Genomic DNA, 72,089 nt, shown 5'->3' with positions numbered 1-72,089 from the left:
ATTCTCAACTATATGCATGCTTTCTATCCGATAGATTTCTTCGAAAGTTGTGGAGGGAGGAAATCATAGTTTGGCAGTAGCTAGCAACTAGATTACTAGTTGTCGGTGGGGGAATCCACCACCAAATCGCCCCCTTCTTCGACTCATTATGCTTCTGGACCACAAACTTAGTGCACCACTCCACCTCCGCGTGAGGAAAACTCACTCAACTCTACTAAAGGAGCCTCTAGTTTTCAGGCCAACCAGTTGAATATCGTCCAATGTAAACACACAAAAGGCCTCAGTGGAGCCTTTAGCACTTGAGGAAAGCACTCCTGAATGATCGACTCAGTACAAAAGTCCAAATGCCACAGTTGTTAGTGACCACCACAAAAGCAAGGCCAGAATAGAAGCAGCTTTCATATATCCCACAATAGAAGCTAAACAATGCCCCCACGGGGAATAGTCTTGATTCTCGGGGCTTTATGACTAGGGCGGGAAAAAAATATCGAAATACCGAAAAATCGTAACGAAAAAATACCGTATATATCGAAATTTTCGGTATACCGAAAAATTTGGTACGGTATCATACCGTACCGAATTTGTCGGTAACGGTAACGATTTAAAATATTTCGGTATACCGAAATACCGAGTAACTATAGATTAAATGATTAATTTAGATTCCCCTAAAGCCTAAACCAAACCCTAAACGGCCCCAAACCATATTCTCTCCTTGCGCCGTCGGTGCATACGTCGCGACTCGCGATTCTTTCCTTCCACAGTCGACCACCGCATGTAGTCGCCGGAGAAGATGCACAACAACTTAGAAACTTCTTCTCCAGCCCTAATATTTTTTTCCCTTCATTGAATCTGAAAAAATCTAATCACCGAGCTCTGTTCTGAGAGTTATGCTTGCGCAAGTTCTTGTCTGATTTTACGGTGAGTTTTAGCTTTTGTTTCTTTGGTGGATTTATGGTATTTTTAGTAGGGATTGAAGCCTATGCTTCCCCTATTTTTCCAGCTAGCATTTAGTTATTTCTGGCAAGATTTCGATAAATCTCCGACGAGCCACCACCCTGGGACCACTAGCTACTGGTTTAATCTTCAATCTTGCATATTTGGATCCGAAATCCCAACTCTTGTTCTTATATGATCACTTCCTTCATTACAAGAGAATTATTTTTTATATATTATATGTAATATATATATAATTTCAGCATGACGGTATTTTACCGATATCGTACCGACATTTCGGTATACTGAAATTCGGTATACCAAAATATCGGTACGGTATCAGTATCATTTCTTAGAATACCGATTTTTTTGGTACAGTATACGGTATTCGATTTTGGGTACGGTATACCGTACCGATCCAGGCCTATTTATGACCCCGGTTATACCATCCCACTTAGGAGGTTGTTTTATGAAATTGTCAATTTAGATTGGGTCCATTGATTGACTCGTCTTGCTAAACAATTTAAATTGTTGGATTTAAATTTTATCAACTTATTTAAAGGTGGGTTCAAGCGAGCCAATATGATTAAGCCCGCAACTAGGGGTGTAAATCTGATTAAGCCCGCGACTAGGGGTGTAAATGAGCCAAGCTGCTCGTGAACTATTCGAAACTCGATTCGATAAAAACTCGTTTGAGCTCGTTTAATTATGCTCGTTAAGATAAATAAATCAAGCTCAAGCTTCACAATATTCGGCTCGTTAACTCATGAATATGTTCGTTAAGCTCATGAATCAATTTTTAAATAAAAATAATAATAATTTTAATATTGAATTTATAATTTTTACACTCTACTTATGAAAAAGATAGACAAATATATCAAATTTATTTATTAGAATAAAATTATAAATTTTAACAAAAATATTATTTTTTAAAAATATATATATAATTTAATTTTTAATGAATATTTAAATTTATAATTTATATTTATTAAGCTCGTTTAGGCTCGATAAAAGTTCGAATAAGCTTGTGAGCTATGAATATATTCGTTAAATAAAACTCGAACTCGGTTCGATTATAAACGAGTCAAACTCAAACATCCAAAAGTTCGGCTTGACTCGGCTCAATTACACCCCTACTCGTGACCCGCATGAGTTAACTTACGGTGGACTTGGATTGGACTCCGGGTCAAGAAAAAAATGAATTTAAAATTCATAAGTAGAATTAATTTTTATACCTTTTTAATAATTAATATGTTTAACATTGAATAAAGCAGAGTTACCTCTCTCGTGTAAAATCAGATGAACGGAGCTCCTCTCGAAGACTTACTAACATAGCAAGCAGCTCTAGTGCCATGCGACCAGCCCACAAGCTCGCGATTGGCAAGCCAGGCCACCCTTCTTTCGTGTCTCATATCCATTATTACTTTAACATATCAATCAGCAGTGGGTCGTCTGAGCGGAAACATTATCATCTGTTTTATAAATGAATCTAGCATTGTCATCGGATAAAGACACAATGACATCTAGAGTTCATACTTTGGATAACTATGAATTATATTATGAATTTTATAAAAAAAAATATTAGGTCTAACTATATTATTTTAGAAAATAATAATCGATGATCCAAACATAATTGTCTAGTTCGTACCTTTATATATATATATATATATATATATATATATATATATATATATATATATATATATATATATATATATATATATATGAGTTTTGATCTCCTGCGCGCTCGCACAGTGCGCGACTGTGCGCGCGCGCGCAGGAGATCGATCAGTTTTTTATTTTTTTTTTAATTTTTTAAATATTTTAAATTTTAAAAATCAATTAAAAAATTTAACATTTCCTTATATAAATTTTTAATACCTTAATATATCCCCTTAACATATTACAATACTTAATAAATACTTAAATTAATTTTATTTTAATTTTTTTTTAAAACCAAACACTATAACCTAATTGGAAAACCTAAACCCCAGAGATAAAATCTAAAAAAAAAAATAGTTTTAACACTATAACCAAAGCCTGAACCCTAAAATAAACTCTTAAAAAAATATTTTTTTTATTTTTTTATTTTATAAATTAAAAAAAATAAAAAAAAATTAAAAACCGTTGTTATCCTGCGCGGCGCGCACAGTCGCGCACTGTGGCGTCGCGCAGGATAACAAAATTATATATAGAGTTTTGATCTCCTGCGCGCTCGCACAGTGCGCGACTGTGCGCGCGCGCAGGAGATCGGTCAGTTTTTTATTTTTTTTTAATTTTTTAAATATTTTAAATTTTAAAAATCAATTAAAAAATTTAACATTTCCTTATATAAATTTTTAATACCTTAATATATCCCCTTAACATATTACAATACTTAATAAATACTTAAATTAATTTTATTTTAATTTTTTTTTAAAACCAAACACTATAACCTAATTGGAAAACCTAAACCCCAGAGATAAAATCTAAAAAAAAAAATAGTTTTAACACTATAACCAAAGCCTGAACCCTAAAATAAACTCTTAAAAAAATATTTTTTTTATTTTTTTATTTTATAAATTAAAAAAAATAAAAAAAAAATTAAAAACCGTTGTTATCCTGCGCGGCGCGCACAGTCGCGTACTGTGGCGTCGCGTAGGATAACAAAATTATATATATATATATGAATGGGCTAGCTAATCCACAACCAGTATTTTATATATATATATATATATATATATATATATATATATATATATATATATATATATATATATATATATATATATATATATATATATATATATGAATTGGCTAGCTAATCCACAATCAGTATTGGTTAGGTTGAGCATTTTCTAATCTACTAAGTTGATTGATTGATCTGTCACATCAAATGGCCGATCTGTGATAGATAGACTCGTCTCATCGTAGGTTCAATCTATTTGACGTCTCTACCTAGCTATCTGTAGCTTATTATAAGGTCGATAATATTAAACCATTTAAGATGATCAATATCATCTGTAGTCGGATTTTTTATAACCAATCCAATATAGAGGTCATGGTAGAAAAGCCGAAGCATTAATTAGCTGCCACCATTAATGAGTAAATGTGAGCTCAACTTGGAGACCAGATCATTGCCACTCACATCAATAAGGTCTGAAGTTCGAATCTCGATAAAATCGAGATAAATACTTCTTTTATGTGTTAGTTATTATTCCAAAGGCTAGTAGCCGTCCGTAATTTACCTCCTCCATGTTGATCCTGGAACGAGTTGACGCGGGGGAGAGGAGGGAGTGTATTCGTCTTTTGCCACCAATGTTCCTAACTAGTTAAAAAAAATAATCTATTAATTTAAATTGGAGTTATGTGCATTTTTTAAAAAATAAAAACCACAAATAAGGAATATGTTATAATATATGATTAATTTGATTTGATTGTGATTGATATATCATTATATTTTTTTCTTTTTATATCCCCCCATCTATCTTATAAATAGGGGTGTTTGGTATAATGATTGAATAAGATAATTCTCTCTTCTTCTACTTTTAAATTAAAATACATTATTAGCACGAGCACTCTTTAAAATATGAACTCATAAATATTCTTATTCTTAGTCTTTAGGTTGATTCTCTCAAAATAACACAAATTTTTAGTTTTATGTTTATGTCTTTATTTTTATATTAATGCTCCTGAACTATCACAATATTTTGATTTAATAATTATATTCTTGAAGTAGTATAAATTCTAAATTTATATTGAAAATATTTAATAATTATGTTCTTGAAGTAGCATAAATTCTAAATTTATATTGATGCTCAGGCCCAAACTTTTAATTTTATATCAATGCTCTTGAAGTATTATATTATTTAGATTTAATATTGATGCCCTCGAAGTAGTACAATCCAAAATTTTTATTGATGCTTCTGAGAAACAATTTTTAATTCTTGTTGGTGCTCTTGACGAATTCATGTTGATTTATTAATATATCTATAATTTAAAATATAAAGATCTAAGATTTATCAATATTCTTGAAGAATATTAATTTAATATATAAATTTTATCAATGTTGTTGAAGAATATTGATATGTATTGGTTTTGATCAAATTATGACATGTTTGTTCAGCTTTTGTTTCTTTTTAATTTTTGTGGTTATAATATTTTTGTGTAGACATAAATAATTGATTACTTCATAATTATGACAATATAATATGTTTTGATCATGCTTGTTTAATATTTGTTTCCTTTTAGTTTTTATTGCTATAATATTTTGTATTAACATAAATTTTGGTTGCTTCAAATATTAACATATTTTTGTTTTATAAATAATATTATTCTGATTATTTTCTTAATTTGCTTTTATGGTTGCTATGACAAATATCACAAAATTTGAATTTGAAGCACTTGACTTAATGAAAAAAATTATTTGTTATGGATTTTGGATGTTGAAATCCACCTTGTTTCTAAGAGCTTAGAAGATAAAAAAAAAAAAAATGATGAATCCTTGTAGGATCATGCAAAAACACTTATTTTCTTTTGTCACCATCTTGATGATGGATTGAAAGTTTAGTATCTTATTGTAAAAAAAAATACAAGAACTTCGAAAAAAATGAAAGAAATATTTGATCATAGAGAATTATAGTTCTCCAAGAATCCGTTATAATGGATGCATCTTTGCTTGCAAGATTTTAAATCCATAAACGATTATAACTTGATACTATTCAAAATTAATTCTAAACTCACACTTTGTGAAGAGAAAATTATTATCAAAATTTATTAGAAAATTTTCTCAACTTTTTATGCATTAAATGTCTTCCTGCAGCAACAATATTGTGAGCTTGGATTTAAAAAATACTCTAAGCTTATCTTATCCTTACTAGTTGTCGACATAAGGTACTACTTTAGATATTTATTTAATAAAATGTTTATTTATAAATCTGGTATGAAATTATATTAGAATTATAACTCTTTTATTTATATGACAAATATCTATCAAATAGTGGTATAACCCACACCATTCTTCCAAGTAAAAGGCCTTTTTTTTAAAGTTAATATTGGCTGAAAATAATGTTATAATAATATCAGGTGCATATAAAATTTTTAAAAGTCATGGACAAGTAAATATCATTTTACAAAATGATACAATCCTATATGTTGAAAATGTACTCTATGCTAGCAAATCTAGTAGAAATTTGTTAGCGTTAAAGACATCCGTCAAAATGGATATCATATTAAAATATTAAATAAAAATAATATTGAATACTTATGTATTATATCTATTATATATAGCCAAAAACAAATGAAAAAAAAGATTGTATGCACTCCCTTTTAGAATGTATTGTACAAGAATGAAAGTAGTTGAGACAAATATAATAGCAAACCAGAAGTTTCTTGACAAGCACAACTTCATATTATGACACGATTGATTAGGTCATCTTGGGGCAACAATGATGTAAAGAATAATAAATAATTTATGTGAACATCATTTAAAGAACTAGAAGATTCTTTTATACAACAATTTTATGTATGGCTTGTTCACAAGACAAACTAATTATTAGACCTTCTCCTACAAAGGTTGATGTTGTAACTTCAACCTTCTTGGAGAGGATTTATGGGGATATTTGTGGACATATACACCTACCATGTGGACCATTTCGATATTTCATGGTGTTAGTTGATGTTTCAATTAGATGGTCACATGTTAGTTTGTTTTTATCTCAAAATATAACCTTCGTTAAACTATTTGAGTAAATTATTAAACTACGAGTTCAATTATTTGATTACTCAATCAAAGCAATTTGCCCTAATAATGATGTTGAATTTAAGTTACAAGTATTTAATGATTGATCATATCCGAAAGTGGGAAGCTGGAATGCTTGGGGTGTGGTGAATTCGCTGACCGACTATAGACTTTGCTCCGCTATGCAAAACAAGTAACATCAGTACCGAGCTAGGAAAGGGGTCCCCGACGTTGGCCCTCCGACGCTCAAGTCAGTCGTCGGAATAGTGGAAGAAAGCAGAGCAACAGTAACTCTAGCGAAAACAATGAATAATGCGTACCTCTGCCAGTGATGAACCCCCTTTATATAGAGCCCTAGTAGGTGACGTGCACGCTCCTTGAGGCTTGTGCGCTTTCTCCAATATGTCCTATAAAGGGGCATGTCTGAAAAGTACCTCTAACACCATATCTTAACAGGGTATGCATATTCCTGACAAGATAGTAGAAATTTTTGCCATATAATCCGCCTGTTGTCCATGCCTGGTGTCAACAGCACTATCTCCTAGAAGGATATCGAGAGATACGACAATGATCCCGCTGCTTGGTCGAGCGAAGTAGTCGCTCCGTCGAAACACTTCCATTCTGCTTACATCAATTGCTTTTCCCTGCGGTGATTGTGTAGTAGTGTACCCCTCCCGTTCGGATAAGCCCTCTGATCTCTTTGTCATCTTGTTGCTCCACATTGCGCGTCTAATTATCTTATCATATTCTCCCGAGGTGGACGGGTGATCCGCTCGGACATGTCTCCTGTCGGTCGGGCACTGACTGCCCGACCGACCGTTGCAATCATCCTTCGTTCAACTCTTTGACACCCTGGCATTAACTATCTTGACTTTGACCTCTACCTTGGCAATTGACCCCATGCCAGGTAGGCCTCCCTATATCACCGCATCATAAGTCTCCCCCTCAAGTCTGGTCAAAGGAGGCTGCAAGTCCAACTGACTGAATAAGTAGCATCTTCGGTGTCTTACACTATCGATCAGACCCTCCATATACTCCTAGTTCTTGATTGCCACAAACGTCTTTGTCGTTCGGCTTCATTTCATCCTGCTGGGTTCGTAGCTGCCGCTTGGATCATGCCTCCCAAAGCATATGGTGTCTAGGTCGTTCGGCTATATGACAATCCATTATCTATGCCTGGTTGGGACGATGGGCGACAACACTTGGTGAATTTTTTCCTTTCCTTGCGCTCCCTCGACTGAGTGTCCTGACGTCATCCAAATTTCTTGAAAAACATGTAAATTTTTGATAATTATGGTCGAGCACAAGGTCATACCTTTTAATTAAGCCTCATTAATGTCTTCCCCTAGCTACACGCCACGTGCCCTATTTTCTGTCCCCGCATGTTTGACGTGATAGGCGAATATCCGCTGACGACATGATAGGCGCCATTTCAAATTCAATGGTTTGATCTTCTCCTAGTTTTTCGCAACCCTGAATCGGACAGTTCAGGTTGATTGGCCATGAGGTTTATAAACCTCACTTGCGTCGTTGTCTCCTTCCTTTCTCACACTTTCGTCTTCAAGCTTTCTTCACGACGTTTAGCTTCTTTTTCTCCGGCGATCTTTCCTGTAAACTCCTTCACTTTTTCTCATTTGAATCTGTCCGTTCTTCCTCGACCTCGTTTTCGATGGCCAATTCCTTGCAACCCCTCGTCCCCGTCCTTGGGCTCTGGTATACTTCCACCGAGTCCAGGTTCGATGGGGACGACATTGAGAGTCTAAAATCTACTTACCAATTTCCTTCCGGCTATCTAATTGTGTTTTGCTTCTGCCTTCGATCGGCCACATAAACTGCTGCCAGATTTTTTATGTTTCTTTAAGGATCAGTTCATCACCAGTCTGTGGTTCCCTGTTCATCCTTTATTTTCCACAGTCTGTAAATACTTCCATATTTCTCTCAATCAATTAGTGTCAAACTCTTTTAGACTGTTGTGTGGGGTCGTAGTTCTGTTCCGCTTGCACGGTATTCCTTTGACTTTTCGACTCTTCCATTACTTTTATTATCCAAAGTTGTCCGAGTCGGGGACCTTCTTATTCCAAGCCCGTGTGGGCTTAGTCTTTGATAAAATGTCGTCTTCCAATAAGCATTGGAGAGACAACTATTTCTTCCTCTGTTTTCCCAAGCAACTAGACTTCTTGACCGGCTAGCAGCTAGAGGTGAGGAATCCCCCCACGCTCAGGAAATACAAAAGATAATCTAACTATCTCCAGACAGTTTCAAGTTTGACTTGTCAGAAATACCACATTCACAGATTACTATTGGAGGCGTACTTTATGTGTTTGGCTTGAGCCTGATCCACACACGACTTCTGTCCAGCTTAAGTATACTCTTTCTTCCCTTCATCCTCGAATCTAACTGATTTTGTTTTCTTTTTTGCAGCTCGCATCATGTTGAGGGTGCGTCTGGCCGACAAAAGCAAACTCGCGGATGCAGAGATCAACGCCACGGTCGTGGCCGAGCTAGAGTGTAACACCCGAAAATTCTCAAAATTATTTTAGAAATATTCTATGATTTTTCTGGAATTTTAGAATATTTTTATGGAATTTTTAGAGTAGCGAAAGTAGCAAAAATAAATAGAATCGTAAAATAGCCTACGCAGGAATTGAACCCGAGACCTATTGGGTTCTATGACTTAAGGTGAACTCTAGTAACCAAGTGAACCCAGCAGGGCCGTGCTGAAAGGAAAGGGAATCAGTTATATTTATATTTGAGTTGGGCCGAATTAACCACTTAATATAAATAGGGAATTAAGTGAGGAGTTTTATTTTGACCGTGACTTACCTCTTCTCCTCACCCTAATCCCACCGAACCTCTCTTCTCCTCTTCTTTCTCTCGGCGCACCAAGCCCCAAGGGCTAGGGTTCCGTCCCAAGGGTTCCAAGGGCACCTTCCGGCGACAACTCCGGCACGAGGACGCTCCTCTCTGCGAGAAGAGCACGTAGACGCGAGGAGATCGACGAAGGGATCTTCTCCACCGGAAATCTAGCGATCAGATCGTAAGGAAATCTAGCGCAGGATGTAAGAAACCCCTCACCTGCAGTATAAGTAGCTTTCGTGTGATTGCATGCTTTAGTTTAGTAGTTTATGGATTTTTGGCACATAGGTGTGCAATAGCGCACGCCAAGTGCTCAATAGTATGTTCAGCACCATTAAAATGCGACTTAAGCATTTTAACAGTTTAGCTAAATGCGATAGAAGCATTTAATTAGTATATGCAGTTTTTCTACAACTTATATGGGACTACGGTCCAATGGGTGGGCTCCCACAGTCGCCTCTAGGTTCAGACAACCTAGCTCTAGGTTCAGATAGCCTAGAAATAGAAAAATAAGAATAATTTAGCTATAACTAGTATTTTATTTTAGCAGTGGCACTGTACTGGATTAGATATCCATTGGGTTGGGCTCCCACAGTCGTCCCTAGGTTTAGATAACCTAGTAAACCCTACTAAATTCGGAACTTGCAAACTCGGGTCTAGTTAGGGATGAGCGCATAACAAGTACAGTTGTCGGGCCCATCAGCAACATGATTATTATTTTAATCTATCTATGATAAATAGTTTTCAAAACTCACAAATCAGTTGTGTACACAGTTTAATTTCAGCTCTAGCTTAGTTTTAGTGTAGCTTAGTTCATACTTTAGCTTAGCTCTTTCCTATTGATACATGTGAAAGTTCTATGATCAGTTTTGATTCTATATTTTGTATGATAGTATGTCATGCCATGCTTTAACATGTTCAGCATAGATTTCAATAGCATGTTTTAAAAAGCATACATTGCATCGTATGCATGTTTTTGTGAGGTAGATGGTTTCTTACTAAGCGTAAAGCTTACATATACTTCTTTCCTTATACTGCAGATAAAGGTAAAGGAAAGGTGGATTAGCGGAGGCTGGAGGTCAATGCAACGAAGATGTGTGTGTGAAAAAGGAGTTTGGAATGAAGATCTCAGGGAATTAGCAAGTCTAACTATTAGAACCTTGTTATTTTTAATTTTCGCATTTCAGTTGTTTAAAAAAAATCATGAACTAGTGAAATATGCACCATGCCATGTTTAGAATGCTAGATAATTGATGGTAGAATGCATTTCAGTTAGTTTAGAGTTGGTATATGAGATTTCTGCTCGAACCAGGGCTGAAATCAGGTTCTGATATGAAATCAGAAACCCCGATCGATCAGCCGATCGATTGGAGGCTTCTCGATCGATCCGTTGATCGATTGAGCAGCTTATCCCGCGAACAGAATGCGCCTGGATCGATCAGCCGATCGATCCGAGCTAAACCGCGTACAGCGCGTCGTTGAATCGATCATTGGGTTGATTGGACATACTGGATCGATCAGCCGATCGATCCAGACGCTAGTTCCCGCGTACAGTAGGGTCCTGAATCGATCACTGGATCGATTGACCAACCTGGATCGATCAGCCGATCGATCCAAATTAGTCTCCGTGCACAGTAGCACGCTGGATCGATCCGTGGATCGATCAGAGGCCTAATGCTAGCTGAAAACACTTTAGTTCAGCCCCAGATGACAGCAAAGACCTAGAACACCCCTTCTAGCATAGCCACGGCAATTCAAGGGGTAGTTTAAACATCAAGTTCAGATAGTATAGCGATTAACAGAAGCATATTCATTAGTTCAGCAAAATTTTCCATCAGATCAACTTTCCGCACACGAATTAGTTAGCATATTGTGACTATCGGCCTCACAGTCTAGTTAGTAGGAGGCGGGTCGTTACATAGAGAGTTACGGCCTACAGTCGGTCATCTCTTATGAGGATTCGCTCGGCGAAGCCAAAGGGACGCAAGCACCGACCAGCGGTGCAAGAAGCCAGACAGTGGCGAGGGATGCAGCAGCCAATATAGCGGGCCTTCCTCCCGAACGACCCTCAATGCTTCCGATCGCGATACCTTCTGAATCAACCACTTCCAGTGAACCCCAGTGACATTGCAAGAGGCATCAGGCGAAAGCATCCTCTCGTTCTGCAACTTCTACCTTGCAGACTCCAACACAAGTCATTTCACGACCTTCCTCCAAGCGGGACGAGACGTCTACACCTGCTCCTCTCGAGCAAGAAGTTGCAGCGCTCCACACCTCTTTGTCATCCAACCAGACACTATCCTTGTTCGGGCTACCACAAGGGACCATTTGTGCATCGCTAATCGTCTTCATGCCACTTCCATCTTTGTCGACGGCGCAAGTGTCACAAATTCGACTAGTACCCTCGTCCCGGTCTACGAGCAGGGCGACCTCGGAATCCTCTGGACCGAGCGGCCAGAGGCAAATAACGACGATTATCCATTTGTTGACCAACAAGTGCCGTAGTGCGGATAAGGATCCAGGGGCCGCTCGTGCAAATATGAGTCGATGCCCGGGCCCATGCAGCGTGTAGGACCGTTGCGGCCGGCTAGAAGGGGGGGTTAAATAGCCCTGTAAAAATAAAACACAACCTTTCCCGACTTTTCAAACTAACACTTGCATATAAAATAGAAAAGCAATATATCAAAACAGAAAAAGACGAGGCACCAGATGTTTACTTGGTTACAATTGGGGAGGTTGTTAATCCAAGGAAAATGATCGCACTACTATCTCCTTCAGGCGGAGAAGCCTCTTTTACAACAATGTAGGCACAGAAAGAAAGAAGCTAATCTAAACAGTAGAAGCGCACAAACGTTGTTACAATTTCTGAACTGATTGAAAAGTTTCTGGACCAAGGTTATATTTATAGCCTTGGTCGGGGCGCCTAGAGGGTTCCGGGCACCCTGGGGGGATAAATTTTATCCCCCAACGTTCAGATTGAGTCAAAGCTCGATTTGGTCAAACTTCACGGTCCGACCGCCCGGAAGGGTTCCGGGGCGCCCCGGGCTGGTCCGGGCACCCCGGACTGTTCCAGGCGCCCAGGACCCTAAAGTCAACCAGTGTTGACTTTTTCATCCGGGGACCACTGCTCCGGTTAAGTTCGCCTCGGTCCGGGTCTTCTACTCCGGATCCGCTCGCTTGGGTGATCTCTGCCATTCAGAAAAGGGCTCACCCGAACCCAACTTCCGATCTTCTCAAGCGGGCTTCCCTCCGGATTCTCGTCCCTCGGAATCGCCGTGTGTTTCCTTCTCGTCCGCCGGCGTACTCATCCGCAGTCTTCGTCCCTCGAACGCACCGCGTGCCGTCCTTCTCGCTAGCTGCGTCTCTTGCTCCTCGAGCAGTCTTCCGCTCCGACTTTCGTCCCTTTGAACCCCCACACGCTTCCTTTTCGTCCGCCGGTGTACTCTTCCGCAGCACCTCGTCCCTCGGACGCACCTCGTGTCGTCCTTCTCGCTAGCTGCATCTTCCACTCGACTACCTGTGCTCCTAAGCTCCTACACATTTAGACACAAGGTTAGAAACACACAGGACCTAACTTAACTTGTTTGATCACACCAAAACAACCTTAGGGTTCCAACAATCTCCCCCTTTTTGGTGTGAGCAACCCAAATTAAAGTAGGGTAAAAATAGACATGAAATAAACTTAACTAAATTTGCAATTAAGTGCAAAAATAAAACAAGTTAAATTTTGGTCTACCTCCCCCTAGACTTATACTAATCTTTCTCCCCCTTTGGTCATAAAAAAATGGGATTTAAAAAAAAAAATCTAAGGGTTAAAGACTTAGAAAATTTTGAGATCCTTAAAAATTTGTAAATTTTCACATAAACATTCTCAAAAAAAATTTAAGTAAAATTTTAAGAAAATTTTCTAAGTGAAATTACAAGAAAATTCTAAAAAACTTAAGCAGAAATTTTCAATTTCAGAACAGCTTTTAACTTAGGCAAAAAAATCTTCTGAAAATTTTCCTAAGTACAAATTTAAGTCTTTGCAAAAATTATTTAAAAAAAAATCCTAACTTAAGATTTTTCTAAGTAGAAATTTCATGTAAAAGTATTTTTCTAAGCATAAAAATATTTTTAAAAAATGTTTGAAAAAAAAACTTTTAAAAGCATTAATTAATTCTAATTTTAATGTTTGACCGAAAGTTAATTAAACATTTATTTCAATATTTTGGCTTCCAGGTCGTAGCGAGACACTAGGTCTTCTTGGTTATTGGAGCAATAACCACTTCCTTAGACAAAACCTCATAGAGAAATTCACTATTTAATTTTCTCACTGAAAGCATTAATTTTGTTTAAAATTTAGAGTAAGCAAGATTTAGGAACCCAATATAAGTTCCAGCCTACTGGATTAACTAAATATTTCTTAGGTATATATTTTCTTGAAATATTTCTAATTTGTCCCTGATGATATCTATAATACCAATTTAAATTTTTAAAATTTCTAAAATTAGATGAGCATGCATGATTTTTCAAATTATCTACTTGAATTTTCAGATCTTTATTTTCTGATTCCAATTTCTCATTTTCTAATTTCGATTTGTCTAATTCTTCTAAGGGACAAGATTTAGCCAAAATTATTTTTAAGTTTTTAATCTCCTTTTCTAATTTGCAACAGTCTTTTGTTAATAGTTTAACAAACTTAAAGAGTTTATCGGGAGGAAGTGATCGTACCTCATTTACCTTGTCGATTTCGTTGTTCGTTTCTTCCCCTGAATTGTTGCTTTCTTCCGACGTGGTTCCCCCTTCATCGATGCGCATTTCGGAAGAGCTTGACTTGCAGTCGTCGTCTTGATGACTTGCCATTATAGCAAGTCCGGAGAATGCCTCGACTTCCGACTCCGACGATGTATCATCCCACGTCGCCTTTAGGGCCTTTCGCTTTTGGATAAGCTTCTTACCCTTCTCCCTGTCTTTGTTCTTCAGCTTGGGGCAGTTGTCCTTGACGTGCCCTTCTTCGTCGCAGTGGTAGCAGCGGATCATCATTTTCTTCTTCCCCTGCGGATGGTTAGTAGATTTGGATTTATAAAGTTTCTTGAATCTTCTTACCATCATTACCATTTCCTCGTCGTCGAGAGAAGATTCCGACTCTGGTTCGTCTCTCGAAGCTTTGAGGGCGATGTTATTTTTAGGCTCCTTCATTCCTGCACATCTTGACTCATGCACTTCAAATGTTGAAAAGAATTCTTCTAACGAAATTTTTTCTAAATATTTAGAAATGTAAAAGGCATCTACTAATGATGCTCATTTGGTATTTCCAGGAAAGGAATTCAAAGTGTACCTTAGCAAATCTCGGTTACTTACCTTTTCTCTGAGATTCGAGAGTCCGGTGATGATCTCCTTGATTCTGGAGTGCAGGTGTGCAACCGTCTCATCTTCCCCAAGTCGCAGGCTTGTGAGCTGATTGTGAAGTAGATCTCTTCGGGCGAGCTTGGCTTCGGACGTCCCTTCGTGCAGCTCGAGGAACTTCTCCCAAAGTTCCTTTACCGAGTCGTAGTTCCCGATTCTGTTGACTTCTTGAGGTAGAAGAACACTTAGCAGATGATATTCTGCTTTGCCGTTTGCTACGAAGTCGGCCTGCTCCTTTTTCGTCCAATTGTTTTTCTCCTTACCTTCCGATGCTGTAAAACCAAATTCCATTGTAAGCATTAATTCGAAATCGGTGGTAAAGAATACCTACATCAGCTTTTTCCAAGTGGCAAAATTCCTTTCAAATTTCGGTGGATGGATGCTTGTGTAGGATCGAAAAGAATTTAGTATCTCCACAATAGCATGATATTGTCCACTTTGGGCCTAGACCGTCATGGCTTTGCTCTTGAGCTCTCCCCAAAAGGTCTCATACCAATAGAGATATCTGTTCTCTTATAAATCCATGATCTTTCCCATGTGTTTCCAATATGGGACTATGTTTGCAACCTTGCAACACCAACAATCCCCCCCCCCCCTCAAACAAAGGATCATAGGCTTCCCACGTTCGATCCTCGACCCACCAGGTCTTCCTGCCCCTCGGTCCACCCGACCTACTAGGACTTCCTTGCCTAGTCGCAACTAGGACTTCCTGCCTGGTGTCTGGTCCTCTTGATCCGAACATAGGAGCCCCCACTTTCTTTGTTCGAGGTCAATATTGTACCCACATGACTCAATCAGACCATAGCTCTTGTGCACAGTTGACGGTTAAACCTTCTGGCAGTCCGGGCTCTGATACCAATTGTTGGATCGAAAAGAATTTAGTATCTCCACAATAGCATGATATTGTCCACTTTAGGCCTAGACCCTCATGGCTTTGCTCTTGGACTCTCCTCAAAATGCCTCATGCCAATGGAGATATCTTTTCTCTTATAAACTCATGATCTTTCCCATGTGTTTCCAATATAGGACTACGTTTGCAACCTTGCAACCCCAACAATCCCCCTCTCAAACAAAGGACCATAGGCTTCCCACGTCCGATCCTCGACCCACCATGTCTTCCTGCCCCTCGGTTCACCCGACCTACTAGAACTTCCTTACCTAGTCACAACTAGGACTTCCTGCCTGGTGTCTGGTCCTCTTGATCCGAATATAGGAGCCCCCACATTCTTTGTTCGAGGTCAATATTGTACCCACATGACATAATCAGGCCATAGCTCTTGTGCACAGTCGGCGGTTAAACCTTCTGGCAGTCCGAGCTCTAATACTAATTGTTGGATCGTGAAATGTCGATAGAGGGGGGGGGGGGGGGGGGAATATCGATTCGAAAAACAACGAGTATAAACGCAGCGGAATAAGAAAATTGAACACAGTGGATTTACTTCGTTCGGAGCCTGTGACGACTCCTACTCGAAGGCCCGTACTCCGTGAGTACTTTCGTTGGGCAATTCACTAGCAATTCGAAATATAGATTACAAGTTAAGTACAATATTGCTAATAAGGAAAAATTACCGACAATAAAAAGACTTAGAACAGAAAGGAAAAGCTTGTCGGAGATCGCAGCGCAGCAGGAGCACAAGGAAGCAGATTCTTCATTCTGAGAGTTGTGTTCTTGAAGCTTGCTCAACCCTCCTTTTATAGCCCTTTGGAGGGGTCTCCAGAGCTTATCAGATCCCAAAAATTCGGATCAAATGAGGAGAGTTCGAATCTGGCTGATCCGAGTCGTCTCCAACTACTTGTTTGACACAGTCATCTTTCGAAGGTCATAACTTTTGACTCTGAACTCAGAATCAAGTTCTGTCAGTTGCTACGCGTGCAGAATTTGAAGCTCTACATTTGTATCTACAAAATAGAGTTAGAAAAATATATGTATAGACATTTTATACAGATTTATGAGTTAGGTCCTGTCTTCCCGAGACCAAAACCTAGTCAGGGTCTCAATTTAGGGATCCAAAGTGGACCTAAACTAGACCGACGCCTACTGTCCCTTAACTGGGATGCGTCCTCACAGTCACTCTCCTCCAGTGACTTACCTTTACTTACCTGTCAGACGTTCGGTCAGCCCTTCCACCCGTCTGGACTTTGTGCCAGCTATCCAATCAGCCCGTCAACCTAGCTGGACTTCATGCCAAGCGTCCGGTCAGCCCGTCGACCCGCTTAGACTTCGTGCCAGCTATCTGGTCAGTCCGTCGACCTAGCTGGATTTCTCGCCAAGCGTCCGGTCAGCCCGTCGACCCGCTTGGACTTCGTGCCAGACATCCGGTCAGCCCGTCGACCTGTCTAGACTTAGCCTGCATACTCGATCAAAGCATTAGATAACGACAAACCTAACTTAACATATTTGTCATTCATCAAAACTTGGGCTAAATCGTTAGTGCTAACCGCACCAACAATCTCCCCTCTTTGATAAAATGACAACCTGGTTAAGTTAGTGAAAACATATGCAAGAAAAAACAAGTAACAACATGCATTTATGTGGTTTTTAAGTTAGTTTGTATTTTCAGTTTGGTTTAGCTAACTTAACCACCTAACCCTCCCCCTTTGGCATTCATCAAAAGTAAGCATGGATTAAGTAAGCATAAATACAGACTTCAGACAAAGTAAGAAATAATGTCAAGTTAATCTGGGGGAGTTTAAAACATAGATTAGTTTGCTTTCATTTCTTAAATCTTTGAAAAAAAACTAAGTCTTGAAAAGATAGCTGATTTATAACTTTGTAATTTTGAAAGATAGCTAATTTTTCAAGTATAGTTTTTAAGGTCAAAGTTAAAAATTCAAGTTTTCAAACATAAGTTTTTTAAAATCAAAATTCCAAAACTAAGTTTGAAAATTTTATTTTTTTTCAAAACTGATTGAAATTTATTTTTCAATACTAAGTTTGTAAAAGATTCAATTTTCAAAATTAAGGAAAATGATTTTGAGAAGCTTAGTTTGTAAACTTAAGTTTTGAAAAATTTAATTTCCACAATTTTCAATAACAAAGCAATTTTTAAAACTAATTTTTGTAAAATTTAACTTTCAAATCAAATTGTCAAAATTAAGTAAAATCAAATTTTAAGAACTAGATTTTTAAATTCAATTTTCAAAACTAAGTTAAATCTAATTTTCAAAATCAATTTTCAATAAAAAGTAAAACCCAATTCTTAAAAACAACTTAGTTTTATAAGAGTTAGTTTTCAAAAATAGGTTTAAGAAATTTTTAAGAAAATATTTTTCAAACACAAATTTTAAAATATTTTAAATAAAGGGAAAATTTTAATTAATTCCTCCCTTTGAACCTGACATAAAATTTTGAAAATATTTACTAAAAATATTCAAAGTAGATTTTTTTTTAAAAAAAAAATGAGATAGAATTTTCTAGAGAGATTTTAAAGAGAAGATTAAAAAATAACACTTAAGGAGATAATTAAAAAAATAAACCTCCCTCTGAATTTGATAATCCTTTAATTTATCAATTCTCCTTATTTATTACTCCCCCTTAATATAATGCTAAGGTTTGAGTGTGTTAAATTTCAAGCCCTAACACATTTGTCTACCTAAGTGTTCTAGGGAATTTGGTAACACTTATATTATTTACATATTTATCTCTGTATCCTTGATATAATTGTTTATTTGAGTTTGATTAATCAATAATTAATATTAGATTCAGGTGCTTAAGCTTCAGTTTAAGGTTTAATAAGATAAACTTTATTAAATCAAAAATAGTTGGCCATTATCAATAATTTATTGATTAATTTTTACTTGATTTAATAATTTAATACTTAATAAAATAATTAAAATTTCATATTAATTGATTGAGTTGGCCAATGAAAGTGTTAGTTATAATTATTTTTTTTTATTTACTTCCTTTTAAGTGGGATTATTTAGTTTGAAATTAGCATGAAGTTAAAATTATTAGACACAGTTAAGTAAGGTTTAATTCAAGTCAATTTTAGTTCTCAAATGAAGTTAAAATTAAACAGTTAAGTTCTACTTATTAATTACATAATTAAGTTTAAAGTTAAAGTTAACGAAATTTAAGTTTTTAAGTTAGGTGTCTAAGTTTTAAATGAATTTAAAAGAATTATTATTATTATTATTTTTAAGGAAATTTCTAACAGGATTTCTAAAACAGTGTTTAAAAGGATTTTTATAATTATTTAATGACAATTAACATACGTTCAATTCAGTTTTGATTTTAGATTTATATTAATATCAATGATTAATTTAGGTTTAAGTTTTAAGTTTAAGTTAAATTTTTAAATTTTAATTGCAATTTCAATATTAAGTTCTAATTTAAGTTTTAATTTTCAGTTAGGTTAAATTAAGTTTAAAAATAATTTAAGACTAAAATAATGTTTAAGGTAAAAAAAATTTAAAATCTAAATAATAATTTTTAAAGTTTAAATAATCAATAAGAATAATTTTTTTTAAGTTAACAAAATTTTATTAAAGTGAAAAATAATATTAAGAAGAATTTTTTCAAAATGATTTATAAAAGATTTAATTTATAAAAGACTTTTTTTTAAAACTGATTTTTAAAAGTAATTTTTAAATAATTTTTAAAATCGTTTTTAAAAGAATTTTTAAATAGTTTTTAAATAATTTTTAAAATAATTTTTAAATGATTTTTAAAAGAGTTTTTTTAAAAAAATTTAAAATAATTTTTAAAAGAGTTTTTTTAAATAATTTTTAAAATAAGATTTAAAATAATTTTTAAAATGATTTTTAAAAGAGTTTTTAAATAATTTTTAAAATAATTTTTAAAAGAGTTTGAAAATAATTTTTTAAAAAAAATTAAAATAATTTTTAAAAGAGTTTTTAAATAATTTTTAGGATGATTTTTAAAAGAGTTTTTAAATAATTTTTAAAATAATTTTTCAATAAATTCAAAAGAGTTTTTAAAATAATTTTCAAAAATGATTTTAAAAGAGTTTTTTAAAATAATTTTTAAGAGTTTTTATAATGATTTTTAAAAGAGTTTAAAATATTTTATGAAAGGATTTTTAAAAGTATTTTTAAAATAATTTTTAAAAGGATTTTTAAAATATTTTTTAAAAAGATTTTTAAACTAATTTTTAAATATTTTTAAAATAATTTTTAAAATAATTTTTAAAAGATTTTTAAAAGAGTTTTTAAAAAGTTTAAAAGAATTTTGAAAAGAATTTTTTTAAAAAAATAATTTTGAAAATAAGTTTTAAAATAATTTTTAAAATGATTTTTAAAAGAGTTTTTAAATACTTTTTAAAATAATTTTTAAAATAATTTTTAAAAGAGTTTTAAAATAAATTAAAATAATTTTTAAAAGAGTTTTTAAATAATTTTTAAGATGATTTTTAATAGAGTTTTTAAATAATTTTTCAATAATTTCAAAAGAGTTTTTAAAATAATTTTTAAAAGAATTTTTAAATAATTTTAAAAATGATTTTAAAAGAGTTTTTTAAAATAATTTTAAAGAGTTTTTAAAATGATTTTTAAAATAATTTAAAATAATTTTTGAAAGGATTTTTAAAATATTTTTTAAAAGGATTTTGAAAATAGTTTTTTTTTTAAAAAAAATTAAATAGTTTTTAAAAGTATTTTTAAAAGGATTTTTAAAATAGTTTTTTTTAAAAGATTTTTAAAAGTATTTTTAAAATAGTTTTTTTTAAAAAAATATTTTTAAAATAATTTTTAAAATAGTTTTTATAAGGATTTTTAAAATAGTTTTTTTAAAAATATTTTCAAAATAATTTCAAAAATAGTTTTTTAAAGCATTTTAAAATATTTTTTAAAAGGATTTTAAAAATAATTTTTAAAATAATTTTAAAAATTATTATTTTTTAAATGATTTTAAAATAGTTTTTAAAAGGATTTTTTAAAAAAATATTTTTTTTTTCAAGAAGAATTTTTAAAAGATTTTTTTTTAAAAAAATAATTTTTAAAAGGATTTTAAAATGATTTTTTTAATGAAAATAATTTATTTTAAGTTAATTTTTTTTTAAACTAATTTTTTATTTAAAATATTTTTAAATAATTTTAATTTTAATTTTAACTTAATTTTAATTTTACTTTAATTTAAAATTAATTGTAATTTAAATTTAAATTTAATTTTCTCTAATTTTAATTTAATTTTAAGTCCTTAGTCATCTCACCTGATCTAAATTATCAATCAGAGAATCCTATTATTTTGTGAGATGAATTAAATTTCATTTTAGGGTTTGATTTAACTTTGTGTTAGATTCAGGTTTAGCTTTAGATCTAACAAATAGCCATTCTTTGGATAAACTTCTGGGCTATGGTGAGTCACTTGGACATCATTAGAGTAACCATGCCTTCGAGGTTTTCCAAATTGTCCTATCCACTGGACTTAGTACAAAACCTTAGTCTAACTGGTTATGATCCATAAATGGTAGCTTCGGTCAGTTCCACTTAGCCAAATGCACCAGGTCGAAGCCATATCTTCCGAGACATGCATAGACTAAGCTTCCCTAACGTACTATCATCCAAGACTTCACCAGTACCTTTGGTCAAGTTAAACTATTATCCCTTTTGAACTAGTCCTAATTACCCTGCCAGGTACATTAGTTATTGGTTACCTTGTCGGGTAAGTTAGTTTTGGAGGTGTCAGCTATTCTGGAGCCTCCCCCTAAATTATTGATTTTCCTTTTAAGATTTTTTTTTGTTTTAGTTTTAATTTGTAATTTAGATTTAAGTTTTTAATTTTGAATTAATTAAATTGGTCAAATTATCCTTCTTTAAGAGAGTATATTTAATATTTAAATTTTCTTTCAATTTTAATTTTATTAAGTTAATTGAATTGCCTTTATTTAATGAATTATCGTTAACGATTGAGTTTTTATTAATTTTTAAATTTGAATGAATTAAATTATATTTCTTTAAAGATTTATCTTTTAATCTTTTATTAACCGTTAATTTTAAAATTTTCATATTATCTTTGTTTAATATGTTATCTTTAACATTTAATTTTAAATTTGTTAAATTTATTTTTGATTTTATCAGAGTGTTTGAGTTTATCCTTATATTTTTTTTACCTTTTAAGTTGATATAATTAGTGGAATTTATTAGATAAGTTTTATCTTTAATATTTAATTTTTTTGTTAATTAGATTATCTCGAATAAGACTTTCTAGATTAATATTGTCTAGATTAAATAATTTATTAATTTTATCTAGATCAATATTAATCTTGTCATCTTTTTTGTTTGAATTTTCAATTTTTTTAGGTTTAAATTCGAATTTTTAGATTTATTAATTATTTTCAAATTTTTTGTATTTTCTAAATTAATTATATTTATTTTATCAGAAAACATCCTAGGGGTATTTCTAAATTAATTATATTTGTTTTATCAGAAAATATCCTAGGGGTATTTTTGCAAGTATTGTCATGTACACTATTTTCACATATACTTTCAGACATATCCAAATTAACATGCACATATTTTAAACTACTACTAGCAAGGGTGTTTTGGTAAATATTACTAACCTTGAGCGCAACCCCTAATTCAGCAAGCTTCTCCGTTGAATCTGACTCGAGTTCGGATTCAATTTTGGCTTGATCATCTGACTCCAACGGCTTCTTGTGAAGCTTGATCAACTGGGTCCAAAGCTCACACGCATTCTTGCACTTTTCTAGTCTGCATAAAACATTATTAGGTAAAACACTACAAATGATTTTACTTACATTTTTGTTCAGTTCCGAGTCCTGAGAGGGTTTTCTCAATATTAGCACATAATCGAAATCTAAGCTTCCTAAGAAGCATTCCATTAATCGCTTCCAGTAGTTGAAATCTTGATCGTATGGTGGTGGTTCGTGAGGGTTCGTCCTTCTAGATGTTGGAGTGTATACTGAAAGCCTAAGCTTTTGTAAACATTTGTCTTGAATAAAGAATCACATTTGGTCAAATTATCTACATTTGTTTGTAGTTGTTCAATTAATTTATATTGTAGATAACATAGCATGTGGTGTCACATGCAGAAGATAATGTTATCAGTACCTTATAAATTATAAACAGTAGCTCACGACCAAAATGGAAAGGAACAAACCATTAGAAGGTCGTAGTGTAATTAGGTATCAGTTTATCTTGACTGTATAATTACACTAGTACATTTAGAGTCTATTGAGTAGGATCATTTGAGGTCGTTTCTTTTATACTGATTTTATAAAGAAACAAAGACCTCGGTTATTATGGAAGTGTGTGCTCTTAATCCTAATATAATAACAAGTACATATATTTGGTATTTATTTCTTTAATTTATCAATGGGTGAGATTTAGTTCGATGAATCAATAAGCCCGATAAGTTGGGAAATGATATCACTTATAGTGTGTGTTGTTGATTATAGAAGGAAACTGTGTCCTAGAGATACTAGGTTGATAATGTCCCCAAGAGGAGCTCATAAGGATTGTCATGTTAAACCCTGCAGGTGGACTTAGTCCGACATGACGATAAGGTTGAGTGGTACTACTCTTGGACTTAGATATTAATTAAATGAGTTGTCAGTAACTCACTTAATTAGTGGACATTCGATATCTTAAACACAGGGAGACTAACATGCTCATAATAAGAAGGAGCCCAAAAATGTAATTTGGGATTGGTACGGTAGTTCAATGATAGTTCTCTAGTGGAATGAATTATCATTGATAAAATTAAGTTGTGTGTTCGGGGCGAACACGGGATGCTTAATTTTATCGGGAGACCAAAACCAATTCCTCCTCTCGGTCCCTATCGTAGCCTCTTAGTTATAGAGTTCTATATCCACCTATACCCACCTTCTATACTCACCCAATAGGGGCCGGCCAAGCTAGCTTGGGAAACAAGCTAGGGCCGGCCTAGGTATAAAATTGGGTGGCCGGCCCTAGCTTGAACCCAAGCTAGTGGGGGCCGGCCAAAATAAATTAAAAAGGATTTTAATTTTAATTTTTATTATGTGGAAGAAATAATTTATTAAAGAGAATTAAAATTAAAATATCTCTCTTGTAAAAGATCTACAAAAGATTAAAGAAAGAGATTAAATCTCTTTCCTTATTTGTAGATTGGTGAGATATTTTATTTTCTTTTTAAAATGATCCACATGTTGATAAAATTAAAATTATAGAAATTTCCTTTTATCAACCATGAAGAGATTTTTAAAGAGAAATTTTATTTTTAAAATTTCTGGAAACAAATTAGGAAAGTTTTAATTGTTGATTGAAACTTGTCCAATTTGCTTTCCATTGATGTGGCCGGCCAATGTAGATTTAATTGGGAAATTTTGTTTTATTTTTCTCAATTAAAACATGTCAAGGAAATTGAGGAAATTTTATTGTAATTAAATTTCCTAATTTGCCTAGGCCAAGGAATATAAAAGAAGGGGTGAGGGTGCCTTCAAGAGACACAACCTCTTTTGTTTTCTCTCCCTCTTTTGTTCCTTGGTGTGGCCGGCCATCCTCTCTTTCTCTTCCTCTTGTGGTGGCCGAATCTCCCTCTTCCATTGGAGCTCTTGTGGTGGCCGGATACTACTCGGAGAAGAAGAAGAAGAAGGAGAGAAAGCTAGCATCTCTTGGAGCTTGGTTAGTATTTTGGTTTTTCTCCTTGGTGAAGTTTTCCTTTGTGGCCGAACCTTGCTTGGAGGAGAAGAAGGTGGTTGGTGGTTTCTCATCTCGGTAGATAGTTGCCCACACAACGTCCGAGGTTAGAAGAGGAATACGGTAGAAGATCAAGAGGTTTTTCTACAAGGTATAACTAGTAATTTTTCCTTTCCGCATCATACTAGTTATTTATGGAAATAATACCAAATACAAGAGGCTTACGTTCTAGAATTTCGAATATGTTTTTCGATGTTGTGTTCTTTTGATTTTTCTTTTCCTTGTGATTTGATTGTTCTTTTTGGTTAACCTAAAGTTATTTTAGGAAATTAAATATTATATTTCTATAAAAGGTTTTGTCTAGTCGGTGGTGGTTGCTCCCATATCCAAGAAAGTCGTGTGCCTCGCCACGTCAGTACTGGGAACCAATTATGGAAATTAATATTTAATGGAATTAATAACTTAAGGTGATTTGGGTCGAACGTGTTAAGTTCCGCAGGAGATCCAAGTCTAAACCTAAAAGAACATATAGATTAAGTTTTGGATCAAAAGTGTTAAGTTTCGCAGGCAATCCAAAATTTAATTTAAAAGAATACATAGTAGCTAGGAAAAGGTTCAGACCTTTGTACAAAATTTTTGTACAGTGGAACCTCTAGGTTTTCCGAGTAGCAACCAACACTAGAAGAGTCATTGAATGCTGAAGATGGAAAACTAAAAAGTGGTGCCAAGACTTGGTCTTGGATTAGCAGTGCGGGAAGAAAGAAGAGTAATGAAAAAGAGCTAAATCGGTGTTGCACCAATTTAGTTTTAATTACGAAAAAAATTTCAAAAAGGTAATAATACCAGTTTGAAGTTATGCGAAAAATTGAAAGCCGAAAAAAAATTAAAAGAAATGTTTCTCCCCCTGTCTGATTGGTGGTTGCACCAAATCAGAGCGGTACATGCTCTGATACCATTTGTTGGATCGAAAAGAATTTAGTATCCCCACAATAGCATGATATTGTCCACTTTGGGCCTAGACCCTCATGACTTTGCTCTTGGGCTCTCCCCAAAAGGCCTCATGCCAATGGAGATATCTTTTCTCTTATAAACTCATGATCTTTCCCATGTGTTTCCAATATGGGACTATGTTTGTAACCTTGCAACCCCAACAGCTTGGTCCAGCCATCTCGTTGCTTCGTTCGACGGTTAGTCCTCCTGAAGCGCCTCGGCTCTAATACCACTTGTAAGACCTTTGCGGCCGGCTAGAAGGGGGGTTGAATAGCCCTGTAAAAATAAAACACAACCCTTCCCGACTTTTCAAACTAACACTTGCATATAAAGTAGAAAAGCAATATATCAAAACAGAAAAAGACTAGGCACCATATGTTTACTTGGTTACAACCGGGGAGGTTGTTAATCTAAGGAAAATGATCGCACTACTATCTCCTTCAGGTGAAGAAGCCTCTTTTATAGCAATGTAGGCACAGAAAGAAAGAAGCTAATCTAAACAATGGAAGCGCATAAGCGTTGTTACAATTTTTGAACTAATTGAAAGGTTTCTGGACCAAGGCTATATTTATAGCCTTGGTCAGGGCGCCTGGAGGGTTTCAGGCGCCCTGGGGGAGATAAATTTTATCCCCCAACGTTCAGATCGAGTCAAAGCTCGATCTGGTCAAACTTCACGATTCGGGCGCCCGGAAGGGTTCCGGGTGCCCCGGGCTGGTCCGGGCGCCCCGGACCCTAAAGTCAACTAGTGTTGACTTTTTCATCCAGGGATCATTGCTCCAGTTCAGTTCGCCTCGGTCCGGGTCTTCTATTCCGGATTCGCTCACTTGGGTGATCTCTGCCATCTGGAAAAGGGCTCACCCGAATCCAACTTCCGGTCTTCTCGAGCGGGCTTCCCTCCGGCTTCTCGTCCCTCGGAATCGCCACGTGTTTCCTTCTCGTCCGCCGACGTACTCATCCGCAGTCTTCGTCCTTCGAGCGCACCGCGTGTCGTCCTTCTCGCTAGCTGCGTCTCTTGCTCCTCGAGCAGTCTTCCACTCCAACTTTCGTCCCTCGGAACCCCCGCACGCTTCCTTCTCGTCCGTCGGTGTACTCTTCCACAGTGCCTCGTCTTTCGGATGCACCTCGTGTCATCCTTCTCGCTAGCTGCGTCTTCCACTCGACTACTTGTGCTCCTAAGCTCCTGCACACTTAGACACAAGGTTAGAAACACACAGGACCTAACTTGACTTGTTTGATCACACCAAAACAACATTGGGGTTCCAACACAGCGGTCATCTCTCTAGGGGAGCTCGCTAACCGTCACAACCAGATGTCTACTGGGATATGTCTGCTACCTCACTACTTACTTCTCTTTATCCGCTCGGCCCTTACAATTTCCTTATTGCTGCAGTTCTGGGTAGAGAGCCTAACCATGTGCCACAGGTTCACTTATTTAGAGCATGAAGTCCAGCAGCTACACGCTTTGAGTGGCCAATCAGTAGCTTTAGAGGCGCACGTGGAATAGCTGACTGTAGAGGCCACTCAACTAAAGGCCGACCAATCTGTAAAAGAACACTGAGTTGGAGGCAGAGATGGGAAAAAGCGTGGAGCAAGCTTTGCAACCGGCGCGACTCAATAAGCAAGCCAGCACCTTCGAAGCGAAGATCCATTCGGCCAACACAAGGAACCTCTGAGCCATCGAGGATTTAGAGCTCAAGAACAAAGAAGCTCAGAGTCTGAAGGAGGTGGAGGTAACACAGCAAGCTGAGTGAGAGAGTTGATTGGCTGAATAAGTAGCGATGCAAGAAAAGTTGGACACTAAGGATGTCGCGCTGGCTTCCATGAAAGCCAAACTGGAGGCCTCTCGCATGGCTTTGGAGGTTTATCAAGGCGTCGAGTCAAGCCGATTCGAGTTTATGAAGCGGGACTACCTCTGCTCGGAACCTTTCAATGACCGACTCACCGATCGGGCACTCTGCCTTTTCAACCTCGCCATAGATGGGACGCTCGACTAGCTGATGGTTTGCGGCCATATTCCTGCCACTCTAACCAACAAGGTCATCGGCCGGGATTAGCTGACTGTGCTTGACGATGTGTTGGCCTATCTCGAGTGAGCTCGCCTCTTACGAAGTTTACCTCTTTTTTGTACTGCCCCTTGATATTTTGTAAAAATTTTCTAAGTGTTAATGCAAGTTCACCTGTTCGACATACCTTTGTTTTCCGAGTATGCTTATTCAAGCATCGCCACAAGTCATTCAACATTTCCTTATTTTGTTGGTTGTCTCGCTTACTCATGCATGCTTTGCCGCTCGGTTCGAGTAGGACTACAAACCACTTACCGTTTTGTGAAACATTTCTAAGTGTGGTGCTATGTCCTCCCAATCGTCAATGTAGTCGGGCGCTGGGGTGTCCAAGCGATCACTCCCAAGCTTCCGAACCGCTTTAATTTAGTGGAAATAGTTGCTTCTTTGAGCAGCACATTTCTTGGTCAGTCTTATTCTCGGCTCGTCGTTCCTCTTTGTTTGTCGTAGACTTAGTAGCTAGACTCGGATTTATAGCCGCTACTCGATTGTTAAAGATACATACTTGGATTTAACGTTGTCGCTCGATAGTTGACGTAGACTTGAGTTTAAGGTCACCATTCGACCGTTGGTGATGACAAGAGTTTAAGGTCGCCGTTCGACCGTTGATGACGATAAGGGTTTAAGTTCACCGCTCGACTTTTGATGACGACAAGGGTTTAAGGTTGTCGCCGGACCGCTAATGACGACAAAGGTTTAAGGTCGCCACTTGACCATCAGTGAAGACTAGGGTTTAAGATCGTCGCTCGACCATCGACGTAGACCAGGATTTAATGTCGTCGTTTGACGGTTGAAATGCGTAGACAAGTGTTTAACGTCGCTGCTCAACGGTTGAAGTGCGTAGATGAGGGTTTAACGTCATCGCTCGACGGTTGAAGTGTGTAGGCGAGGGTTTAACATCGCCGCTCGACGGTTAAGGTAGACAAGAGTTTATAGTTGTCGCTCGACTTTTAACTTGGCCGATCGACACAAGAGTCTGGAACACTTAGGCTTTTTATTCATTTTCTTCCTGCATCCACAAGACATACACTTACACAAGTACATATGTATTTACACACGCACCTCTCACCTGACCCTATAGGGTTGGAGATGGTTCACACTTCAATGTCGTTCTAGCTTTCTTCCTTCCTCGTTCTTCAGGTAATAGGCTCTCGAGCTGAGCTTCTGCATGACCTTGTAAGGTCCCACCCATGGGATTTCGAGCCGGGTGACATCACCGACTAGCTTTATTCTTTTCCACACTAGATTGTCGACTTGGAAAGACCTTGGGATCACCTTCCAGTTGTCGTTTTACTTCACTCACTGCCTGTACATCGTGAGCGGACGCGGCCTTATCCCAAACTTCGTCCACCAAATCAAGCTGCATGAGTCTCCGCTCAGCGTTCCCCTCATTGTAGAGTTGCACCTGGTCGGATTCGACTACGACGTCGACGGGGACCGCCGCTTTGCCGCTGTAGACCAGTTGGAATGGTGTGACGTCGATCACCTCCTTTGGTGTCGTGCGAAAAGCCCACAGGACACTGGGGAGTTCATCGACCCAACTACCTTCTACGTAGTCGAGCCGAGCCCATAAGCCTCTGAGGATCTCCCGATTGGTGACTTCCGCTTGGCCATTGCTGGGGGTAGGCTACTTAGGTGAAGGCTTGTTGAATGTCATAGTCTTCGCACCACTCCTTGAGCCTCCGCTCGACGAATTACCTCCCATTGTCTGAGACGAGTCGATGAGGGATGCTGAACCGGCACAAGATGTTCTGCCAAATAAACATGATGACCATTTGTTCAGTTATCTTTGCTAGCGGCTCGACCTTCGCCCATTTTGAAAAATAATCCACGTTGAGCGATCGCCATTGGGAACGACCCAACGATGTCCATACCCCATTGGTCGAACGGGTAAGACACCGTGGATGCCTTTATCTCCTCGGGCGGTCGGTGTGGGATGTTGTGATATCTTTGGCACGAGAGACAGGTGGCTACTATCCGAACGACATCTTCTTAAAACGTAGGCCAAAAATATCCAGCCAGAAGGATCTTCCGGGCTAGTGATCGACCGCCCGGATGACTTCCCCAGGAGCCTTGATGTACTTCTTGAAGGATATACTTTGTCTTCTGATCCCACACACTTGAGCAGCGACCTCGAGAAAGCTCGCTTATAAAATTGGTCTCGATCAACGTAAATCGTCCGATCCTTTTTTTCAATAGACGGGTTGCTTCCTGATCTGTCAGGGTGTCGCCTGATTGGGGGAATTCAATCATCGGTGTTCTCCAGTGGCTTAGAAAGGAGAGTCTCTCCATCGATCGACGTGCGCCACCAGTTAGACCTGCTCGATCGGCTGACATATCACAACCGGGGATAATGAACTAGCTAACTTAGCCAGTTCATCTATTGCCTGGTTGTTTACTCGGGGGATCTTCTGTATAATGATCTCTTGGAAATTTGCCTTCAGCTTCTCGAAGGATTCTGATATAGCTTGAGTCGAGAGCTGCTTATTTCAAATGTCCCTGATAGCTGCTGAGCAGCTAACTGAGAGTTCAAGTGGATAAGGATTTTTGAAGCCCCAATGTGCCGAGTTGCATGTATGACAACTATTAAGCCTTCATATTCAGCTTCATTATTAGTGGTCCGATACTCTAGACGAATAGACAATTGCAATATATCCTTCCGTGGTGAAATCAACAGAATGCCGATCTCACTGCCTTGTCGAGTGGATGAGCCGTCGACGCATATTTTTCATGTTACATTTGGCTCGGTGTTTTGGATCTCTATAACGAAATCAGCTAAGGCTTGAGCTTTAATCGTCGTTCGGGGTTGATATTGAATGTCGAACTCACTGAGCTCGGCCGCCCACTTGATTAACCGTCCAGGCACCTCTGGATTTAAAAGGACCCTTCCTAGGGAGTTGTTGGTCATCACGATAATCAGATGCGTCAAGAAGTACAGGTGGAGTCTCCGAGCGGCTAGCACCAATGCACATGCTAATTTTTCAAGACAAATGTAGCGGGATTTTGCATCTTTCAATATATAACTCAAAAAATATACTGGTTGTTGTTCGTGGTCATTCTGCTTTACCAATGCCGAGCCAACTGCATACTTGGTGGATGACAGGTAGATCCAGAGTGGCTCGCCAACGTTTGGCTTGGCCAATACAAGCAAGGAATTGAGATACTCCTTAAGCTCTTCCAGCGTCTTGTCGCACTCTGCATCCCATTGGAATTTTGTCATTCGGCGCAGTACCTTGAAGAGCGGATGACTTCAGTCGGATGACTTGAAAATGAACTTTGACAGTGAGGTGATATGTCTGGTCAGCCGTTGGGCCTCCATTAAGTTGTGGGATGGGGGCATGTCTTATAGCGCCTTCACCTTGTTTGGATTCACCTCGATGCCTCGTTCGGTGATGATGTATCCGAGGAAGTGGCTATTCTTTGCGCCGAAGAGTCATTTGCTCGAATTTAACTTTATCTCATATGCCCTTAAGGTTCAGCATATTTCTTCGATATCTACACAAAGATCAGCAGCTCGAAGGGATTTTATTAATATGTTATTGACATCGGTCGATCTGCCGACGGAACACTTTATTCATCAGCTTATGATAGGTGGCGCCAACGTTCTTCAATCCGAATGGCATGACATTGTAACAATACGTTCCATCGGCCATGATGAAGCTGGTCTTTTCTTGATCCTCCCGGGCGAGCGACACTTGGTGGTATCCTTGGTACACGACGAGCATGCAGATCAGCTCGCGACCCGCTATTGAGTCCACCATTTGATCTATCTTGGGCAGCGAATAGAAATCCTTTGGGCATGCCTTATTCAAATCGCGAAAGTTGATGCAGATCTACCACTTGTTGCTCGGCTTGAAGAATAACACGACATTAACGAGCCAACTCAAGAATTGGACTTCTCGGATATCACCGGCCTCCAACAACTTTTCTATCTCTGCATGGATGATCAGGTTTTGCTCTGCGCTGAATTCCCTCTTCTTCTACTTTATCGGCTAATCATCTGGTTAGACATGAAGCTCGTGCTGAGCCACGTTTGGTGAGATGCCCGAGAGCTTGTGTGTTGACTAGACGAACACATCATGGTTTTATCTGAGGCAGACAACTAGTTTTGCCTTCTTCTCGGTCTCCAGGTCGGTGGCGACAAAGGTTGTTGCTTCCTACCGGCTTGGGTGGATTTGAACCTCCTCCTTGTCTTCATAGACAAATGTAGGGGCCTTTCCGTGATAGCGTTCACCTCCATGGTCAGATTTTTTCGAGCAGCCCTCGCTTCGAATTTGACCATCTCGACATAGCATCGTCGAGCGATCAGCTGATCGCCTTGATTTCACCCACCTTGTCGTCCATCGAAAATTTAATCTTCTGGCAGAACGTGGATACCACCGCTCGGAACTCATTGAGTGTTGGTCGGTCTAATATGACATTGTAGGCCGACAACACATCCACCACAATGAAATATGCGGTCATTGTCCTCTTTAGCGGCTCCTCCCCGAGCGAGATGGCCAGGTGGACTTGGTCGATCGGCAATACTTCATTGCCTGTGAATTCATAGAGTGGAGTCATCATGGGCAGCAAATCGCTTCAGTCGATTTACAGCTAATCGAACGCCTTCTTGAATTTTGTATTCACCGAGTTCCCTGTATCACCAAAGGTTCGGTAGATAATATAGTTAGCGATTACCGCTCAGATGATCAGTGCATAGTTATGAGGGATCTCCACTCCTTCAAAGTCTTTCAGGTCAAAACTGATCTCGGGTCCTTCGACCTTCTCCTTACTGTAGCCAATGACATGGATCTCGAGTCGCTGAACATGTGACTTCCTCGCTCGGTTGGAATCACCGCAGGTTGATCCACCAACGATCATTTCTATTTCTTCCCGAGCGACGTTGCTCATGTTCTCCTCTTCTCGAGCCGAAGGTCTGCTCTGCTCGGCAAATGCTTGAGCAGGACTCTGGTTGTTCCTCCTTTGAGCTTGATGAGGGCGTAGTTAGGTCCTCGTCCTTTCATCATCTCTTCTCCCGGTTGATCAACACCTGTGTCGCCGATCAGGAGATGGTGATCGACGACGATATCCCGGCGGAGCTGGCCTGCTAGCTATTGGCGTCAGGTTATAGTAGTCCCGTGTGTTATGCGTCGCCGACTAGTGAAAGAAGCAGAACATCGACATTTACACTTTGCTTTTTGCATCCTTTGGGCGATCGGTCGTCACATGCTGTACGACATGCGTTCTGGACTCGTTGTGTGACTACGCTCCCCCCGATCGAGACCCTGTGGGAGGCTGATGGCTGCTCGACAGACACCGCTCAGGCGTTGCTGTGGGTTTCTTCGACACCTCTCTTCTTCTGGCCGCTTGGGGTTCCTCCACGTTTATGTATTCTATTGCTTTCCTTTGCAAGTGGTCGAAGTCCCGCGGCGGCTTCTGAATGAGCGATTGGAAGAATTTTCCCTTGGTGAGCCCCTAGGTGAAGGCGTTCACCAATACGTCTGGGGAGACTGCTGGAATGTTTATGACCATCTGGTTGAAGCACTCTATGTAGGCCCTCAATGCTTCCCCGGGCCCTTGCTTCATTGAGAATAAATTTACGTTCGTCTTCTGGCAACGACAGCTACTGGCGAAGTGGTGTAGGAACACATCTTGAAAGACCTTGAAACTGTGGATAGAGTCGATCGACAGTCTCTTGAACCAACGTTGTGCTGATCCAGAGAGAGTGGTGAGGAAGACCCGACACTTTACCCCATCGGTGTACAGATGAAGTATGGTCGTGTTGTCAAATTTGGCCAGGTGGTCGTCCGAGTCAGTAGTTCCATTGTATTCTCCGATCGCCAACGAGGTATAATGCCGGGGCAGAGGATCGTTCAGTATCACTTGTAAAAATTGCTGATTGATCCACTCGAGCGAATCGTTGTCCCTTGGCACCATTCCTTTCCTTATGTCCCGCACGGGTGCATCATCTGAGGAAGACCCCCGATCCTTGTCCGCTCGGCCCCATTCCTCTGATGGGGTTCTGAACAACGCTCGATGGAAAGGGGATTAGTGCATTGGGCGCTTCCCCATATGTGCCAGTTGGCTTCTTGTTCTTTCCTCGAGCGGATATTTGGTCAACGACTGATGCTGCGAGTTCCTGCACTTGGCGCTTGACCAACGCCTGTTGCTATTGCTGCTCCACTATTTTTGCCGCTTGAACTTGTATTAGCATGTCAAGCTCCTCTTGCGCTAGCATCACCGTGGTGAATCGTCCAGCGTCCTCCATGTTCTCATTCGGATGCATGCTACGTTCCTACAGAGGGCGCCAAAATGATCCTGTCCGAAAGCGGGAAGGTGGAAGGCTGGGGATGTGACAGATTTGCTGACCGGCTGTAGACCTCGCTCCGCTCTGCAAAACAAGTAACGTCAGTGCCGAACCAGCGAACCAGAGAAGGGGTTCCAGGTGTTGGTCCTCCGACGCTCAAGTCAATTACCGAAATAGTGGAAGAAAGCGGAGTAATACTAACTCTAGCACAAACAATGAATAACACACACCTCCTCTGGTAATGAACCCCCAATTATATAGTCCTGGTGGACGACGTGCATGCTCCTCGAGGCGTGGGCACATTCTCTAATATGTCCTATAAAAGGACCTGTCAAGAAAGTACCTCTAACACCATACCTTAACAGGACATGCATATCCCTGACAAAACAATAGAAGCTTTTGTCATACGATCTGCCTGTTGTCTATGGTTGGTGTCAGCGGCATTATCTCCTAGAAGGATATCGAGGGATACGATAATGATCTCACTGCTTGGTCGAGTGGGGTAGTCGCTCCGTCGGGACACTTCCGTTCTGTTGACATTAACTACTCTTCCCTGCAGTGACTATGTAGTAGTGTACCCCTCCAATTCCGACAAGCCCTCCGGTCTCCTTGGCGTCCTGTTGCTCCACATTGCACATCTGATTATCTTATCATATCATCCCAAGCTGGATGGGTGGTCCGCTCGAACATGTCTGTCGTTGGTTGGGCATTGACTGCCCCGACCGACTGTTGCGATCGTCCTCCGTTCGACTCTTTGACACCTTGATGTTGACCATTTTAACTTTGACCACCACCTTGACAATTGATCCTGTGCCAGGTGTGCCTCCCTATATCGCCACATCAATGACTATTGTATGTCAATCGGAATTTCAATTGAGCATTTAGTTGCCTATGTGGTAAAAAAGGTGATTCACTCGCCCCAGCGCCCCAGCGCCCTAGCCAACCCATCCCTATGCCAACACGGAGGAGGAAAATCATGAGTGACTACTAACCATTAGTGCAAGTCGCCAAGACATGAGGGAGGGCATTCTCGGACGCGCCGAGTTTTGACCCCAAGACCTCATGTGACAACACCCTATGCCTCAACCATCGCATCACCCCGAGGGACAGCATTTAAATGCTTATGTCCATACACAAAATGGACTAGCAGAATCATTTACTAAACGATTGTAATTAATTGTTAGACCACTACTCATGAAAATAAAATGTTCATCTTCTGTTTGGGGTCATGTCATAATACATGCTACATCATTGATTCATGTAAGGCCAACAAATTATCACAAATACTCAGCGTTACAACTTGTCTATGGTTGAGAACTTGATATTTCTCACCTTCGAGTATTTAGTTTTGCAGTACAGATCCCTATCCTACCTACACAAAGAACCAAAATAGGTCTACAATACAGATTTGGGATTTACATAGGGATATGATTCACCATCCATTATTAGATATTAGGAACTTTTGACACAAGACTTGTTTACTGTAAGATTTTCATATTGCCACTTTGATGAAACGAATTTTCCATCGCTGGGGGAGGAAAGTTGCATCTTGAAGAACAATGAAAAAATTTATTAAAATGAAAAAACATTATCTCATTTTGATCTCTGCAACAATCAATGTGAGCAAGAAGTGAAAAGAATCATTCACCTGCAAATAATTACAAATCAATTGCCTGATACTTTTGTTAATATAAAAAATATGACAAAGCCATACATACAAGTAGAGAATACTCCAGTAAAAATCAATGTCCATGTAGGATCATCAATTACTGTACCTATAAATGTATCTAGAATATGCCAAAAGTGTGGTTGACCAATTGACTCAAAAGACACTATACTTCAAAAAAGAAAGATACAAGAAAAGGAAGAATCAAAAGCTCTAGAAGAAGCAATTCTAGATGATAAAGTCAGAGAAATCAATGAACCAGATGTGGATAGTAATGAGATTTCAATAAATTATTTGATGTCTTATAAAATATGAGATCGAAACAATACAACCATTGATAATATTTTCGTTCTCAATGTGGCCTTTGACATCATGCAAGGTAATGAAGATCCCGAATCACAATTTGTCAAAGATTATAAAAAAAGAAATAACTAGCCAAAATGGAAGGCGGTTATAAGACTAAATTAGAATCTTTAGATAAATGTAAAGTCTATAGGGTCTATAGTTCGAATATCTAAAGATGTAATCCTAGTAGGATATAATGAGTGTTTGTACAAAAAAAAAAAGGGGGCGGGGGGTAAAGTTATGAGATACAAAGACAAGACTTGTAACTCGAGTTCTCACATAGATATAGAATCGATTATGAGAAAACATTTTTATCTGTGATGGATGCCACTACTTTTCGATTTTTGATTAGTTTAGCTATATCAGAAAAATTGGGCATGCGACTTATAAATGTGGTCACTACATATCTATATGTTTCACTCGATAATGATATATACATGAAAATCCCTGAATGATTTAAACCACCAGAAGCAAGTGATGTAACCCGCAAGACCATGTTCTCAATAAAGTTGTAAAAATTATTATATGTATTAAAACAACCAGGGTGCATGCGGTACAATCATCTAAGTGAATACTTATTACAAGAAGGTTATACAGATAATACTATTTGTTCATTCATTTTACAAAAAAAATAAGACGGAAGAAAGTTTTACAATTGTGGCAATATATGTCAATGATCTAAATTTTATAGGGACTTTCGAAGAGCTTAACAAGACTACCAATTATTTCAAAAGTGAATTTGAGAGGAAAGATTTAGGAAAGATAAAATTTTATCTGGGATTGCAAATTAAACATTTAACAGAAGTAATATTTGTTCATCAATTCTCACACACACACACACACACACACAAAATTAAAGTGCTTTTATAGGGATGATGCACATCTATTGCCTTCACCAATATTTATTCTATCGCTTGATATTAAAAAAGAGATATTTTTTATCCACTCAAAGATGGAGAAAATATTATTAGTCCAGAACTATCCCATCTTAGTGTAATTGATGCATTATCATATCTTACCAATTACACTTGTCCAAATATTACATTTTCTGTTAACCTTCTACCAGATGTAATTCTTCTCCAACAAAACATTGGAATAATGTTAAACACATATTTCATTATCTTCATAGTATAATAGACATAAAATTATTTTATTCAATAAGATTAAATTTATCTTTAATAAGATATATAAATATAAGTTATCTTTCAAATTCACAAACGCTAGATCTCAAATAAGTTGTGTTTACATAAAGAAGCATTGCTACATCATGAAAGTTATCAAAACAAGTTTTAAATCACTTCGAAGTCATTGCAACGTACACAGTTGAAAATGTATATAACTGAGATCTATAACTATAAATATTTAAGAATTATACGGACTAACAACAACTAAAAGAAGACTTTATTGAGGATAGAATAAAATATATTTTATTAAAATTCTTCTGATACAATTTAGTTAATTTATTCATAAAAGTATTACTGATATCAATATTTAATGTGATGATTTGCTCGTCCTTAATGTCCCCGTCAACTCATCCCTAGTCAATACGGAGGAGATAAATCACGAGTGACTGCTAGTCATTAGTACAAATGACCAAGACATAGAGGAGGTTATGCTCAATCACACAGAGTTTCGACCCAAGAGCTCATATGACAATATCTCATATTTTAATCATCGCACCACCCTGAGGGGACACTGATATCAATATTCAAGAAATTAGTGAACAAGGTAAAAATACATCAAATAAAGAATAAAATCAGGGGAATATTTACTGCGGTAAGGGAGGATGTAAAGGGAGTGAAGGCGGCGGAATCCACCGAGAGCGAGTACCACCACGAAGCAGAGCTGCTGCTGGGCGCAGGGCACCTTGACCCAGTCGCGGGTGCACACCGCCTCTCATATCCCCTCGTCCTCTGTCTCCGCCGGCTCACGCAGACGGCCTCCTCAGAGTCCAAGCGTCTGCCCGCTTGAGCACCTCGAGCACCATGTCCTCCTCGAGCTCCGCCACGGTCGCTCCCTCCGCCTCTGGAGACACCAGAACCCACCGCTCTCCTCCTGAAGAACAAGTTCGCCGTTGCCGGAAACCTCGATCGAAGGCCTCTTCATCGTTCCTCTGCTAGTCTGCTTCGATTGATTGCGACTAACCGGCGAATCAGGTTTAGTCGGCGTAAACCGATAACACGAGGCAACTATTTTTATTTTTTTTTAAAAAAATCATGTCATGCAATCTCCGGGATCTTGTTGGCAAAGCCAAACTTCGACGCCTAGTCTCTACTCAATTTCGTACCCACTAAAAAAAGGACGCATTGACATGTGGGTCATCAGCCGGGTCCACGTACAACCCATTAGCGAGAGAGGTGCGTTAACTGATTCGTCGACGGGAACAAAATCCATAATTTTGTAATCGTTCCAATAATTGCAACAAAATCCAAAATTGACAGAGTAATTTATATAAAAGCTTAATTTCAATTTTTGTTTTGAAAAATTAAAAAATCCATTATTGTTATTGATCCTAATTCGTAACGCAAAATAAACGTGGTCGATTCGATGACGTCATCTGACGAAACTAGCAGTCGCTAAATTAGCAAGTTTCCTAAAAATCGAATTTCTTTTCAACTCCCCTCCAACCCAACCATTCCCTTGCATGCTAACACCACGTCGTCACATGCTACGTCACCGGAACCACTTTGCAGCCACTCAACGGAGGAGTAGACAAGCGTGTATCTTCCTCCGAGTCAGTCTTTAATTTAAAAATAATTGACATCTGCCGTCATCTCGGGTCGCTTTCACGCGTCGCTCCGCGTTGCACGTTTTTGTGCCACTGGCCCTCAAGTCCCCAGCAGCTGCCCTCCGTGGGCCCGCGGCGATCACTCCATCTCGTCCGTTCATCGCGGGGCGAGACGCTTCGTTGTCGTCGGTCGATTAATCAGGCAATCACGAGTCCACGTCGGGCCGTGTCGGCAGTGCATCTGTCGGTCCTCGCCCCATCGGATGGCCAGCACATCGCCACGTAATTGACCGATGACAGCGCCTTAGACGCATCGCCGTCGAGCCCTGCCGGCCCGGGCGGAGCCAAGGTCCCCCCTCTAGTGCGCCACGTGTTGTGGGCTCGCCGGGCCCACTCCCTGGCGTCCTCCACTAGATGGACTTCACCCAAGATGCACCCATTTATACAGCCAGTCTGGCACACAGTGTGCTCGGACGAACGTGGGTATTCGTTGGAGGCGTGCGTGTAGAATAACGAATGCTCGACTCATTCCGACGCCCCCGCGTCACGTGAAGATTGGCGTTCCGGGAAATGGACGGCTGAGATGGCTGGACAGGATGGTATAAGTGCTTCGTCTTCGTCTAGTTAAATGATTTCTTCCTCACTTCTTGTAGTGCGTTCACAGTGGCGCGAGGGAGATGTCGGTGCGGAGGACCACGCACCAGCTAAGCAGCGGGATGATCGTCTCCGGCCCGCCGGAGCCACAGAAGGAGCGGGCACCGGCCGTGGGGTCGAGGGCGGCGCCCTACACCGGTGGGGACGTCCGCAAGTCCGGCGAGCTCGGCAAGATGTTCGACATTCCCGCGGTGGGAGATCCCGGCGGAGGATCGTCCAGGTCAGTGTCCAAGTCCCACTCGGGGCCGATCGTTCGGTCGGCTTCCTCCTCTGGATCCGGTCCGGTGCCTCCGCGGAAGACCTCTGGCCCGCTCGCGCAAATCCCCCCGACAGGGCTGATCACCTCGGGGCCCGCGCGTTCGTCCGGCGGGCAGACAGATCAGTCGCCGCTGCCTACGAGGAGGAAGAAGATGGAGGCCAGGTATGGCGGAGCGGTGACTGCGGTGGAGGAGGAGGAGTTCGCGTTTGGTTTGTCGCGGGGTTGGAGATGGGTGCTGGTGGCGGTTTTCGTGGCGGGATTTGCTGCGGGTGCATTCGTGTGGGTAGCGGTGGGGCGATCAGTGATTCTGATTGGGGTGGCAGCGGTAGCGGCGCCGGTGGCGGTGGTGGCGATGTGGAATTGGACGAGGGGCAGGGAAGAAGTGAAACGATTTTGGCAGTTCTACCCAAATACTTCTATAGACATTAGAAATCTCCAAATTGGGAAGTTGGTTAAAATCACTGGGGTATTCCTTTCCTCTCGAAGCTTTCATTGCAACTTTTTTTTTCCTTCTTTTTCTCGCTGCTTTGTTTTATTCTTTCTTGTTGCTTTATGAGGATGAAAAATCTTACTTTAAATGAGCTACGACACTAGCTAATAAAGAATTTTCTAAGTTTGATAAGATATTATTGTCTTGCTAATTCTGAAAGGCTGATTGAGGCACCAGAAAGCCATGCATCTCATTTATTTAACTATTTTTACGAATTTGGAGTCAGATTTTTTCCCCCTCTATGAAATTAGGCAATAAATTGAAACTAGTTTTCAAGGCACGACAATTTCAGAAAATGTTGACTAACAATAGAATTAACTATGAAATACGTGAATGCATGATAATTTCTTAAGAGAATGAACACACTATTTGACCATTCGATTCGCTGATGGCTTGCCGGCATACCTTTCTTATGCATGTAATTTATGCTTTTTTGATGATGAATATCTATTTCCAGAAAGTTACATACTTGGGAGAACTAAGCTTTTTTATGCTTTTAGTCGCATAAGAAGAAAAAAAGAACTTTTTGGCCTAATTTTTGACTCGGAAACTGGTCACTATGTTAGACACCTTCATCTTTGTAATGACCTAAAACTTTCCCATTTGTGCTAAAATCTCTGAACTTAATATGCATATAATTCTTGTGTTTTTTTTTTTCTAAACAATGCATACTATTATTTTATATATGTTGTGTTTAGGTGAAAGCTAAATTACATGCTTCTTGAATGCTTTTCTCAGGAGTTGCAATTACTAGTATTAAAACCGGCATTTGTTGTTTTATTTGATTAAAAAAATTATTTCTTCAACATGTTAGGAGGGAAGTTCTCTCTGTATGGTGGGGGCATAATAACTAGTTTCCTTATTTATTTCTGGAAAAATTAATTGCCTTGCAATTTTATGTTAATTCAGACAATGACCCTTTAGAATTAGTTGTTATTTCAAGCTGTAGACAACTTAGTATAATACTTCAACAAGAGTTTCGTCAACATATTTCTTGTTTTCTTTGCTAAGTGGATACAAGTAACTGAATTTTTACTGGATCTCTCAAATAAGCTTAGGATGATATTGCTGTTGGAATTCGAAATATTCTCTGTTGCTTTTTACCATTCCATATGTGTTTTTATTGTTGATTGATACTTTATTAAGCATTGTTGCAAAGGTGACACATGGTACATGCGAGGTGTTCAAGTTATTGAAAGCAATATGGTTAGTTTGACTTTGAGGGATATTGACTGTTTTCAGTTGTTTCCTGTTTTTGTCTTTTGTGCAGCATGTCACTTGTGGAAGCATCCCTCTTGAGTCATCTTATCAAAATATCCCCAGGTGTATATATGCATCTACTGAGCTGCACGAGAATAGAGGATGGAGTGGATTTACTACTAATCCTGCTCATAATTGCTCCACATGGAGACTCAAATATGTTGAGGTTAGACTTTGATTTGGTTTTTAAATGACTAATCAAGTCATCTTAGCTATGATTGTCCCTTCCTGCACTTCTATGTAATTATTACACACTACACAAATCTGAAATGAAATGACAGATTTTCCTTAGAGCAACATTCATCTTAGCTTCACTTGTCACGACCTATAGCATCATCACCTAGACGGTTACAAATTTTAAAATTATAAACCTCTATTTTAAAATTTGAAATCTAATGCAGATGCCTAAAATAGCTTTAACCTTGATCTAAGCCTTTGGAAGCTTTGGGCAACCTTAGCACTCTATCCAAGGAGAAATAGAAATATTTTGGTGCAACCTTTTCAAGTCAAAGCTCTCTAAGAGCTTGTATAAGAAAATAGAGTTCCCAGGGCATAGCACAGCTGGGGGCGCATGGTTTCATGGCCGAGAGGTCCAGGGTTCGATCCTCGGGGTGTCATTGCTTGGAGTTAGCGTCCCGGCTATGTGCTTTCAGCTGTGTACCTGCATTTACCTCCCTCCATATTTGTGGGACCGACTCTAGGGGGGCCGTTGATGTGGCGGTTCCACACATTTTTTTTTTGTATAAGAAAATAGAAATATATCCCTGCAATTCGCCATCAACCAACTGGGAATCCCTAGTTTATTGCTTGAACAAATGTTACATTGGACAACCAACGACGATATCAATTGACTATTGCTCAAACCCTTACATTCAGTTGACTACTTGGTCAACTAACATGCTCTTATTGATTGAATTCCTCTCAGTTTATTGAATTCAGTCAGTGACCCTCCTTCTGTTGACTTCTTTGTAAACCTACAGAAAGTTTTAGGACCAAGCTAAATCATAGAATATAATTTAGGACCGATAATTTCTCGGTTGAAGATTTCAAATCAATTTATTACCACCTAGTTGTCTACCTCTACCTAGCTGAATATGTTATTTCCAATGATGTTGCATAAATACATAAACTTCAATGTTACATTTGTTGGTAATGGGAATGTGCAAACGTGGGTTTGCCCATGATACACACGTTACCCATATATAATAAGGGGAAATTACCATTATACCCCTAGGGGATTCCCATTATATATATATGTCCAAGTCATTAATTAAAGAGGTATGTGAGAGGCAGAGAGACAAGAAGAACGTTCAAGCAAGAGGCAGAATTTGGTTCGTGGATTTGTGAAAGTCTTTCCGATTCTATGATCGCTCTTCCGACAACGAGCAAGCACGAAATTTGTTCTTTGTCTTCAAGAGATTGCTTTGTTTCGGGAGATCATCGTAAGTTTTTACAGTTTAAAAATTTCGGTATTCTTTATTTTCATACTTTAGTATCTACATTGGTATCAGAGCATAGATTGTAAAAGCATGAAAGTTATCTGAGTATGTCTTCTTGGCCCTTGTTTGCTGTCACTAAGTATGACGAATGGAGTTTGTCTCCGTCGTGTTCTGTCTCCGTGGTTTCTATTGATGGCAGGTGAGATCGTGACTATGTCGCGATCTGCCACCATTGTCGGACACTAGGAAATACTAGTCGTCGCGGAGGTCCCGAGCCGCGAAGGAAGAGAAAGATGGCTTCCTCATAAACCCATGTCGGTCGTGCGTCAAGGGCATTCACTGGAAAAACACGACTGTGTGTCGGGAATTTTCCTTGAGCCGACGGCATCGCGAGCAATCATTAAGAGAGCATACTCCTGTGTCCGACGACCACATCACGACGGGAACGAGCATTTGCCGGCTGCTCACGTAGGTGGAGATCGTGGCGGCATGGGTGACGGGCGTGACGAAAAAAAAAACAAACGGCGCTGTGTGGATGTTTTGAAAAAAAACCCAAATGCATATTAGGTTTAGAACATTTGGCAACAACAATAAAAACAATATAATATATTGTTTTTACTATGACAAAAAATGTTAGAGTAGTTTTTTTTTTTGCATGTTATTAATTAAAATTGGGATTATTGGTTCACTGTTTAATTAATTAGGTTGGGTTTTAACCAATTTGGTTTCACTTAAAAAAATATCTGGTTCATTGAACCAACCAACCAGGTTGGTTTAACGAGACTAGTTGGTTCAATTAGGCCCCGGTCTGATGCAAACCATTAGTTAGTTTAACCAAACTAGTTTGATCCAAACTATAATCAATTTGCATTGATTTGATTAAATGGGCTTAGACAAGAACAACATAGGTAAGACATCCCAGCCCTATTAGATTAGTTCTAATGAGGACAATAGACCGAGCTCAGGATCGGGATTCCCAATCGACCGGTCCACTGTGTCGGTCCAGTGAGTCCACTGGAGCTCTTCAAAATAAGAACATTAGTTTTTCTTATTTACTTATGAATTCTGTATATTTTTTATGCATATGTATGAATTGAAAAGAATCAATTTTATTATTGGTTTGCCAGTTTTATACTGACATTATTATCTTTCAATTCTAGATGCCACGGATGATTTGCACGATGACTCGTCGTGATGTGCGACGGAATGAGCTATGGGAGGAGATTCAAGAGATTGATTATGCCCCATTTCATGGAGTCAGATGGTATATTGGACGACTTGATCGATTGTTCTAGAAACTCAAAAAGGAAGAGTTCCCATCCTCGATAATTACAGGATTTGGGCTTTGATTCGTTTACTGTGGGGGAATCCATAGGTGGTAGCACACCATATATGGTGGCTCTCCGAAGGGCGAATTTCATATGCACAGTTGTATGTGGAACTATTTCACCATGAGTTCCCATAGGAGGATCTTGAAGAATCTGAGGATGATTCTGAAGAATTTGAGGAGGATCTTGAAGAATCCAAGGATGATCCTGAAGAATTTGAGGAGAATCTTGAAGAATATGTGGATCCAGAGGAAGATCTTGAAGAATTTGAGGAGGATCAGAGGAAGATCCTAAAGAATTTGAGAAGGATCTAGAGGAGAATCCTGAAGAATCTGAGCAGGATTATGAAGAAGGTTCAATGATAGACCAAATTGAAAATCCTGAAGTTGGTCTACCTGAGACTGCCTCAAATGAGTCCAGGTTGAAAGGGATTGAGTTGACCACTACACTGTGTTTGTTCTAGTGGGAGTGGTGTTAGTCTATCTAATTTATTATAGTTCTATTATTGTTACTGTCGTTATGTACGAATAGTATTAGTCCATTTAATTTTTGAGTCGTGTAATAATTTCTGTTGTTATGTACGAACAGAGTTATTTTATGAAAAGTTACGTGTTAACGAACTTGAAAATGATTAATTCATGTTTACTTTAATGATTTGTTCATTCAATGATTAGTTCATTTGTTAGGGATGTGTATAATAGTATTAATCAATGTTGATTTGATTGGTCATACGAATGATGAGTGGAAACATAGTTACCATTTCATTTTGTACATTGAGTTAATCAAAAATTACATGCATATGAATTACACTGAATACTAAATAATGTGTTTATTTATGTTAGATCATGATAATTAAAAATATCATAGCTGAACTCAATAAGGGAGAGAAACTTAATGGGGATAATTACAAGATATGACACCTCAGGATATAATATATTTTTGAGGATCAAGAAGTTATAGAGATTGTTCATTAGTTTATGGAAGAACCTGCAGATGATTCTAGAGTACAACATAAATGTGATCTTGATGCCTATAAGGCATGGAAGAAAAAAAACTCTACTGCTAAGAGTATATTGATTAGTTTTATGCTAGATGACTTGGTTTTTTAATATGAGCCATTTCCATCAGCTTCATACTGTCGGGGTAACCCTTAGAGAGAAGTACAGCGGAATTAGTTTAAGCAAGTTTCGTTGGCACAATAAAGTTTGGTAGCTACAAAAAGCATCCGAATGTTACCATGGTCCAATGTCTTAGGGAAATGGCTAATACGATTCGAGAGCTAAAAATTATTGGTCATTGTTGACTGATGAACAATAGGTTCAAGCAGTAATTCGTTCTCTTCCTAATTCTCGAAAAACAATGAAACAGAATCTTACATACTGTGAGAGTATCAAGACTTTTATTGATGTCTCATGCTATGTTGAACTTGAGGCGGAGAGAATTGAATCCATAAGGATTTCTGGACAAGCTTTTGTATTTGAAGATTTTGTTGGAGCATCCGGATCCAAAAATAAAAGGAATTGGCTCTATAAAAAAAGGGAAAGGGAAAAGATGCTGGTGTTATTGTTAGGCAAGACTCAATCAAGAAGTAAGGAAAGAAGTATGAAAAGAAACCTAAAAGCATTTGCTATAACTATGGCAAGAAGGACCATTTTGTTTGAGATTGTACTCAGCCGAAAAAGGTAGATCTATATTTAACTTCTTTTCATGAATATTATGTTGTTAGTTCAATATTGTTAGTTGATTCTTATCCTTTGTGGATTATAGATTTAGGAGTAATGAACCATGTAGCTCGTGATCGAGCTATATACGTGGAGTACCTTCAGGTATCGGCTGACAACAAATGAATATATGTAGGAAACAATACAAGGATTAAAGTCAAAGGAGTTGGCACTTGCAAACTCAACCAGTGGACATACCTTGTTTCTACATGATGCCCTTTATGCTCCTGAGATTTGACGAAATTTGATTTCCGTTACTAGTCTTCTTGATTTGGGTTATTGCATAAACTTTTTTAGTCAATGTGTGAAACTTCGTATTAACTGTGTTAATTGGATGTGATTATGTAACAAATACTTTCATGGTTCTTGATGTAGAACCGGATATTAATTATGATATTAATGATTGTTTTTCAAATATTACTCTTACTAGTGATGTTGATATTAATGATGAAGTTTGACATGCTAGATTAGGACATATTGCACCAGAATGAATAAATAGATTAGCTAAAGAGGCTCTGTTAGACACTCATGCTAGATTAACTTGCCTATACGTGAGTATTGTCTTGTTGGAAAAATAATTAGGAATCATTTGGTAAGGCTATTTGAGCTAAATCACCATTGCAATTAATTCATTCGAATATTTATGGTCTGATGAATGTGAATGTTAGACATGAAGGTTCCTATTTCATTATATTTATTGATAACTTCATACATTTCGGTCATGTGTATTTGATTTCTCATAAATTTGAAGCATTAGATTGTTTCAAACGTTATTTGAACGAAGTTGAGAATTAATTGGAACGTAAGATTAAAACTTTACGCACTGACCGTGGAGGTGAATATTTGTCTGATCAGTTTAAGACAATGTGTAATGATAAAGAGATTATTAGACAACTAACTATCCCCGGAACTCTACAGTAAAATATGATTGCTGAAAGAAGAAATCAAACTCTTCTAGATATGGTTAGGTCTATGATAACTTAAGCTAATTTGCTAATTTTCTATTGGGGAGATATGTTATTAGCTATAACCTATATATTTAATGGAGTGCCTTCTAAATCTGTTCCATCTACTCCATATGAACATTGGACACGGAGAAAACAGACCATGGGAGTCAGCTGCCTATATTCATGAAAAGACTCACAAATATGGAAAATTAGGACCCAGATATAAGAAGTGTATCTTCATAAGGTATTCTGATACTTCTAAGAGTTATGCTTTTATTTGTGAGCAACAAGATAAAACCATCTCTGAAATAGTGTTAAGAGATACCACTTTTTTTGAAATTGAGTTCCCAACAAGAGGTGAAGTTAATAAGATAATTCCTTTATTTGCAATAGAGGAAGAGGATAATGTTCCTTTATCAATAAATCAGGTATCACAAGAGATGCCTGAATCTAGTCAACCTAGTGGGAGTGATTTGTCGATGAATGAATTAGTTTATCAACCGTCAAACCTACGAAGTAGTTGTTAGATTATTCCTCGGAGAAGATTTGACATTGAGAATGAGATATTAATGATTCTCCCAGTTGATGATGAGGAACTTCGAACAACTAAGGAAACATTGAGATGCTTAGTTAGAGAAAAATGAAAAATTACAATGAATGAGGAAATGGAATCTATGAGAAAGAATCAAGTTTGGGATTTAGTCGATCTTCCTCTGGCCGAAGGACTATTGGGAATAAGTGAATTCTCAAAATTAAGAGAAAAGCAGATGAATCAATTAATCGATACAAAGCTCGACTGGTTGCAAAAGGATATACCCAAATGGAGGGTATTGATTTTGAAGAGTCATTTTCCCATGTTGTGAAGTTTGTGTCAATATGTGTCATCTTAACTATAGTAGCACATTATGACCTAGAATTACATCAGATGAATGTAAACCTTAATGGTAATCTTGACGAGAAAATCTATATGGTACGACTAGAAGATTATATTGCTGAAGACCAAGAGAATAAAGTATGTAGACTTAAAAAGTCTATATATAGGCTAAAGCAACCATCAAGACAATGAAACATAAGATTTAATGAAGTCATTTTATATTATGCTTTCAAAATGATCAATGAGGATCATTGTCATTGTGTTTACCTAAAAAATGAGAAAGCAAAGTTGATCATCTTATCATTATATGTTGATGATATGCTAATAGTTATAAATGACATTAAGTTTGTGATAGAAGTCAAATCATGACTTTCATCACAATTTGACATAATAGATATGGGAGAAGCTGAATACATCTTAGAAGTAAAGATAATTAGAAATCGATCGAAAAGACTTTTGGGTTTGTCTCAAGAGACTTATATCACTAAGATGCTACAACACTTTAATATGTCAGATTGCATCATTATATGTTGATGATATGCTAATAGTTATAAATGACATTAAGTTTGTGATAGAAGTCAAATCATGACTTTCATCACAATTTGACATAATAGATATGGGAGAAGCTGAATACATCTTAGAAGTAAAGATAATTAGAAATCGATCGAAAAGACTTTTGGGTTTGTCTTATATCACTAAGATGCTACAACACTTTAATATGTCAGATTGCAACATTGAATAGACACTTGTAGCGAGAGGTACTGTTCTGAGCAAAAGTATGTATCCCAAGATTCTTGATAAATAGCCAAAATGAAGAAAAAATCATATGCTAGTATCATTGGTAATTTGATGTACATTATATTGTGTACTCGTCTTGATATAAGCTATGCTGTTAGCTTAGTTAGTCGGCTCCAGTCCAATCTAGGATTGAGACACTGAAAAGCGGTGAAGAAAATATTTAGATATCTCAAGGGGACAACAAATTATTGTCTCTATTTCTAATGATATGAGATGAGCTTGAAGGGCTACATGACAGAAAATCCAAATCTGGTTATATCTTCTTTCTGAATGAATGGCGACGTCATCTCATGAAACAACAAGAATCGGACTTGTGTAGCCCTGTCGATAATGAAAGCTGAGTATATGGCTTGTGCAGGGGCTATGCAAGAAGCTGTTTGGTTGAGAAGGTTTCTGAAGCATTTGAAGATTGTTGAGAATAGTGGGAGTATTGTGATAGTCAAGTTGCTATAGCTTTTTCCAAGGATCCCAAATATCACAGTAAAGCCAAGCATATAGAAATTAAGTATAATTTTGTAAGAGATATTGTTGACAAGAAAAAGATAATTCTTGAGTATGTCCCTACACGTGCTATGCTTGTAGATCATTTTACTAAGTCATTAACTAAAGAGTCATTTCAAGGATATGTGAAGTCTTTGGACTTCGTAAAATGTAGCACTTTGTAAAGACAATTGGATATATGAAATGTCATGATTTATTTAGTGTAAATGTAAATGTCTTTGTTACATTTGAATAAAGTCTCGGTGAGCATGTTGGCAGATTGAGATTGGTCCACGTGGACAATCATCTTTATTTGTTAAGTATAAATAAAGGTAAGACTGTTACTTATGGGACAACTTATGTAGCTGTGAATAGAGACATACCCATAAGTTAAGGTCGACTTGATAATTGTGTCAAGATGAGATCATTTATGTGTTAATAATGATCGAAGTAAATGCACCCACCATTTATTGAACCTGCTGAAGAATAGATTTAAATTCATATGTTGAATTCAGGATTATAGATTAAGTATATCTAGATCAAAATCAGTACGATGTTAAATTTGAAAAAAAACATGCATTCTTGTTAGTAAAAAGAATAATATCGTAGCATGTGATTCATACCATATGTGCTACTGCGACAATAAGGGTAGTAGGAGAATGGATCTCTGCTTCTCAATTATGTGAGACTCTTGAGATTATAAGTTAATTTCAGTTTTACCCTATGTGACTATTTAGTTGTTTACTTGAAGTTCTAATCAGTGATTGCTACTTTAACATGTAACACTATGGATGATTCGGTCTATGAAGCATAACTTGGAAAGGGGTCGATTAGAATGAATAAATTCTAGCTAAAAAGAAAGATTAAGATAGATTTACATCTTTGACATTTATTCACTCGTCAACCAATATATTTTTCGTTGAGTACACAAAATGTAATTGTGAATAATTGTTTTAATTATAGATATGGGATATGCTCTCGGCATAATTGTCGTTATAAGGGATTAGAGATGTTCATACTAATGTAAATGCTTTAATATGGGGTAAGGGCAATATATAGATGTCTCTGATTCATTTAGAAGAGCGGCTAAGTAAAGTGTAACAACTTTATTAGCATTGATCACTTAAAGAGTGACTATCTAAGGTGTAACAATCTTCTTAGCATCAATTGCTCGGTATGCTTGTTGTCACACAAACTATTTTCCCTAATGTATGAAATGGATGTTCTTGTATAGTATTTGTGACTTGATTCTTGTATAGTCTTTGTGACTTAATTCTATTTAGTCTTTGTGACTATCAGCCTTGGTGACTTGACTTGGACGAGTGGGAGATGTTGGTAATGGGAACGTGCAAACGTGGGTTTGTCCATGATACGCACATTACCCACATAATAGGGGAAAATTACCATTATACCCTTAGGGGATTCCCATTATATATATGCGTCTAAGTCATTCATCAAAGAGGTATGTGAAAGAGGCAGAGAGACAAGAAGAACGCCTAAGCAAGAGGAGGGATTTGATTCATGGATTTGTGAAGGGCTTTCCGATTTTGTGATTATTTTTCCGACAACGAGCAAGCACGAAATTTATTCTTCGTCTTCAAGAGATTGCTTTGCTTCGGAGATCAATGTAAGTTTTTACAGATTAAGAATTTCGGTATTCTTTATTTTTATGCTTTGGTATCTACCACATTTCACTCATCTCACTGTCTTATGCCTTTAGGCCTTCTTTTGTCCTAGATCAGATAAACCAAGCTTCTCAAGCATATTCCATATGATCTAATCTTCTATACCTTCTGAGTCCACATTGTACTAGGCCTCCGAGTCATTAGGCACACGATCTCCGTGATGGTATCCTCTACCACTCCTTGCTCTAAAGCATTCTTCATGTTCCTCTAAAGTTCCAAAACTGGTTCAAGGCCTTTGACCCATCAAACACAAACCATTCAACCAACCAACTCTACGAGCTCTATGTACACTGTGCCAAATCTCCACATGCATGTTTGTCCTCCACAGTTTCCAAATGTACCCGGTGACATCTTTGTTGTCCAGATCACTACAATTGTGAGAAATTTACGTCTCGTATGAAATTCCTGGTGTCACATTGTTGGAAGTCTGAAAAGTCAGCCTTAGGGTTTTGAGTTAGGAGTTTGTGTGGCACTACTGGGTTAGCTGGGCCTAACACTAATTTGATGACCAGAACCGAACCCAATATATACAGCTGGGGAACCTACTATAATTTCGGATGATGGGGCGACTCTAGTAGGATGTTGATGTCTTTGAAAGATTCACACAGAGAGACTGTCTTGTACTAGCTGAAGTTGACACAGCTGCCTTGTATCTTCCGGGTGCCCCAGTATCTTAAGAATTCTTCTTTTGTTTCTCCACATGCAACATCGGCATCACTCATTCAGTTGATGCCTTTTCTAAATAGAATCAACCATCAACTTAAACAGCACCAAGCATGGAACATCAGCCAACCACTCATGGAATTGATGTATTTCCTAAATAGCCTTCCATGCATCAATTAAATCAACATTGTGAAACTAGATTTGCAGTTGGTTCTAAATGAATATATTATAAATTAACTTCTCAAATGTTTGTAAGTGTAAATATAATTTATAAGCCAATATTGTAGTTTTTGTTCTCTATCCATGTGTTTCATTTGAGTGAGTGTTGTCTAGCTGACCTATGTTACTCTACTTCATATGCAACTTACTCTGGATGTTCTATCAATTTTAGTTCAATGTATAGGAAGTGCTATTTAGTTAACTGGCTTCTTATTTTGACAGAGGTATGTTGCAGATTTCTACATATCTGACCCAGACAGTGGAACACGGTTTCTTGTGAGAGCAGGAAACGGAGCTAGAGTGACTTCTTTCGTTAAGCCTGCCACTATTATTGAGATAAACAAAGAAAATAAAGATTTGTCTCCTGATTTTACAAGTTGGCTGACAGAACGCAATCTTCCAAGTGATGCTCGCATAATGCACCTTAAAGAAGGGTAAGTTTTGAACAATTTAAAATTTGATAAAGAAACTGTTCTGTTAGCTAGTAACTGCATCTGCAATCAGTTCTCTTGTGTCAACTAAACCTTTTTTTTAAAAGAAAAAACTTTTCAGAATCACTGAATTGCGAACCTTGTTGCTTTTCTGAATCGTGCTCTATCTTTTCTTGTTACTTCAAAATGTTTCTTTTGTCATGGCGATCACTATCAAATTATGTATGTCACAAATATTTGGGGCCACCTCAAAATGTTACACTATTAAGCCCTACGACAAGAATATCCAGTTGACAAACTTATCATTTTGATGGCATGATGTGTTCCCTTGCTTCAATTCTCACAGTTTCTTGCTCCGTCATATGATTATGCCATCATCTTAATTACTAGAACTTCTTGATCAATCTGAATGACAAGGGATAAAGCCAATGAACATGATTATTAGGAATTGGCAAAGCTTGTTTCGAAGTCCACTAGTTCACAGCCATTTTTCAACCATCCCGTCCTTGATTTCTGGTTTTGCAGATAAAATAATAAAGAGCATGATGGTCACCAAACTATTTGTTTGTATATCTGTATATTCAAATGATCTGAATATTATAGTGATTTAGTCTTAAATAAAGTTCAATAAAGTTAGCTTGAAAAGTCAAGACAGCTTCTTGATGATATTATGATCCATCTGTAACATTAAGAAGACAACATTGAAAGCAGCTCTCTTCTATTTGGTTAGATATCACTCCTTGTTTTCTCTAAAATTCATCATCATTCTACCTGATGAATGGCATGATAGGTTCATCAAGGAGGGCAACACCGCAAGTGTTATCGGTATCCTTCGGAAGCATGAAAATCTAATCATTATCGATCCACCTCCGGACGCCGTATCAACTGGTTGTCAGTGGAGAAGATTTTTCTTTCCAATGTCGGTCGACGGCCTTATCCTAATAGGTGATGAACGACCAGATGAAGTGATATACCAGGTGTAAATATTATAAAATTATTTCATACATCCTCTTGCATCAATAGGCAAGGAAGAGAATAATTGTGGCTGCTTTCAAAGTGTATCTTCTTTGTAGTGTCTTAACTTTTCAGTTTCAGTAGGTGTCTTTGGGCATCAAATTTAAGTTGAAGCAGTCGATATGTCTTATACATTGAGTAGTCAACTGAAGCAAGTATTAGATCTCTTGGTGTCCCTCGTTTAGTTAATTCTCAAGAACTGTTATAGCTAGTTTCTAGTCAAACTTGTGCATATTGTAATTAAAGATTATAGTGTACAAATGCACTTCTTAGCCAGTAATGTATCCTAGCTAGCAATAATGCTTCATGAGTAACAACATTTTCTAATCCAGTTAGACTCAACCTATACAGATCAACCGGTCGAACGCAAAGACAAAGGTGATATTCATAGTGCCAGGCTAACCAAATTCTGGAAGATGCAGACAGTAAGTTTGATTTTATTTCTAGAAGATGTGCCTTTTTATCTTTGTTTTTCAAATGCTCAAAACGCCTTTGATGATATGATTATGAATTATTCTTTGAAAGATCTTTTTAAGGTCTAAGTTTTACCATTTTGAAGGGCTATTGAATTGATGAGAGAGATGTTTTTGATTATTTTAAAATTGAATTTAGGCCATTTAGTTCTTCTTCTCTACATGAAATGAAACCAAATTTCTTTAAAAGTCCCTTTTTTTTTAAAAAAAAAAATAAGAAGAAGAATTGTTGTTTATTTCTTCATTTTGTCATCTTTAGGTTTATAAGGTGGGTCAGAGTTAAAAGTTTATTTTTATTATTTATTTCAATATAACACTTTTTTTAAAAAAATAGTTAAAATTAAAAAAAAAATTTGCTAATTTTTGACCAATATAAAAGACTATCAATTATTTTTTTAACTTTCAATAATATTCCAGTTAAGTTGAGATCTAGACTAATTTCTAAATATTTTAAACTACTAGTAAGACAAATTATATTTAATTTTATTATCATATTAATGATCAAGAGGTAAACACTCACACTAGAGAAATCGATTGCTCAACCTTCTCGACTAACAAAAATAGCATATATAAATAATTAGAATAAATTTGTAAAATATATATTTTTTAAAAATTTATATCTTATTTTGAGGTTATTTAATTATAAAAAATAAAATAATTTTTTTTTAAAAAAAATACGAACACATTGCCCTAGTGACTAGTGATACTCTATGTTTCGTAGGAAATTACTTGGTTCTCTCTCTATCTCTCTCTTTTTATTTTGAAAATAAAATTTCAAAATAAATAATTAATCAAATCAGCAACAGCAGGGCTGAAAAAGGAAGAATAAAAATAAAAAAAAAACTTTTCCTCACTGGAAATAGATAGATCATAGAAGAGGGTTTAAGGGCCGCGTTTTGTTCCGCTTGAAGGCGCCGCCGTGTTTATCCCTGCGCTCCTTAAGCGCCGCCACCGCTACAGCTATCGCCGCCTCATCAACCCTCCAAAGTTTTATCTTTTTCGACTACTCAAGGACGCATCTTCTGTTTTACCTCCGTTCTCGCCCCCTATCGGCACTCCTACTCCTTTTCTCACCCTAATGTCGGAGTTTGATGCGCGATGAAGCTGTCTTCATCCGCCCGGGTCTCATATCAGTGAAGATACTCTAGTTCGATAAGCTCTTGTTTGATCCCGGCTTCATTTCGTGGCATACAAATGTGGCGCGGCATTGCAAGAACGGCATGCCGCTCCTCCCGAAACTTCAGGTTCTCTGGTGACAGGCCGGCCGAGTTCCCTACCTTCTCGTGTTTTCTGGGTTCCTCTACAAATTCAATTTTGTGCAAGGAAAATACGATCTTTGACTCGTCCCTTGCCGCTAGACTCTTGGATGTTTGTTTTCGAAGGAAGGGGCAGGCGGGTGTATCAGTTTGGGAGGTTACGGGCCTGCACACGAATTCCAGGAGCTTCACTAGCATTGCAGAGGCGGTCTCTTCTACTGATGCGGATGAAGATACCTCGACAATTGAGGAGATGCGTAACGACAATAGTGGAGGTGGAGGCAAGCACAAGGATGATGGGATTGTTACTGAGGTTAAGATGAACCAGCAGTTTCAGAAGTCACCAAGGATGATAGCAGGAATGATTTCAGGCAAGTATTTATCTCTGCACCGGAGACAGGTAAAGATAGAGACTGAAGCTTGGGAGCAGGCGGCCAAAGAGTACAAGGAACTCTTGATGGATATGTGTGAGCAGAAGCTTGCCCCGAATTTGCCGTTTATAAAGTCCTTGCTCTTGGACTGGTTTGAGCCATTCAGGGATGCTATAGCTGCAGAACAGGAGATATGTAAGAAAAATAATTCTAAGTCATCACATGCTCCGTTCTTCAATCTTCTTCCAGCAGATATGATGGCTGTGATCACTATGCACAAGCTCATGGGTCTTGTGATGACTAACACTGGACATGGGAGTGTTCATCTAGTTCATGCTGCATGCCAAATTGGCGACGCCATTGAGCAAGAGGTGCTAATACCTCCTTATGGTGCATTTTCACATTGCTGTTTATTTACTTTGTTGTCATAACTATGCACTATCTTCATGGTTCTTATGGTAAAACAGCAAGCAGGTTGGCGAATACTAAAATCTCAATTCACCATCGTTAAAATTTTGGGAGCCACCAGCTTAATTGACTTCATTCTAGTAACAAGTACAATCCTTGGAGACTGTAAATATTTAGTGAAGTTAAAAATCTGTTATGTCTTAACTACAAGTTGACTATTTCCTTAATATAGAGTGAACTCTCTTCCCATGGCTAGAAATGCTTAAATGGAATGTGACTTGTGCCAGTCAATCTGTATATTCCTCGTGTCAATGTGCCATTGAGATGTTAAACATTACTCTTAACACATTTTCACTGGACAGATATAGAGTACAAAGGCATCACACACATACCAATATAGTATCAAATTACCAATGTTAAACAATACTCTTAAAACATTCACACTGGACAGATATAAGGTACAAGAACATCACACACATACCAATATAATATTAATTTACCAATCTATTCTATAATTCTTTTCATTACCCTTAGGTCTTGAGGAAAATGATCCCACAAACTAAAGCAGACTAATTCTATAAAAGATGTTGACCTTCTGTTTGGATTGGACAAGGGGAGATATGATATATTGAAATCAGATTCTATTTCATTCTAATTTCCTAGTGTAACAATGAATGGAACTATGACTATTTCATCTAAGTTGAATGATAAAGGATTTTACTGCAGATTCTGATATTCGAGAATTTGCTTCTTGTACATATTATGTATTAATCTACTATAACGATGCAATACCTAGTCATTGCATTTATCCTAGTGATCCACAAATGACAAAAATCTCTCTTTTGCTGCCTATATCTCGTTGAGAGGAAGCCAAAACTTTATTTTTTTTGTTGAGTAATTGCAATAACACTTTATTAAAATGATAAAATTCATTTAATTGAAAACTTATCCAATTAGTTATAAGGTATAATGCAGAGAGACAAAGTACGACAAGCTCCATAAATGTAAAAGAAATGCTGGAAATAACAGTAAGTCAACAGAAACCCCCCAAGTTATGCAGAACTCCAACTCTAGTGTCTTAGAATAACAAAAATGGTAGTGCTTCTAACAACTTGACCAAAACTGTTATTGCCCACCTCATTCTAATGGGAGGCAAACATAAGTGAAGGGTGTTAGTGAAACTGGTAGGAGAATATCAAAAGAAGTCATAAAAAGAAGAGAAAAATGAAAAATGTAAAAGCAAATGCACCAAATTATATGAGTCTAACCCTTGCTATCATCATGGAAGATCCTACCCGTACATCATCTCTATGCTCAATGCAAGTGACTCATCATAATTATAAAAGAAGGGTGAAACTCACTATCTAGCATAATAATTATTGCACTCACCTGGTGTAAGTAACTCTATCAGTGCCATTTGGTAGAACAATTGTCATCTTAGGAGATTATGGTTTTAATTTAGCTTATTTAATCTTCTGACCTTTTATTTTCTCTATTTAGCTGTGGATGGTAATTTAAAGTCTCCTTTAATTTTCTCTATTTTTTTTGTGGATTTCCTTTAGCATTTTGTTTCTCTTTAATCTTGACTTGGTAATTTAAAGGCCATTTGCAATGATACTTGCTATATACTTAGTTTCCTTGTCAATACATTATTGCTTCCACACGTTCTAAATTGGCCTGATTGGTACATGTGTATCAGGTTAGAATCCACAGGTTTCTAGAGAAAACAAGAAAGAAGAATGCAAGGAAAAAGAAATCTGAAGAAGTGGAAGGTGACAGCGTGATGGAAGACCAAACATTTTTGCGGAAGAAGGTAACAACTTTGATGAAGAAGCAGAAGATTCGCCAGTTAAATATGATTGTCAAGCGTCAAGATGACTCCAAACCATGGGGTCAAGCTGCTCAGGCCATGGTATAGTTTCTTTTATATTTTTGAAGTTTATTTCTGTATATATTTTGGGTTGCAATTACAAATATCATTTGTCAGGTTGGAAGCCGTTTGATTGAGCTGTTAATGAACACAGCTTATGTACAACCCCCAGTTAGCCAGTCAGCAGATGCTCCACCAGATATTCGACCTGCCTTCAGACACACACGCTCAACTGCAGGAAAAGAACCGAAGTAAAATTCTGTTAATATTCCTTCATTTAAGCCTGTTGAAATCCTTTTATTTTCATAAAGTAATATTGCTTCTTTTTATACAGGAAGCTCACTCGTCGTTATGGGGTTATTGAATGTGATCCAGTGATTCTTCAAAGATTAGACAAGACAGTGAGTGCTTACTTACTCACTTTTAAGCACTTCACATTCTTGTGATATTTACTCTTTTTGTATGACTAAATTAGCCTGCTCTAAATAATTTTCTGGTTTACAGGCAAGACACATGGTTATTCCTTATGTGCCTATGTTGGTACCTCCAATCAATTGGACAGGGTAGGTTCTTATGAATCTTGAATACTGGAATTTTGGTCAACATGCTTCTTTATGATCTTGTATTGTGGGCTTGAGATATGTGAAATAATACTGTCACTTGATCATTTTGAAAGTTTCTCTTGGCTACTTTGTTTTATGGCCATGTGTTCAATCAGAAATTTTCATGACCTATTTTAGCTGCATTGTTGTGACTTGTTACTATGATATGTTATTTGCTTTTCTTTTATACAATGACTTTGATTATTACAGGTTATAATTGGTTTGAAATATGCAGATTAATCTACTGACCAACAATGCTTGTCAAGTTGACTCATTGAAGAAATCAGCTTCCTTGTTAACTGCATATTTGTATTTATTTGAAAAAACTATTTTTGATTTAATTGGATGACTTTATTTTCTATCTAGGTTTGACAAAGGAGCACATCTATATCTACGCTCTTATGTAATGAGAACACATGGAGCAAGACAACAAAAGCAAGCAATTAAAAAGGCTCCGAGAAAGACGATGCAAACTGTTTTTGAGGTTTTATATCTGTTATAATCATTAAACCTCACCATTGCTCATTGGATTATAAATTCTTTCATATTTTCAACAGTATTTTTTGAGATGGAATTTGAAGATGCCAACTAAGTCAGATCGTGAAATTGATGGTTATTGATACCTAAGATTCCATGATTAGATCATCAGCTTTTACTTTTGGAAAAAGAGTACTTGTATCACAAAATTGTTCTTCTTGTAACCGCTTCTAATTCATATGGTTTCGTTGTTTATCTGATATTTAGCATTTCTAGTATACTATTATAAAATTTCATGAGTTTTGTTTGAATATTTTGGAGTAATTATTCTTTCTCCTATGAATTTGAATATTTGATGGATCAAGGAGTCCTTTTCCTTCTCTCTCTTCTTCGTCATTGAATTACCGTCAACTTTCACATATGCACTTATTGCCACTAGCAAGAGCCTGAAGACTTTTTTCTTAATATCTGTACTGCAGTTTCATCCTATTGAGCTTTTGTAGAAATGATATGGTTTTCTTATTGAATAAGGTATTTTATTTATTACTAGAGCACTAATCCCATATATTTTAGGCACTGAATACACTTGGTAATACCAAATGGAGAGTAAACAAAAGTGTTCTTAGTGTTGTGGAAAGAATATGGTCCAGTGGAGGACGTCTTGCTGACTTGGTTGACCGCGAAGATGTGAGTTTATATTTAGCCTTGAAACATTTTTTGATTAGCATAATTTTATGGCAAAGAATGGGAGCTTGGCTCAACGATAAAGTTACTGCCGTGTGATTTTATGACCACGGATTCGAATCGTGGAAATAGCCTCTAACAATGCATGGTAAAGCTGTATATAATAGACTCAATATTATCCGACCTTTTCATGAGACCCCACATTGGCAAGCTTTGTGCACCGGGTTACCCTTTTATAATTTTGTGGCAAAGTGTTCATTATTTTCTCATGACAATGCAACATATTTAGTGTTTTCATTGGTTTTTTGCCCCTTGTTTTTTCTCACTCCAGATTCCTCTTCCCGAGAAACCTAATACAGATGACGAGGCTGAAATTCGAAAGTGGAAGTGGAAAAAGAATTCTGTTAAGAAGGAAAATAGTGAAAGACACTCTCAACGCTGTGACGTGGAACTTAAGCTTGCTGTAAGAAGTTTGTTGTTGTGTTATTGTCATACTTCAGTCAGTTCCTTTTTACTACCACCTATAATATTATTCCGTCTTTATTCTTGAGAGCAGGTAGCTAGAAAAATGAAAGATGAGGAGGGGTTTTACTATCCACACAACCTGGATTTCAGAGGTCGTGCTTATCCAATGCATCCCTACCTAAACCATCTTGGTTCTGATTTATGTCGAGGAGTTTTAGAATTCGCAGAGGGACGCCCCCTAGGAAAGTCTGGCTTACACTGGTTAAAAATTCATCTGGCAAATCTATATGCTGGTGGAGTGGACAAGTTGTCATATGATGGCCGATTAGCATTTACAGAAAATCACTTGGAGGATATAATTGACTCTGCAGATAGACCACTTGAAGGTAGGCGTTGGTGGTTAGGTGCCGAAGATCCCTTCCAGTGCCTGGCTGTTTGCATCAATCTTGCCGAGGCAGTAAGGAGCTCTTCCCCAAACGCTACAGTCTCTCACATACCTGTACATCAGGTGTGTGGCTGTTCAAGTTCATTCCTTTGTACTTCTTTATTCTATCTGAGATCTTAGATTTTGTTTTAAATTTGCATCAGGCTCTATGTTGTGGCTCATGCCTTGTATCATGCCATCATATATTGGAATTGTGTGAACTGCAGGAAACCTGATTTTATAGTCAATAATTGAATTTTGAATTTCAGCTTCCCCAATTGTTTGATGGACAGTTGGATAGTTAACTGACCTCAAGATCTGCAGGCCGCTGTAAATTCATATTTGACATTTAAACAAATATATGCTATAGAAGTAAATGCAAAGTTAATCCTCATGTTTCTCTACGAAGCTCCACTTTCCAGGATGGATGAGTTAGAAATTCTGTACTGTGAGCTTCTTTTGGATTTTGATTTGCCTTAAAGGAGAGGGTTTCAAATAATCTGAGGAAATGTTTAGATAGTTGAATTTTGACTTCATAGATTGACAAAGAGAGAAACATTTCGCAATTGGTTATTTTGATGTGAAGTATCCATGTAATTGAGTGAATCACAATAATAGTTGGATAATTGAGTGAATCACAATAATAGTAACTCTTAGTTTGAATTTAAGCTATGTTGGTGGTTATGGTGTGTAACAAAAATGGTGATTGAACCTTTCCTTTTTCAGGATGGATCTTGCAATGGACTTCAACACTATGCAGCTTTAGGAAGAGACAAGGTAGGTGGGAAGTGTTTTCTCATTTATAAATTGTGGTAGTTCATTTGAGTAAAATGAACGAGTGTTTTCATAGAACATATTTTTAAATATGTTTCTGATATGATTTAACGGTTGATGATTAATAAAAGCATTTGTTTAAATTGGAAGTCTTAATTTCATCACATTATAAACTCATCTGTATTTTCCAACTTGTACTCAGTTTGCTATTGAAAATTATATTCACGTAATCCAAATGCTATGTTTTGGTTAAATTTGACAGCTTGAGCTTGATCTTGTGATAGTTTTTCCCTGGAGGAAAAATATATGTTTTCTTTTGTTGCCAGCTTGCAATGGGTTGTTCAAATTATATACGAATAGTTGAATATTTCCTTTTTACTTGAGTTTTAGTTGTATTTCTATCAGTCTATGCTCTTTTTTTTTATTGCATGCATAAAATCACGAGAAAAAGATGTCATGTGAAAGTGAAAAGCAAGACAAAAGAAATCGATTTGTGTGGCAATTACTATGTAGGTTGAGTAGCAAAATCACAGTATGCATCAGGTTGGAGAGAATTACTTGCAAACTGATTTGTTCAATCTTTCATGGAGGGTTTGTTCCATCAGTGAATCAGTTGACTATCTAATTCATTGTCATTGTGATAAAGATGAAATGATACCCTAATCCTGTTGACTTACTATGCCAATTGTACGATAAATTGTCTCTGACCAACAAGTGCATACCATATTTTGATTATTTTAATTGTTGAACTGTGTTTTTCTTTGTCCCAACATGAATATGCTTTATTTGACTACCTTGTGCTTGACATAATGCAACTTGAATGAAAAAGTATGCAATTTGAAAAGCAATCTTCTACACATCTCTATTATTACAAACAAATTTTAACTAATTTCAGTGCGTGTTTTCTTTTTTATTTTGCAGACTATATTTCCTTTTTCAATATCACTTTGCATCTTTTTTTGTTTCATTGCATTAATGTTTTTTTTTTAAAAAAATTAATTTAAGCTGAATTAAAATTTCTATGTTTAGTTGGGAGCTATTGCGGTAAACCTTGTTTCTGGAGACAAGCCTGCAGATGTTTACTCTGAAATAGCTGCTAGGTAATTGCATTTCAACAACTTGTTTACTTGCTTCTAGTTCATATATTTTGTTTTTATTTTACTAGCGATACTCTAATAAGAGTGTTCAAAAAATCTGTCTAGGCGCCGCCTAAGCGCTAGGTGCCCACCAGTCACACCGAAAACATGCTAGTCAATTAGCCTAGGCGGTCATGGTGCCTAGGTGGAATTAGGCAGCCCTAGAAGCCGACTAATCAGTCGAATTATCTAGGCGCCGTGGAAATAGTGAGGGTTTTCATGATTTGTTTTAGTTTGGGTTTTTAAATTTAAAGTCTAATTAAAAAAAATTGAAATGTAACCTTTAGTTTGTGTCCGATGATGATATTGAGTTTGTGTCCGATGAAGAACAAGTTGTTGAAAATTATGGAGAATAAGAAGTAGAATAAATTTGTAATATTTTATTAGTTGTGTAATTTTGAACTCATTTTAAATTTGATGTTATTGTGTTGGAGTTATGAATGTGATTATGTTATTTATGTTGATGCCGTGGAATCCGCCTAGCGGCACTTAGTCTCCGCTTAGGCGTTGGTCTAGCGCCCGATTAGCGCCTAGTGAATTTTATAACCTTTAGATACCAAACTTTGGTTTCACAAATGTTCTTTCATCCAATCTCCATTGAGACATGTAATTCGTTGCACTGATATTTTCTGAAAGTATTGCACCAAATTATCACATTATCTGTTAGGAAGCATCTCATTTTCTAACCACCTGAAAATCCCTTGGACTCTATCAGTACTTTGATTTTTGTTACTAGTTTAGATGCATCTGCAAGTCAGGCCTTCACTTTTCATGGCTTTGTTATTTTGGCACGTGAGTTGAATTTTAGGAATGTTCTATAAATACTTGTGCAAGTTCTATATTTTCTGTTCTTTAGAATTAACTCTGACAAACATGTATATACCATGTGTTTCAGTGTATCATGCTCTAGTGTTCTTTACTCAATATTGCGTGGAAGCTAGGCATGATTAACATCATAGGTCTAACTAAGGTTTTTTCATTCTAAGGATGTAAACGAGCCAAATCCAGTTGAGCTTAACTTTGTTGAAGATTGATTATGTTCTTGTTGATTTTCGAGCTTGTTAATAAATAAGTTTATTTACAAATTGTTGATACAGCCCTACATGTTTCTATCTTTTCTATCAACACAACAATCTCTCTTTTTCTGATTTTTTTTCCCTAGTAAACAACATGAAAATAAAAAAGAAAAGTAGCAAAGCTTCATCTCATACTTTCTGTCTTCTCTCTGTATTATCTTTCCCTAGAGCTAAATTTTGAAGAGCCATATATTTGAACATCTCCGACAACAAGGTGGTTGTGTTGTATAGAACTTAGATGAGTGAATGAGATGGCCATGATTATTCAACCAAAGCCTCATTGGTCAAGATGTGCTGTTGACGTTGTTAGGACACTCCGGGAGAGGAGGGGGGGGGGGGGGGTTTGTGGGCGATTAGCTCTGTTCGCTTCGTCGATGATGATTTGCAGCGGAAAACTCGAAGCAAACTCTAACGCTTTGATTTACGTGGTATCCACCTCAATGAGGTGACTAATCCAAGGATCTGGCTCTCTCTCACACACCCACTATGAAATAACTCCTCGGAAATACTCCGGGGGTGGAGAAACTTTGTATAAGCTCTCAACAAGAATACAATACAAACAAGAAGTAAATACAAGAATACAAATGGAAAACCTCTTCTTGCTTAATCTCTTGTAGCTTGTAAACACCTCTTGAATCATGAAAGTGCAGCAATATTTATCCCTAAGAAGCTTCAAGAACTGGCGACAATGGTGGAGATGATATCAGAGAAAAGAGTTCTATCGAGCTGCAGTGAAAACACTCTTTATCTGCGCGATTTAGGGTTCCCAATCGATTGGGCTTGACCCCAATCGATTGCCATGTTGGATTCCCGTTCAAACATGCGGAACGGTCATATCCCAATCGAATGGGAGGCTTAATCGATCAATTGATTAAGTCAGAGCGCCTATCTGCTCTCACGGAAAACTTCGGAATCGATTGGGCTCCTTCCCAACTGATTTAGCCTCTCTTCCGCGTCATCAGGAGAAACCAGCCGCAATCGATCACCTGATTGATTGGAGTGGCTTAATCGATCAATCCAACCACATGTTGTGCTCCCTCTCGAAAAGCCTCCAATCGATCGATTGGCGTAGCCCCAATCGATCAGCTATGCTCACGCCACTTCCCCAATCAATCAGCAATGCTTACGACACTTCTCTAATCGATCAACGTTGGGACTCTGGCTCAATCGATTTCCCAACTGATTGAGCAACCTTGACTTGCCTAACCAAGTCTAAGGTTCTTTTGCCCAATATTCATTCAACCTTGACCTGCTGGGACTTCATCATTAAGTGTTCAGTCAATCCTTTGACCCACTTGGACTTTATCTCCGCATGCTAAGTGTCCAGTCACCCTTGACTCATTTGGACTTGCCGTCTCGTGCCAAGTGTCCGGTTCTCCATTACCCACTTAGACTTCGACTCACCAAATGTCCGGTCAATCCTTTGACCCACCTGGATTTCCACTCTTATCAAGTGTCCGGTCCTCCATGACCTACTTAGACTTTCGAACGCCAGATGTCCGATCAACCTTGATCCACTTGGATTTCCACTGCCTGCTTCATTCGCTAGGGTACTAGGACTTTTCACCTAACTTCACTTACCAGGACTTTTTCCACTGTCTAGTTTCACTCACTAGGACTTTCCACGTTGCTTCACTCACCAGAACTTTTCAACACCAAGTGTTCGGTCAACATTGACCCACTTGAATTCTCCTTCTTGTGCCAACCTTCCCGTTGGTCTTGTCCATGTCTAACTTTCAGTTAGGACTTTCTTAGTCAAGTATCTGGTCAATCTTGACCTACTTGATTTTTGGTCAACCTTCGATCGTCAATCTCCCAAATGGACAATTACATTAGCAATCTCCATATATCGTCAAACATCAAAACTCAAACATCAAGACTCAAGCTCGAGCCAACTCAAGCTTAGTCAACTTGGTCAACTTTGACCTAGGGGAAATTGCACCAATAGACGTATGGTTCAAAGTTCCAGAGGGTTTGTGTATAATGGAGCACAGATACAAGAGAAGGGAAGTCCAAAACGAACAAACTAAAAAATCAATTACCAGCTGGGAAGTAGCTTTTTTGGATATTTGGTTCAGTGACAAATAGCTGTTCCAGTTTCTTTCAGATCAAGTGATGGCAAAATAGTCACTAGTTTACCATGATTAAAATAGGTTAAAAGAGATTCTTTTGCGAGTTTCCTATCTGAAATGGCTTTTCCAAGTAACTATATGCAGTGAATACATCTTATTATGGCACTATTCTCCTTTAGCAGTGTCTATGTTTTCTTGGTTCATTGCTTGCATCAAAATAAATAGGGAGGGACTTAACAATGATCTCTTTGTCGGAATCTGTGATGGCCCCCACTTGTGTTGGAATGCTTAAGCATAAGCAAGGATGCTGTAACCATATTCTCTGTTTGTGTGAATTTCCTCAAGTTGTCCTGCTTATTTGCTTTGAGAAGCAACATACATATTTTTGTTTTATCATATAGGAATTATTTAGTGAGATAGTTGACATCTCACGCTTTTAATTTGCAACATGTAGTTTCATTACATAGGAATTCTTTAGTGAGCTAGTTGACATGTTCTGCACTTTAATTTGTTTTGCACCTTCTGAATCTATTAGTCACGATCTTAGTGGGTTCCTTGAATTTTTTCAATTTGCCTCTGCTAATTCAATACTACTAAAACTCGTCAGTTTATCTGATTCAAACTTCCAATAAAGCAGAGAATGTTATGATCTGACCATGACAGAGAATTTTATGAATGAAATGCAGGGTTCGTGACATTATGCAAAGAGATGCAGAGGAAGATCCTGCTGAAAATCCAAATGCTTTGCGGGCGAGGCTTCTAGTTAATCAGGTTTTTTTATTCACCTGGGCTACACTGTATTGGATTTAGTTTGAATCTGCAATATGTTCGATCATATACAGCATGAGTACTATCTAAACCTTAACGGATCAGACTGAACTTGTTTACTAACATATATATCGTCTTGTCCAGTATCAGTAAAAACTCTGAATTACTAAGTTCAGATAGCTTGCTTCTCTGCACCTAACCAATAGGCATAACCAAGGTTTGGGATCTCGTGTTGAGTCGGTTGAAATGGGCAAAACATTTAGTTTCGCACCGGCACCAGCACGAATCCAGCACCAGTCCTGCCGCAACCGCAAAGGCATTACGACGCTCGCTGTTGCGCAGGAAGGTCACCGCGATGCCCGCGGCCATGCAGGAAGGGTGTCACGACGCCTACAGTCACATAAGAGGGGTCACGCGACCCCCGTGACCGCACAGGAGGGGCCGCGCGACACCCGTGACCGCGTCGGAGGGGCCGCGCGATCTCGGCGGTCACACCAGACGGGTCATGCAACACCAACGGCCATCGGCGGCTGCGTTGGATGGGTGCCCAGTCGCATTCTATTTTTTTAATTAAATATTTTTTTTAGTTAAAACAATTCCTAGAGTGAATTGGGATGATTCAAAGAGGCTTAATTAAATCCTAATAAAATTAATTAATTAATTATTTTATTTATTTTAATTTTAAAAATATATAATAAATATTTTTTTAATTTATTTATTTTAGTTATGTTATTAATTTTTTAATAATCTAATTATCTCTAATTGAAATAAATAATAAAAAAATTAAAAAATCTAATTAAATTATTCCATTAAAATATATAAAAATTAATTTAAAACTCTAAAAAATTCGAATAAAATATGATATATTTCTAAAATCCTTCGTAGATATTGTGCGGGAGGGACCATGATTTTTTTAGTATTTTGATTTAGTTAATTTTTTATTTTTGAAATATCTATTTTTTTATAAATAAACTATTATTAATAATAATTATAAAATATTAAAAATTATTTCAAAATTTTTAAATAATTTTAAATTTTAATAAATATTTTACAAAATAATTTAAAAATTATTAAATAATTTTAAAATTAAACATAAATTTAAAATAATCTAAAAAATTTAAAAAATATATAATTCTTAAACATTTCAAATAAAATTTTAAAAATTAAAAATTTACAAATACATTAAAAAAATAATTTAAAATTTGTAAATAACTTTATATTTATTTTTATAATTTTAAATATAGTTTTGAATTTTAAGAATTATTTATTTTTTAAAATACTTTTTATAAAAAATTAATAGGCATTATTTTATGAGAAAATATTAAAATATAAATTCAACATCTCAAATATAAACATCTTTAATAATCAAATATTAATATATATTAATATTTATATTTAAAAAATACCGAAACTATATTGTCACGGCACGATATGATACCGAAACCATATCGTTCCGGTCTGGGACCGAAACCTCAGCACGGGTCGAGATTTTAAACCTTGGGCATAACAACCAATTTTTTTTAATAAAATGATTGTTGATCCTCCTCTCGATAGCTATGCTTGCAGGAACCTCTGATGGAGGCCTCCTTCCTTGTCTTCTTCAGCTACTTGGAGTTTGTTTCTAACTATCTTGCCATTTTGCCACGAGACCCTTGTTTATCACTCCCTCTTCCTTTCCATGCTTCATTGCTCGCAAAATCTGCTTCTCCTGCTACCATCATCATATTTGACCTTTTACTCTCTGTCTTCACCTCAGTCAGTCTTTGCTCATTGCAGCGTGTGCTAGATTCACCAAAGTCCAAAGGTGCTTTAATGAGGACAGCAGATAGGATGGTGGACGGTGATGATAGATGTTCGATGTGGTTGCCACTTTCATCGTTTTACATGTGATGGTCAGTGGTTGTGGTTCTACGATTGAGGGTGGCAATGAGAACGTTGGTGAGAGCTTTGAAAGGGAAAGAAGAGAACCCATAAATCAGGCATGCTTGAACCATTGGCCTCATTTAAAAGAATTAAATTGTCGTTTCTTCTACATCCAATATTTCTTGTGCAAGGCATTAACGCTATTTCTTTACCACTGAAATTTGCAACTCGTAATTTCTTTACCTGACATATTCAATCTAATATATTTTTTCCTTTCTAGTTCTATCCTATAGATTTGGATATATCTTTTAGAACACCTATACTTTAGGCTAAATTTAAATGTTTCTATACTATACACCATTGTTGTTTGCCTGTATACAGTTGATCCTCATATGATAAAATTGTTATTAGTACCGCAGTTGATGTCGGTGTGGAAGTCATGAATGTGGGAACTCTACACTTTCTTATTAAACCATGCAATATATTTCGAATGCTCATTCGTAGTTATTTTGTTTGCTTGATGAAGGTGGACAGGAAGTTAGTGAAGCAGACTGTCATGACATCTGTGTATGGTGTAACTTATGTTGGCGCTCGCGATCAAATCAAAAAAAGATTAAAAGAGAGAAACCTTGTTGCTGACGATGCAGAGATATTTAGTGCTTCATGTTATGCTGCCAAAGTAAGTGAGAGTCCATTGTTTTACCAGTTTTTTCTTTCTTTATATACTATATTTTTAGTTTGATTGTCGTCTATTTTGCTGAAAAATCTGTTATCGCTTGAACAGACTACTTTAACTGCATTAGGGCAGATGTTCGAATCTGCACGGAAGATCATGAGCTGGCTCGGTGACTGTGCAAAGGTCTGTATCGTTTAGTTAATCATTTATGTTCCAAAGATAACTGAACTTGAAATCAACAATGTTGAATGCTTTTCAACTCATAAAAATAGTCTTTAACAACGTAATAATCTGAGTCGTATTGGTCATAGACTATTGCTTCACAAAACCATCCGGTAAGATGGACTACACCTCTTGGACTTCCCGTAGTTCAACCGTACCGTGCATTAGGAACACGTCAAGTAAGTCATATTTTAACCTACTGATCTTATTACCATCTTCATTCTTCTTTGCTTGACATCAACTTCTCTCAGTATTGTCGTTACATATCTTGCAGATTAGAACATCTCTTCAGCTATTGACCTTACAGCAAGAAACCGAGAAGGTCTACTGCTTTTCTTGATCAACATTAGATGTTCTATTTTTAACGTTTCTGTCGCTTCTGCAGGTCATGGTGAAACGACAAAAGACAGCATTTCCCCCAAACTTTGTTCACTCCCTCGATGGATCACACATGATGTTGACTGCGCTTGCTTGTAAAAAAGCAGGATTAGCATTTGCAGGTTCTTTCTTTTATTGGGTGATGCCTTGTAGATATCTAAGTTGATTCGCATATTATTATTATTTCCTTTACCTTGCAGGAGTCCATGATTCATACTGGACACACGCATGCGATGTAGATCAATTGAATAGAATTCTTCGGGAAAAGTTTGTGGAACTTTACGAGACTCCCATACTAGAAAATGTAACCGACATCTTTTATCATTGTCAGCTACTTCAATAACTGAAGAATTTTAAGGCGATGTTCCTTTTCTTTTTTGTATTTTGCAGTTGCTGGAGAGTTTTGAGAAATCATTCCCCGGTCTATGCTTCCCACCATTGCCTGAACGGGGCGATTTCAACCTGAACGAAGTTCTTGATTCTCCATATTTTTTCAACTAAGATGGCAGTTTACAGCTCTTTACCTTATCAGTTGCTGTACAGATACATTTGCATTGTCGTCATCATCACTGCTGTCGTGGCACTCTGCAGCCCTACTATGACAAGATTTAATGCGCGTCTGGCTATCGAGCCATCATTGTCAAAATGAAGACAACCGAGACGGCCCACCTCAGATTATCAACATGATAGAAGAGCTGATCAAAACAATAAATCGCAAGTCTTGTAGAAGGCATCGAGGGGATTCCTCTTATATGTAACACACTGAGCAGGCGAGGTCTCAGTGAAGTAAAAATTCTGGTGTTCTTCGATTCTGGATCGCCATCTGTAATGTATCGAGTGCCAATTGTAGTATTGGTTAGATAGGGTGGTGAGAAAACGCTGCGTATAGTTCGTATAGTTCTTAACTGCTGTCACTTTGATCCATCTCTTCTCTTCAAGTACATTTATATTCCTTTAGGTTGAAGGTCTCTTGAGTTGAGATTTAAAAAACAGGCAAAAAAGACCTTTATTTATCTAAAAATGTTCCTCTATTCCTGACTTTTGAATTACTTTATGCGATGGAAAGGATGAAAAGTGATATATATAAACTGATAGAGATTCATATGTAATTTTATTAATTTTCAGATTCCTTTAATGGTGTACTAGATTTTACATATAGTAGAGTATATGAGAGTTTATTATTATAATTTATTTTTAGCTCTTTGGTGTTATGGTGTGAGAGCTAGTGGGGATGACAATGGGACCTGGTTTGAATTTCATCTCCATCCTCGTTCCCATCTCCATCTTGTCGGGTTCGGGAAATTTTTGAACCCAAATAATCAGGAATCAAATTTTCATCCGGTTCCCCTTTTATCTCTAAATTAATTTAATATTATTATTGTTTTACTATTAATATTAATATCAGTATTAATACTAATTTTATTATTAATATTTTAAATTTAATATTAATATCAATAATATTATTATTAAAATCGAGAATCTCCATTCCCATTCGGGTTTTTTTCTCCGCGGGGCACTAAACTCACGAGGAAAATTGTCATCCTTGAAAGCTAGAGATGGGATGTGTCTCTTAGATAATAAAGATTTAAATCTTATCCGTGATATATTACATATGGACAGTTTGAAAAATTTATGACGCCGAGTGTTTTTTAATTTATCTTGATGATCGATAAAAATTTTGAGTACGTCGGCCGGTTTTTAAGAGTAGTCGGATTATAAAAGATGAATTCTGGAATAAAAAAAATAAATGAGAGTTTAATTTTGTAATTAATAATAATAATAATTTAAACCCTCATCGGAAAAATAAAAATAAAAAACTTTAGATAGTTTTCAAAATTTTTAGAAGCATTTTTCAATGCTAAAATTTTTTTGATTAATTATTAAAGTCGCATTGAGCATTTTAATGCAAATTCACAATACAAATGAAATTCATCATCATGTTGGTAAAAGATGATTAATCCGTTTCAATGTCTTCGCCAGTGTATCTCTTAATCAACATGAAAGAAGTAAATCATGAATAAAAATCATCATATTTATACGGAAGGATAGTCTTAATGCAATGGCAAAATTTCTATTGTATGATTTTAAAATTATGAATTTAACTATCATTTTAACACAATAATACTTAATTATGAACTTGGCTAAAGCCAAGAAGTGAACAACCATTATATTCTGAGAGCCTGGATTCCAAATCTTACTTTTGAGACTTCTAAAATGGAAATTGGATCCGAGGCTTACAAAAAGTTGTCAAATTTAACTCACTTATCACTTGATTAAACAGCAATTGATAATATTTATATGCCTAATGGACATCTTAGTACATACAAACATTTGAACAACACTATTGTTCTTGTAACAAATAGAACAAAGATTGCTCAACATGAAATGGATAAAAGATTATATCTAGATATATATATATATATATATCGTCACACATACGTTGCATTTCAAGTAAATTGGTTTCTGCTCATTGATGTTGTATAACACACAAGAATGTGACTTACATATTGTATTCCCAATAAGTTGGCGGTGTTGCTTATGCTTTGACTGGACCAACCAGATTGGCTGGGTCGAGACCAATCCTGTAACGCCTCAAGTTTTTTTTTTTTTTTTAACAAATCATATAAATATAACTATGGATGTCACTTGTTCATACTTCCATAGTGAGTTCTCAATTCAAGACAATTATATAGATGGTTCTTAAGACATAAGTTAATGCGAAAACTAAACTGGAATATCTTCGGGTTGTGCTGTCGTGGTCCGGTGGCTCACTAGCCAATGCTTCTGTCTCACTTGTCCCATTATCCGAAAAAAAGTTAAAGTCATTGTGTCGAAAGATTCAGTATATTCAAAATCTTGTTATCGATAGTTAGCGTCCATAATCTAGTGCATAAGGAAGTCCTAGTAGGTCGGGTGGATTGAGGGGCAGGAAGTCCTGGTAGGTCGAGGATCGGACGTGGGAAGCCTGTGGTCCTTTGTTTGAGGGGGGGGGGATTGTTGGGTTGCAAACATAGTCCCACATTGAAAACATATGAAAAAGATCACGGGTTTATAAATAACACAGGGACTTTCCTACCGACGTCTTGGTAGAGAATATGTGAGCATAGACATCTACTTAAGTATGAGAGCATAAATATAAGCATGGAAATGGATTTAGGATAATGATAGACTTTGATCATGTACAAAGGTATAGACGTAAACATAAGCATAAACATAAACATAAACATTGGCGTAAACATAAACATACCTTGAACATATCTG

At 37.2% G+C, this 72,089-nt stretch overlaps 2 protein-coding genes across 2 annotated transcripts; both read left to right on the top strand.

Moving 5' to 3' along the window:
• Nucleotides 1-39,207: 39,207 nt before the first annotated feature.
• On the top strand, nt 39,208-53,133 carry LOC121971780 (uncharacterized membrane protein At1g16860-like). Its single transcript, XM_042523215.1, has 4 exons — nt 39,208-39,950; nt 41,245-41,400; nt 51,611-51,822; nt 52,610-53,133. Exons 1-4 carry the CDS (start codon nt 39,249-39,251, stop codon nt 52,800-52,802), a joined length of 1,263 nt encoding a protein of 420 aa, XP_042379149.1. The 5' UTR covers nt 39,208-39,248; the 3' UTR covers nt 52,803-53,133.
• Nucleotides 53,134-54,175: 1,042 nt separating this feature from the next.
• LOC121971778 (DNA-directed RNA polymerase 2, chloroplastic/mitochondrial-like) lies at nt 54,176-69,859 on the top strand. Its single transcript, XM_042523214.1, has 19 exons — nt 54,176-55,304; nt 57,041-57,253; nt 57,329-57,462; nt 57,546-57,612; nt 57,716-57,774; nt 58,180-58,297; nt 58,864-58,977; nt 59,306-59,437; nt 59,531-59,947; nt 60,590-60,640; nt 61,667-61,737; nt 65,608-65,692; nt 68,079-68,231; nt 68,337-68,411; nt 68,540-68,629; nt 68,725-68,772; nt 68,836-68,950; nt 69,029-69,132; nt 69,219-69,859. Exons 1-19 carry the CDS (start codon nt 54,501-54,503, stop codon nt 69,327-69,329), a joined length of 2,961 nt encoding a protein of 986 aa, XP_042379148.1. The 5' UTR covers nt 54,176-54,500; the 3' UTR covers nt 69,330-69,859.
• Nucleotides 69,860-72,089: the final 2,230 nt, after the last annotated feature.

This window comes from Zingiber officinale, chromosome 4A (genome assembly GCF_018446385.1).
Source record: "Zingiber officinale cultivar Zhangliang chromosome 4A, Zo_v1.1, whole genome shotgun sequence".
NCBI lineage: Eukaryota > Viridiplantae > Streptophyta > Magnoliopsida > Zingiberales > Zingiberaceae > Zingiber > Zingiber officinale.
Note: the sequence above shows the minus strand (reverse complement) of the source record. Positions and strands in the feature narration are given on the sequence as shown.

Coding starts and splice junctions, on each gene's coding strand:
- LOC121971780 (XM_042523215.1), top strand. CDS start 39,249: ATGTCGGTGCGGAGGACCACGCACCAGCTAAGCAGCGGGATGATCGTC. Junction 39,951..41,244: donor AGTTGGTTAAAATCACTGGG/GTATTCCTTTCC, acceptor TCTTTTGTGCAG/CATGTCACTTGTGGAAGCAT. Junction 51,823..52,609: donor ATAATGCACCTTAAAGAAGG/GTAAGTTTTGAA, acceptor ATGGCATGATAG/GTTCATCAAGGAGGGCAACA.
- LOC121971778 (XM_042523214.1), top strand. CDS start 54,501: ATGTGGCGCGGCATTGCAAGAACGGCATGCCGCTCCTCCCGAAACTTC. Junction 57,463..57,545: donor ACTGCAGGAAAAGAACCGAA/GTAAAATTCTGT, acceptor CTTTTTATACAG/GAAGCTCACTCGTCGTTATG. Junction 61,738..65,607: donor TACTCTGAAATAGCTGCTAG/GTAATTGCATTT, acceptor AATGAAATGCAG/GGTTCGTGACATTATGCAAA.